The 72,089-nt window shown below is 43.9% G+C and overlaps 2 protein-coding genes across 2 annotated transcripts in view; both read left to right on the top strand.

The window, feature by feature from the left end:
* The window catches only part of LOC308678436 (uncharacterized protein), a 558,730-nt gene extending 558,090 nt beyond the window's left edge, over window positions 1-640 (top strand). The window contains exon 3 of the mRNA XM_081345635.1: window positions 572-640. The gene's annotated coding sequence lies outside the window, so the exon portion shown is untranslated. The remainder of the gene's footprint in view (window positions 1-571) is intronic.
* A 43,392-nt stretch (window positions 641-44,032) lies between these two features.
* On the top strand, window positions 44,033-71,541 carry CSRNP1 (cysteine and serine rich nuclear protein 1). Its single transcript, XM_081345620.1, has 5 exons — window positions 44,033-44,254; window positions 58,772-58,973; window positions 65,765-66,024; window positions 67,867-68,163; window positions 70,357-71,541. Exons 1-5 carry the CDS (start codon window positions 44,222-44,224, stop codon window positions 71,380-71,382), a joined length of 1,818 nt encoding a protein of 605 aa, XP_081201746.1. The 5' UTR covers window positions 44,033-44,221; the 3' UTR covers window positions 71,383-71,541.
* The last annotated feature ends 548 nt before the right edge of the window (window positions 71,542-72,089 follow it).

The following is a 72,089-nucleotide window of genomic DNA, read 5'->3' as shown; positions in this document are numbered from 1 at the left end:
CTTCCTCTGCTCATTTCCTAGTCCTCTAATGATGATGATAACTTTATTGTCACTTTGAATGTACACCAATCGGCATACATCAAAATGAAATTTCGTGGCACACAGCTCTCAAAGGGTCACCACCTCCGATATATACTCCTTGTTCGGGGCCCGCTCAATTTTCACATTGTCCATTTTAGTCTCTAGGGAGTGAATGATGGCAAACAGGACAGATGGAAATGGGGTTCCATGTGGATTAGCCCTCAAATTCGCTTGTATTCTGACAACCTCGCCTTCTTTCCTTTTTCTGATCCTGACTCTTCCACCCTTTCCTTAAAGAGGCCTTGCTTCTTTTCGCCCCTGGAGCACGCTGCTGCCGCCGCCACCAACTCCTCCGAAAGCCTCTCTCTCTTCCTCTGGGCCTGCCGACAGCCTCATCCAGTTCCTTCGCCCCATAAGCTCCAGGTCCTCCTCTGCCTCCTCTGGAAACAGCCCTGATTTGCAGTAGAATCCATCACTGGGCCAGCAGTCAGATCTTGCTGCTGGCAGAACAAATTCAAACAGCACCAACGACTTTTAATGGTCTCACCAGCAGTTCCAAAACAACTAGAAACTCGCCAGGCCAGCAAAGATTGTCGGTCGTATGTCGTATGTTACCTTAGTTCCACCATGTTGCTCAAACACATTAAAATCTTCCTGATCATGTGGCCTATAGCCCTTACTATCCCTCCCAAAACTATTCGCCTTCAAGAGCCAATGCAGCCGCAGCCATTCCAGGTGCCACCATCTTAGAACTAGTGAAGCTCTAATGAAGCTCTCTAGAGAATTTAATAAATAAAATAAGTGCATTGATTTGGAATATTAGTGTTACTCAGTGCTTTTTTTGTAAAAGAAAAAGGTGCCGGAACTCACACGTGTCATACAACCCGCCTTGCCTACCCTATAAGGTTCCATCCAAAAAAGGTGCCGGGACTCCGTTCTGAGCGTTCTATGGCCAAAAAAAGCCCTGGTGTTACTGCATGCCAGTGGAAAAGCAAGTTTTTCTTTCAATTTGTCTCCAGCTAGGCTGCTGCTAACCACCAGGATCTGGGGAAAACTACTGATAAACATTGTGATAGGAGTAGTTCAAACAAAGAAAAAAAAAGTCCATTATTACCCTTCACGGAAATGTTATAGCAGGGCAGAAGGCTTCTAGGCTGGGAAGACGAAAGTGAAAAAAAATAGCTGCTTGTTGAAGCATACAACATAGAAAGAGAAAAGGGGAAGAAAGCGAAAACCTCGGATAGCCCAAACCACAATTGCTTCCTTTCTCTCTGTATCCAAGATCATTTTGTCCAGTGTTTGCACACGTACAGAACAGGCAGAGCCATATACCGTTGTGGTCACCATCTTGATTTTATTTTTTTTACCAGTTTAGTACTGTGTCTTCCACTGGTATTTCCAAAGATGTATTTCTCAATTTGCAGAATTTCCTGCAAGATGGAACAACTGCATTATATTTCCATCCTTGTACAGAGATAGTCCTCGTTTAGCAGCTGCAACTGAGACTGCAGCTCAGCAAAACAGCCACTAAAGTGAAAGCACCACTGTGCTTACAATCTTACTTCACCTTTTTTTTTTCTTTTGCAGACCTGTGAATGTCAGAAAATACAATGATCGGTCATAACGTTACTTTTTCATCACTGGTAACAGCGAAGGTCGCTAAGTGAGGCAGTTGCTGAACAAGGACAATCTGTAAGTAGGTGGAACCAGTCCCCAATCAGGGTCCAATCAGAAAAAAAGGATTGAAACCATAAGTGGCCTGTATTTTCTCTGTCTTTAATTGGGAGAGTAACATCCATTAAAACGTAGGACCACTTCTTTGGCTTCCAAGGAAGAATGCAAAATGCAGCCAGCAAAGTCTTCATAAGACCAAACTTGGAATCCTCCATCCAGTTTTGCTCACCATGATACAAAAAAAGAGTTTGAGACTCTGGTAAGAGTGCAGAGAAGAGCAGCAAAGATGATTAGGGGACTGGAGGCTAAAACATATGAAGAATGGTTGAAAGAATTGGGTATGTCTAGTTTAATGAAAAGAAGGACTAGGGGTGACATGATAGCAGCCTTCCAATATCTCAGGGGCTGCCCCAAAGAAGAGGGAGTCAAGCTATTCTCCAAAGCACCCGAAGGCAGGACAAGAAGCAATGGATGGACACTAACCAAGGAGAGAAGCAACCTGGAACTAAGGAGAAATTTCCTGACAGTGAGAACAATTAATCAATGAAAAGACTTGACTCCAGAAGTTGCAGGTGCTCCATCACTGGAGGTTTTTAAGAAGAGGCTGGACAGCCATTTGACCAGGATGGTATAAGGTCTCCTTGCCTTGGACCAGAAGACCTCTAAGGTCCCTTCCAATTCTGTTATTCTCTTTGTCCTCCAAGGAGAAAGGAGATAGAGAAACTTTATGGAATCCAAGTTCACCTTATCAGCACAAAAACCAGGGCAATATCTATATCCAGGAAATAAAGTTTGTTTTTTAATGTGTAGCCAGTAAAACAGAGGACACTCCTTGCCACAAGATTTGTTTTCTAGGAACCTTGGTCTTTCCCATAAAGAAATAAAAAGCTGGCTTCAAGGCAGCCTGTTCCAACTTGGGGCTTCCAGCTGCAAGCAACCACAAATTCTCCAGCACATCTGGAGGAAATAAGGTTGGAGAAGATTGCCTTGATGTTCCATCCCTGAAGCTCCCCGCCCCCCTCCATCAGCATGCTGAAGTTTATTTATTACTCTTTGGAAATGGAATTGATGTTTCTAGCAAAAAGTTGCTCTTTACTATAGTTTGCTGCTGAAAAAAGAAATGAAGGAATGCTTCTGGCTGGACCTTTTATCTCTCACTCTCTCTTCCAAATGTCCAAATCTATCTGAGGCACAAAACTTTTCTGCCAGAATAGTTATGTCACCTACAGGTAGTCCTCAACTTATGAGCAGAATTTTTGTTGCTAAGCAAGGCAGATGTTTAAGTGGGTCGTGCCCAATTTTGCCACCCTTTTTTCCCCCGCAGCCGTTAAGTGAATCACACAGTCATTGGGCAAACCCAGCTTCCCTCATTGACTTTGCTTGTCGGAAACCAACTGGGAAGATCACAAATTGGGATTCCCATAACTTCGAAAGGCTGCAAATGTTGTCAAAGATGTGCCGGTTGCCAAGGATTTCAATTTTTGATGAAATGACTGTTGGGATGCTGTGTTAAGTGCGGGAAAAGTTTGTAAACCACTTTTTTCAGTGCTGTTCTAATTTTGAGTAGTTGCAGAATGAATGGTTGTAAGTTGGGGACTATTTGTACTTTAGAGGAACTGCCCCCTCCCAGGAGTTAAAAACCCAAATCTAAGAACAGGTAGGATCACCCTCCTTGTCTATATACCTGTTTCATGGGCAGAACAGATAGTTCAGTAGACGAACCATTTATTTCTGCTTGAATTTACAGTACAGGTGGTATTCTACTTATAACCATCACTGAGCCCAAAATTTATATTGCTAAGTTGTTAAGTGAGTTTCACCTCATTTTACGATCTTCCTCGCTACAGTTGTTAGGTCAGGGGTCTTCAAACCTGGCCCTTTTATGACTTGTGGACTTCAATTCCCAGAATTCTGGCTGAGGAATTCTGGGAGTTGAAGTCCACAAGTCATAAAAGGGCCAAGTTTGAAGACCCCTGCTTGTGGATTTCAACTCCCAGAATTCCTCAACCAGGCATGCTGGCTGAGGAATTCTGGCAATTGTAGTCCACAAGTCATAAAAGGGCCAAGTTTGAAGACCCCCTGGGTTAGGTGAATCCTTGCAGTTGTTAAGTTAGTATCACGGTGAACATGGCTTGCCCATGGACTCGCTTGTCAGAAGGTCCCAAAAGGGGATTATGTGACCCCAGGACACAGCGACTGTCATATAATATGAGTCAGTTGCCCAAGATCCAAATTTTGATGATGTGACCATGAAGGTGCTGCAGCACTCATTGTGTGAAAAATTGTCATGTCACTTTTTCCAGTTATGTTGTAACTTTGAACAATCACTAAACGAATAGTGGTAAGTCCAGGGCCAAAGATCCTGTATGTTTATCTATATCTATAATTCTGTACCAGGATGGGGAATTTGTGGCCCTCCAGATGTTCTCTGATCAAATCCCAGCAGTTCCGATCACCCTAACCAAGAGCAAAGGATGATGGGACATACAGTAGTTGATGCATGTGTAAGGCTAAATGGGTTTGTTCCTTGTTTATCCTTGCCCTCACATTTTTAGATTAGATTGGATTAGATAACCTTTATTTTCATTTTTTTCTCCCCTGTGGGCACAACAGCATACATTAAAAATGAAATTTATTTAACTTTAGATAGGTTTTACCATTTGCAAACTATTAAAGACCTGTGGACTTCAACTGCCAGAATTACCCAGCCAGAATATCCTTAATCTAAAAGTGGCCAATTTGGAAAAAAATAAACGAACACTGATTTAGAGGCTATCTCATTCCACGAAAAAAGTGACTTAGTACCATTATTCATACCTACGACTCTCGCAGCATTCCCATTTTAGACCTTTGGCAACAGGTTCATATTTATGACGGTTGCAGTGTGATCCCCTTTTGCAACCCACCGACAAGCGAAGTCCATGGGGAAGTCAGATTCACTTAACAACCATGTTACTAACTTAACAACTGCAGTGATTCACTTAACAACTATGGCCAGGAAGTCTTAAAGTGGGGCAAAGCTCACTTAACTGTCTCGCGTTACGTTTTGGGCTCGATTTTAATCATAAGTCGAGGGCTATCTGTGTGTCCAGGTACTTATTATCCACATTTGAAGTTTTGACATTTCAGGGCTCCACACACACACACAATCACGGGCTCACACTTCAGACACTCAACAACTAGGCTTCTTTTACAACCAAGCATTGAGAAATGCTGATGTAAACACATCTAGTAAAGGGAAGCCCATCAGTACTGTATTTTTAAAAAACATTTCTCTTTCATTTTTATCCGGTTAGCAGATATGCTAGTATGGAGCTGCAAAGCCCTGTCTGTTTTATTGCATCCCCCAGTGGACCAGGGGGCATGTGTTCAAGAGCACAGAGATCTGTAAAAATGCTTTTCCCCAGCGGGGAACATAACTCACAAAATTGCACTTTTTAAAAGTAGCAAATGGAAAGAACGTAAAGGTTAAAAAGAAAAATCAAAGGGAATTGGTTTCATCTAGGACACCAATGTCCCTATAGGGACCCCAAAGGATGGAATCAGATTTCTCGGGGTGGGGGGGAGGGAAGACAGCCCCACTCTGGTTACTTCACACACACCTCCAGACTCCCAGAATCCTTTGCCTGCACATCTGGGGCTGGAAAGCCCTAAGAAAGAGCAGGTTGAAGGTGGCTGTTATAATCTGACACTTTCCAGAGTTTCAAACTTTTTCCCTTCAAGATGACCTTGATAGCCTATGAATTAGCTGCCATTTCTGGAGGCTAAGCTATTGTGCCAGAGGCCGGCAACCTCTTCCCCTCCACTCAGCTCTAAAGGAATGAATGACTGGATTGTGTAATGTTGACCCATTGGCCTAATATATATTTTTTTCAAAGCCCCCTCCCTTTTAAAGCCCAGCCTTTGCACTCCACCCCAGGCGTCAACAGAGAAGCTGCGTTCTTTCATTCTAAAAGAAATGTAAATCTTTCCCCATTGTCTGGACTGATCCAGTTCTGCAGAATCCGAGCGAGTCTGCAAGGCGAAGTGGGCTACATGGAGATTTTGCATTAAGTCGGAGCAGGAGAAAACTATTTATATATGTCATTTAAAGTGCCACATAGTAAACTTTTATGGTGGCAGGCACAATCTTCCTCTTTGAACATCTAGGCTGCACCTCTTCTTGTGGGTCTGATTCCCACAATAAGTTGTGGCGGAGGGGACATGTAACCAACTACAGTACATGACAAAGGAAAGCTATTTTTCTCTGGGCGGCCAAAAGACATTTAAGGAGCAAAATTGGGGAAGTGATCTTTGGCTCGTTCACTCGTCTTGCAACATGGAGACCAAACTTTTTCAGCTGGCCAACTTTCCTGTCCTGATCTCCTGCTCTGCGCCAGCCACAATGGGACTACACTTCCCATCCTGCTGAATGGAGGCAAGGGTCACCCCTATCCAACAGTTAAAGACCACCCTTTACAACTATCACCAAAAGCGGTGTGGGAGAGAGATTACACTCATGTGTTGCACTCAAATTTAAATGCAGGTGATCTTTGACTTACAACGGAGCCCAACATTTCTGTTGTCAAGTGAGATGTTGGTTAGGTTTTGCGCCATTTTACGACCTTTCTTGCCACAGTTGTTAAGTGCATCGCTGCAGTTGTTAAATTAGTAACTTTGGTTGTTAAGTGAATTTGGTTTCCCCATTGAACTTGTCAGAAGGTCGCAAAAGGGGATGACATGACCCAGGGACACTGCGACCGTCATAAATATGAAACAATTGCCAACCATCTGAATTTTAATCACGTGACCATGCTGCAAAGATCATGAATGTAAAAAATGGTCAGGTCACTTTTTTTCAATGGTGCTATAACTTTGAATGGTCAGTAAACAAATGTTGTAAGTTGAGAACTACCAGCGGTGAATACCAAGGTGATACCCTGACCACAGATTGGCACACCCACTCAGCCATCTTTCCCTACACAGTTGTTGTTTGGAGCAAAACCAGATGCTGCCTTGAGGAAAAACATACAACCCTTTAGTTAGAAAATACAACAGCACTGAACACAGGTCCTCACACGTGCAACAATTTCAGGTCATGTGATCAGAATTTGGACATTTGGCAACAGGAAAGTATTTATGGTGATTGCAAAGTCTTGGCTTCTGACAAGCAAAGTCAATGAAGGACGTGGATTCACTTAATGACCATGTGATTCACTTAACAACTGTAGTGGTTCACTTATCAACCGTGGCAGGGGTGTCAAACTCTCAACGTCATGTCGTGACCTTTTCTCCCATTGACGGCAATGGGGTGGGCACGATTTCGCTATGACGCATCTGGCCCACGGGACAGCAGTTTGACACCCCTGAACTATGGTTAAAAAAAATAATTGTAAAATCGGGTATGGGTCACTGAACTCATTTGCTTAGTGACAGAAATTCTGCCTCATTTGTGGACATATATCAAGGACTAAACTGCATACATTGAGCAAAAGAAATGTAAATGTGCATTCTGGTCAGGAAGTGTTTAGGTATTCATTTTATGAACATGAAAGGACAGGAAGCTGTATAAGATTATTTGCAAAACAGAGAGAGCCCTCTTCCCCCCCAAAAAAAAATTCCAAAGGCAAGGAATGCACAATGGCCATTAACACTTTCAGTTTAAAAGAAGTAAAACACATTCCTACAGTGCTTTCATCCTTTAATTTGGTCCTGTTTGTGCACTGGCACTTATAGGTTGAAAATAGTGTTTTTGCTAAGCTTCATCAGCTTGGTTCCAACAGAATTATAAACAAAAGCAGAGGAACAATTGCAGTCGTGCTAAGGAAGTAGCAAAAATGGTGTGCATATTATGGACATGTCTCCCGATTCACAACTTTTCTGCAAAGTTCTTTCCCAACCGAGTCTACCTCATGGGGTTATTATGAGGACAACACATAGAAACATAGAAAATTGATGAAACAGGAAACATAAAAAACAGAAAGAAACATCCCCAGATTAATCCACTTTGAGCTTGTAGGGGAAAAAATTGGGGGTTATAAATCTAGCACACAAGTACAGGCAGTCCTTGACTTACGACCACAATAGAACCCAAAATTTCTGTTGCTAAGTGAGACAGTTGTTGAGCGAGTTTTGCCCCATTTAACGACCTTTCTTGCCACAGTTGTTAAGTGAATCACTGCAGTTGCTAGTCAATGGTTGTTAAGTGAAACTGACTTCCCCATTGACTTTGCTTGCAGGGAAGATCGCAAAAGGGGATCACGTGACCCCGGGGACACTGCGACCATCATAAATATGATCCAGTTGACAAGCGTCTGAATTTTGTTCACGTGACCATGGGGATGCTGCAACAGTCTTAAGTGTGAAAAATGATCATAAGTCACTTGTTGCTAACTGCAGCGATTCACTTAGCCACTGTGGCAAGAAAGATTGAAAAATGGAACAAAATTCACTGGCCGTCCAATTAACTTCCTTCTTGCTTGGAAGGAGATACACTGCTCCTGACCAAGGAGGTTCAGTTGCAGACAGAGGCCTGGAAGTGGCTTTTCTCTCTCTCTCTCTCTCTCTCTCTCTCTCTCTCTCTCTCTCTCTCTCGCTGACTCTTGTCTTCTCCTGCAAAACCAGTCTGATGAGTGGGAGGCTTTGAAAAGGAAAGCCCTGTTCACCTGCATCCATAGCTTGGAAACGTTTCCTTGGCAGGCTGCGTGCCAGCTGCCCATGTTGCCAGAGGCAGAACAACCGGTTCCTTGGAGCAAATACAGTCGCAACCTGCCTCGCCCAGCAGGCCTCTATCTGGGACCCTCATCCATCACAACCCCCTGGGGTCCTTGCTTCATTTTCCTAGGGGTAGAAAGGAAAAGGTTGGAAAAGGTTGCCCTTTGGGGTAATGGGGCCCAAAGGCTGTTTTGGACAGAGAAAAAGATCAGGTACAAGAGGTGCAGATGAGTCACACCTGTTGAGCCCAGCCAAGACTCCAGTCCCAGGAAGGGTGGGGGGGGGGAGGAAAAGATAAAATTCCTGCAAAGTTTTTTCAAAACATACTTTTCTTTTTTCAAAAAGTTGCTTGTAAAATACAGGTAGTCCTTAACTTGCAACCATTTGTTTAGTGACTGAAGTTACAACGGCACTTTCACACTTAGGACTGTTGCAGCATCCCCCATGGTCACATGATCACAACTCAGGCGCTTGGCAACTGACTCACATTTATGACGATTGCAATGTCCCGGGGTCCCTTCTGACAAGCAAAGCCAACAGGGAAACCAGATTCTGTTAACAGCCGTGTTACTAACTTAACAACTGCAGTGATTCACTTAGCAACTGCGGGAAGAAAGGTCATAAAATGGGGCAAAACCTACATAACTGTCTTGCTTAGCAACGGAAATGTTGGGCTCTGTTGTGGTTATAACTTGAGGACCACCTGTATAAGAAGCTCAGAGCTGCTTTGTTCCCCTGGCAGTTAGTAAAGGGCTGACATTTTGTGTAACAAGACATGCCTCTAATTTTAAAAGGGCTGAATTTTTCACGCTGGAAAATCCATGGATGCTTCTAAAATAGCTTTCTGAGAATGCACTATTGTTATGTTCCTTTGAGTTTGTGTTTCTCAACCTCAGCTGCCGTGAGAGCTGAGGACGTCAACCAGCATTTGGCTAGAGAATTCTGGGAGTTGAAGCCAATACATCCTAAAGTTGCCGAGGTTGAGAAAACACTGCTCTAGGGTTTTGCTACCTTTTTAAAAATTAGCAATCTGCAGGCAGGCAACACCCATGGGGATATTTCCAAGCTAGCATAACTGGCTGGAGGATTCTGGGAATTGAGGTCCATCCATCTTAAACAGTGAAGTTGTGCAGATCCGTACATTGGGGAAACAACCACTGCGCGAGCTGCATTGGCTTCCGGTTACCCTCCGAGTGCAATTTAAGGTGCTGGTAATTACCTTTAAAGCCCTACATGGCTTAGGCCCGGGGTACTTACGAGACCACCTGCTGCCAATGTCAACCTCCCATCGCCCGGTTCGCTCCCACAGAGTCGGCCTCCTCAGGGTGCCGCCCTTCTCTGTGGGCACGCCAACCCTCTAGAACGAACTGCCTCCGGAGCTGCCGACGGCCCCTGACCTTCGATCCTTCCGCCGCGACCTGAAGACATGGTTGTTCCAACAAGCGGGCCTGGACTGATCATGGTTTTTTAAATTGGGTTTTTATCGGCTTAAAATGTCCTTTATTTCTTTATTTATTGTTTAATTCTTTTTTAATTTTTGTATTCTATGTTTTTTAATTTTTTATTGTTGTGACCCACCCTGAGTCCTTAGGGAGAAGGGCGGCATATAAATTTAAATAATAATAATAATAATAATAATAATAATAATAATAATAATAATAATAATAACAACAACAACAACAACAACAACAACAACAACAACAACAACCACTTCATATGCGCATGGCACACCATAGGAGAACAAACCCATCAGGACAAGATTCAGCAGTCCATCTGCATTTAAAAGACAAAGGCAGCACACAGACAGAACAGTTAACAGTGGAACAGATTTCCTTCAGAAGTTGTGGGTGCGCCAACATTGGAAGCTTTAAAGAAGAAACTGGAGTTTTTGGCAAATGATGCTGGGTTATCAATTCTTTTATCAGCATCTTCGGTTGCTCCATTTCTTTCATTTCTGATACATGGGATCAGACCTATCAGGACCAGATTCTGCTTTTAAAAGACAAGGGCCGCTCTTTTGAAGACAGCAAAGTCCACATTCTGGAGAGAGAGGACCGCTGGTTTGAAAGAGGGGTCAAAGAGGCCAACTAGGTCAAAATTGAACCGCCCTCTCTCAACAGAGGGGGGGGGATATACAACAACCTCTATCTCCAGTCTGCAACACCATCCTTTCAGCAGTTCCAAGAAGGCTCCACACCCATTTGCACCACTCAGGTGACCTTGAGGACACAGATAACAACTTCCAGGTGGTCTCAACGACTCTCTAAAAGGATGCAAACGACCAGCGGTCTGCAAGGAGTATAAATCCTTCCATTCCTCACCATCCAGTCAGAGCTGAAGAAGCTTCTTGGATGGGAAGTGAAATGTCTTCAAAGAAAAACAAGGAAGTTCCAGCTGCCTCTTGCAAAAGTACACTTGGGACGACCGTGCCCTGGATGGCTGACCATCTCCATAGACATTGATCTTAAAAGTTGCCAAGGTTGAGAAACATTGCTTAGATTAGAACGCTTGTGTCTAAATTTCGTATTCTTCTTATGATCTCTTTTACCTTTTTTCTCACACTTAATGTTTCTTGCATTTTATAGTTTGTGACATGATGTGGTATTAATTGCTGATAAAAGAGTCTAATTGGATTGCCAGTGAAATCAGCCATTAGGGACTGTACTGCATACTGTGCAGCTGGTGTGCTGAGCAGAACTTCTGAGTCACAAAACGTAGCGCGTCCTCTTTCTGCATTCCCTTCTGTGGCCTTTTGCAATGGGTTGCAAAATTGGCAGAAAGCAGCTCACATTTTTGACACCACTGTTCCAGCCCAGCTGGGTTGCATTCCAACTGGCCTTTATCTCTTGCTGAGTCATGCCAAAGACTTTCACCCTCTTGAGTCAGCAATTCCAGGCCCGGGCCTAGCTCAACCATTCTGCCTTTTTCTTCAAAGCGCTGCTGTCTTCTTATCACCCTCCTGCTCATTGGCCAAGGAGGAAATGCTGATTTTCTAGTTGGCCGTTTCCCCAACCAGACATTCCAGCCTGCCCAGATAAACCTGGCTAGTTTGGCAGAAAACTGCCCCAACACGTACCCCTCTGAGCTGAGATCCAGCCTCTGCCTGTCCCAGGGGTAGGCAACCTTGGCTCTTTTATGACTCGTGGACTTCTCCCAGAATTCCTGAGCCAGCATGGCTCAGCTTGGAAACCTCTCCCTTTCCCCTCAGCATGGCTGGCTCAGGAATTCTGGGAGTTGAAGTCCACCAGTCATAAAGCGGCCTAGGCCTAGGCCAGGGGTAGGCAACCTTGGCTCTTTTATGACTCGTGGACTTTAACTCCCAGAATTCCTGAGCCAGCATGGCTCAGCTTGGAAACCTCTCCCTTTCCCCTCAGCATGGCTGGCTCAGGAATTCTGGGAGTTGAAGTCCACCAGTCATAAAGCGGCCTAGGCCTAGGCCAGGGGTAGGCAACCTTGGCCCCTTCATGACTTGTGGACTTCAACTCCCAGAATTCCTGAGCCAGCATGGCTCAGCTTGGAAACCTCTCCCTTTCCCCTCAGCATGGCTGGCTCAGGAATTCTGGGAGTTGAAGTCCACGAGTCATAAAAGAGCTGAGGTTGCCTACCCCTAGAGCCTTATCCAGTCCCACTTCAATTCCCTTCTTTCTCTGCTTCCTCCCATTTAAAAGACCATGTGTGGACACATTACAGGTAGTCCTCGACTTATGGCCACAATTGAGCCCAAAATTTCTGTTCTTCACTGAGACATTTGTTAATTGAATTTTGCTCCATTTTACGACTTTTCTTGCCCCGATTGTTAAGTGAATCACTGCAGTTGTTAAGTTAGTAGCTCAGTCGTTAAATGAATCTGGGCTTCCCCATCGACTTTGCTTGTCAGAAGGTCGTAAAAGGAGATCACATGATCCTAGGACAATGCAACTGTCATAAATACAAGTCAGTTGCCAAGCGTCTGGATTTTGATCACGCGACCACAGGGACGCTGCAACGGTCGTAAGTGTGAAAAACGGTCATAAGTCACTTTTTTCAGTGCCGTTGTAACTTTGAACAGTCACTAAATGAACTGTTGTAAGTCAAGGAATACGTGTATACTGTCACCCTTGCCATCCCAAGCCTTTGTAGGTTAGGCAGACCGTTTAGCTGAAAAAGAAACTGTTTATGTTTTGCATTCTCTGTTTTGGAAACCTTTGCCTATATATGGGTGCTAAACACACGTTGTTTTCCATCATGTGGCCACAGACATCCCAGCTGCTGGCTTCTGAGTCATTTCCGAGTCATGCTGTCATCATCCTACAGTGCTGTCATGCTACCAGCCTCTTTCTGCAACCCATTGCCCTCAGAATGTGGTAGAGGCAGCCATTTCCTGTGCCCTTCGCGATGAGGGTTATAAGGCATGGAAATTACAATTACAAGAATTGGAAGTGTTTTTTGCTGTACACTGGATGATACCTAGGGGGCAGTAGAACGTGATGCTTCTTGCATCTTTGGGCTGCCCTCTAGGGGTCATCCTGGGTATTGCAGCCCGAGACTGACAGCTGTCAGGAGTTAAGTGTTCCACCTGGAGGGTGTGGGTGGGGGGAAACATGATTTGTAGAAAGTTAGACTTGCAAAGGGGTACCTGCAGAGAATTATTTTAAGAAAAAAACAATTGCAGATACTGTTAGATCAGGGGTGGGCAATTAATTTTCCCAAGGGACCAGCTGAGAAAGTATGGAGGGCTAAACCAAAACCCAACCACACGCACACACGTTTAAATTAAAAAAACAACAAACGGCAGTTGTCTCAAAAGGAATACAGTTGTATTGCCTGCACCACATATACTTGTTCATATTTGATTTTATTTTCCAATTGATCTCACACAGGCTGGGCAGGGACAGTTAAAAGGACAGGTATTGCTCAGGGACCATTAAATGCTCAGGTCTAGGTTACATCCTTTCCTTCCTCCCCACCACCATCTTTTAAATAACTAAATTTTACCATTTTTTAAGAATTTCGAACCTCAAAATGTCAATCATCCTTCCCACCAACCTTTAGCAGTTTTCCTAATGCTGCCAGTTATTTTTCCCTGCAAAAATAAAGAAAAAAGAAGAAGAGGGGGGTCAACGTATTCTCCGAAGCACCAGAAGGCAGGACAATACTGCATCCAGTTTTGGTCACCACGATGTAAAAAAGATGTCGAGACTCTAGAAAGGGTACAGAGAAGAGCAACCAAGATGATTAGGGGGCTGGAGGCTAAAACATATAGGGAACGGTTGCTAGAATTGGGTATTTGTAGTTTAACGAAGAGAAGGGTGAGGGGTGACATGATAGCAGTCTTCCAATATCTCAGGGGCTGCCCCAAAGAAGAGGGAGTCAAGCTATTCTCCAAAGCACCTGAAAGCAGGACAAGAAGCAACGGATGGAAACTAACCAAAGAGAGAAGCAACCTAGAACTAAGGAGGAATTTCCTGACAGTTAGAACAATTAACCAGTGGAACAACCTGCCTCCAGAGGTGGTGAATGCTCCAACACTGGAAGTTTTTAAGAGGAGACTGGACAGCCATTTGCCTGAAATGGTATAAGGTTTCCTGCCTGAGCAGGGGGTTGGACTAGATGACCTCCAAGGTCCCTTCCAACTTTATATTATTATTATTATTATTATTATTATTATTATTATTATTATTATTATTATTATTATTATTATTATTAGAAAAAATGGATAGAAACTAATTAAGGAGAGAGAAGCAACCTAGAACTAAGGAGAAACTTCCTGACAGTGAGAACAATTAACCAGTGGAACAACCTGCCTCCAGAAGCGGACTAGAAGGCCTCTAAGGTCCCTCCCAGCTCTATTCTGACTGAAATTCCCACCTTGTTTGCAAAGTTCTTGAAACATTAACCTCAGATACACCTTGAGAGGAGACCTTAGCTGTGGGCAACAACAGCAGAATTTGATGGTGGTTTTGATGTATTAGGAAGCTGTTTCTTTCTAAACCAATAACTAATACCCCGCAACCACTATTGTTACTTCTGGGTTAGAAATCACACTCCTTTGTGGGTTCTTGCAAATAATTCCCATCCCCCCCCCAAATTCCTTTGCATCTGCATCCACAGCTGCAGCTTTCTATCCCCACCCCCAATGCAATTCCCAAGGCTGAGATAGCAAAGCTGTTATCTTGTGATAAGCTATTGTGTAAACAAGTCTCCACTACTTGATATCTGTCAAGACCAGAGCACTTGTGTTCCTTTTTTATTTTTTCTTCCTTTCTTTCTTTCTCCCTCCCTTCCTTTTTCTTTCCCTCCTCCCTTTTTTGCTTCCTTCCTTCCTGTTTCTTGTCTTCTTTCCTCCCTTCCTTTCCTCTTTATATTTTTTCCTTCCTTCCTCCCTTTCCTCTCCCTCTGATCCTTCTTTTCAACTCTCTTCCTCTCCTTCTTTGCTTCCGCTGTGAGAGTTCCTGCTTCTTCTCATTCTTCCCGAAGCTTGGCACTAAAGAGGTTGTTAAGGAATAAAAACGGGGGCAGATGGAAGAAATAAAAGATACTCAAGGCCCATTAGTTTGGGAGAGAAAAACCAACAACCTCCAAGCCAATCAGACGGTTCCCTTTTGGCATGGAGGTTGGCATTTTTATTCCTGTTGCTCAAGAACTTGTTTTTTGACCACTAGCAGAAGGAAGCTGTGGCTCAGTGGGTTAGGACGCTGAACTTGTCGATCAGATGGTCGGCAGTTCGGCGGGTCGAATCCCGAGTGCCGCGTAACAGAGTGAGCGCCTGTTACCTGTCCCAGCTTCTGCCAACCTAGCAGTTCGAAAGCACATAAAAATGCAAGTAGAAAAATAGGGACCACTACGGTGGGAAGGTAACAGCGTCCCGTGCGCCTTTGGCGTCTAGTCATGCCGGCCACATGACCACGGAGACGTCCTCGGAGAAGTGCTGGCTCTTCGGCTTTGAAATGGAGATGAGCACCGGTCCCTAGAGTCGGAAACGACTAGCACGCATGTGCAGGGGAACCTTTTTTAGAAGGAAGCTGTGCTCCTTTGCAGGTAAATTCTTCACCGGGACGGGAACTCCAGAGTTATGGAAGAGAACTAATGCTCATACGTGCCTCCCCACCCCACTCCCCACACCCCCACCCCGTTCTTTTTACTCCATCCAATATCAACCTGATTTTCCCATCTTGGAAATGAGCAGCCCAAGAAACAGGGAGGGTGCAGGGTAACCCACAGACATTTTGGGATTTTTAACTCCAACTACAGCTCTCTTGCATTGCAAATTAATAACTCCATGACACCACTGCATATTTTAGATCAGACATGTCAAACACAAGGCCCGGGGGCCAGATCCAGCCCGCGAAGTGGTTTCATGTGTCCCTCGAAGCCATCCTGGAAACAGTGAGGGAACAGCCCCCACTGCCTTGGCCCTGGCCCAGAGACCCTCCTCCTGCCAGAGACCCTCAGATCTCTCCCACTCCTGCCCAGGCCCCCATAGGCAACCTTGAGGCGAACGATGTAGAGCTGGCCACGCCCACCCAGTAGGCCATATGCACTCTAGCCACGCCCACCCAGTAGGCCACGCCCACCCTGGCCACACCCACCCGGCCCCCTGAGGGCAACCGCAATGCTGATGCGGCCCTCAATGAAATTGAGTTTGACACCCCTGTTTTAGAGGCTTCCTCTGCCTGATGTCTCTCTGGGGACAACAATTGCCATCATTCCTCTTCAAAAACCAAAACAAAAAAACGAAAACTCACTAAAGGGGTGCTGGCACTGGTGTTTTTCTTTCTTGGGAGCTGCATATGCTGAAAGAGAAACAAAGACACAAACATAGCCTTTGCACTAGGCAACCGATGACCCGGAGAGATAAAGGCCTTGGAGAATGTGCACCTACAAGGGCTAGACAGCCTGAGAGGTGCATGGGGCAGATGGTTAGGCTAGATAACCTCTGAGGATCCTTCCCTCTTTAAGGCTCTGTACTACTGCTATCTTTGGCTGTGCATTCCTGAATTGCAAAAAGAATGACAGATTTTTTTTTAATCTCTGTTGAAACTCTTCTCTCTCTCTCATCTTTTTTTTCCTCTTTCTCTCCGTCTATCTCTATAAGATTTGTTTGTCATCCATCTCGCTGCAAGGTAACTTCCCATAATCCTGCCTGGTAAAGACTGAGAAAAAAAATCCAAAGTATTTGGAGATTACCACGTGGTCCACTTTTCTAGTTAACTGGATCCAAAGAGGGGGGGGAAATGTTACGTTGGATGTGCTGAACTTCCCTCCTTCCCATTCCGGGTTGCATTTCTTTTTTAATGGGGGTGGAGAGTGGGGATAAACTCTATTTAACAGAGGAGAGGAGGAACAAATTTCAATTACATCCTTTTGATTAAAAAAAATGCTGTGCCACCATAGGTTTTTTCATATTAGTTTTAATTCAAACAGGCACCTACCAATTCCTTCCTCCTGATTCTCTTGCATTGGAGCCTGAAGGCCTGTAATATAATGGTCTCTCTCTGTGTGTGTCTGTGTGTGTGTGTGTGTGTGTGTGTGTGTGCATGTGTGTGTGCGTGTGTGTGTGTGTGTCTGTGTGTGTTTACAAGAAATGTTTTCTGACAAATAGATCCAGCAATTCCTACTACTTTGGGCATATTAGGAGAAACTTCAAGAATGCAGAATAAGGAACAGTTCCATACTGTGGTTTGTTTGTTTTTTACCGGCAACTTAACTGCCAACAGGGGAATTATATTTGCAAAGGAGAAATCAGGGGCAAAATTTTCCATTTTTCTGAAAGCTAAGCTCCCCCCCCCCGACATTGCAGGAGAAGAATCCTGTTAAGTTTCTCCAATAGCAAAGAAATCAGGAGCTGCCACTTTCTCCCATGAGAGGAAAACTATGCAAAAATGTTAACTAGCCACTTTGTGCCTCTGAAAAACTCACGAAAGCTTCTGCGTTGTACTAAGATGTATTTACGGGGAAAAGGGGCAACTCGACACCCCCTGATCCATTTCTTGGGAACTCCAGGATGTTTCTTCTCAAGAGACTCCTGAAAAGGTCACCCATGCCAGCATTTCAGGACTCCCCAAAAATCTGTACTTGTTTTTATATTCATTTATTGGTTCATTCGTTGATTCATTCATTCATAAGGTAAAGGTAAAGGTTCCCCCGCACATGCGTGCTAGTCGTTTCCGACTCTAGGGGCCGGTGCTCATCTCCGTTTCATAGCCGAAGAGCCAGCGTTTGTCCGAGGACGTCTCCGTGGTCATGTGGCTGGCATGACTAGACGCCAAAGGCGCACGGAACGCTGTTACCTTCCCACCATAGTGGTCCCTATTTTTCTACTTGCATTTTTACGTGCTTTCGAACTGCTAGGTGGGCAGAAGCTGGGACGAGTAACAGGCGCTCACTCTGTTACGCGGCACTCGGGATTCGACCCGCCAAACTGCCGACCATCTGATCGACAAGCTCAGCGTCCTAACCCACTGAGCCACCGCGTCCCTTCTCATTCATTCATACATACATATTAATTGGCTGCTTAGCTACCCATTAAAAAAAAGCTCTGGATAGTGAAGAATTTTTAAAAAAAAATATCCAAAAGAATCTGGGTTGACGCCCATTAAAATCTCAGTAGTCCTGCCTTTCTTCTCCACCTTCTCTGGCTACCTCACTTTATGACTTACAATTCATTTAGTGACCATTCAAAGTCAAAATGGCACTGGAAAAAACGACCTACAACCATTTTTCACACGTATGACTATTGTAGCATTCCCCACAGTCATGTGATAAAAATCCGGATGCTTGGCAACTGACTCACATTTATTTATTTATTTATTTATTTATTTATTTATTTATTATTTAATAATATTTATATACCGCCCTTCTCCCGAAGGACTCAGGGCGGTGAACAGGGCAAGAATAAAAATACAAAGTTACAAAAATTAAAAAAGAATTAAATATCTGCCCACTAAAAACAGTAAATACAATATTAAAACCCCAATAAAACAACAATAAAAAACCCCACCAATCCCCCATCAGGCCAGGCCGGCTTGTTTCGAATAAGAATGTGTTTAGATCGCGACGAAAGGAGCGAAGATCGGGCGCCATCCGGAGCTCAACCGGCAACCGGTTCCATAGCTCCGGGGCGCCCACAGAGAAGGACCTCCCCCTGGGGGCCACCAATCGACATTCTCTGATCAGTGGCACCCTGAGGAGCCTCTCTGTGGGAACGCACAGGGCGAAGGGAAGTTGATGCCGGCAGCAGGTGTTCCCTAAGGTACTCCGGACCCATGCCATGTAGGGCCTTAAACACCATTACCAGTACCTTGAATCTCACCCGGAAGACAACTGGCAACCAATGCAGCTCACGGAGCAGAGGTGTAACATGGGAGTATCGGGAGACTCCCAACACAACTCTCGCGGCTGCATTCTGTACCAGTTGGAGCCTCCGGGTGGTCCTCAAGGGCAGCCCCATGTAGAGAGCGTTGCAGTAGTCTAGACGAGAGGTCACGAGCGCGTGAGTGACCTTGCATAAGTCATCCCGGCCTAGATAGGGCCGCAACTGGCGCACCAGGCGAACCTGGGCGAAAGTGTCCCAGGGCCACTCGGGACCCCCTTTTGTAACCTTCTGACAAGCAAAACCTTTGGGGCAGCCAGATTCACTTAACAACTGTGTTGCTAACTTAACAACTGTAATGATTCACTTAACTATGGAAAGAACAGTCCTAAAATGGGGCGAAGTTCACATAACAAATGTCTCGCTTAGCAACAGAAATGTTGGGCTCAGTTCTGTCATTCAAATATAGGAAGTCCTCAACTTACGACATTTGGAACCAGAATTTCTGTTGCTAGCGAGGAGATTGTTAAGTGAGTTGCACCCTATTATACAATCTTTTTTTACCATGGTTGTTAAGTGGAACACTGCAGTCGTTAAGGGAATCATACAGTCGTCAATCAAATCTGGCTTCCCCCACTAATGTTGCTTGTCAGAAGCCAGGCAGGAAAGTTGCAAACTGAGACCACTTGACCCTGGGACTTTGCAACCATTGTTAATATAGGCTGGTTGCCAACTTCCCAGATCTGGATCACGTGACTCTCAGAATGCTGCAACAGTTTTAAGTGCAAAGGTCCACTGTCAGCCACTTTTTTCAATGCTGCTGTAATTTCGAACAGTCACTAAAAAATGGTTGTAAGGCGAGAACTACATATATAGATTTTTTTTCCCCCAAAAGCAAAGAACCAACTCTATGAAAAGTAAAGCTAATTAGCAGCTCACAACTTGGCAAAAAACAAACAACCCCCCCCAAAAAAAACACCAACAACTTCATTTTGGCTGCAAATTTGAAAATAGAGAGGATGGGGGCTTTGCTTGTACTTCTCGACTTACGACCAAAATTGAGGCCAAAATTTCTATTATTATGTGAAACATTTGCTAAGTGAGTTTTTTGCCCCATTTTACGACGTTTCTTGCCTCAGTTGTTAACTGAATCACTGCAGTTCTTAAGTTAGTTACCCAGTTGTTAGGTGAATCTGGCTGATCGATCGACTTTGCTTGCCGGAAGGTGTCAAAAGGTGATCACATGACCCCCAGGGACACAGCAACCGTCATAAGTATGAACCAGTTGCCAAGCATCTGAATTTTGATCACATGACCATGGGGAGGGTGCAAAAGTTTTGAACTGTGAAAAATGATCATGTCACTTTTTTATTGCTGTTGTAACAGTCACTAAATGAATTGTTGTAAGTTGAGGACTACCTGTAATTGAAATTCCACTTGTTTTTAATGTCTAATGCAAATAAAAACAGATGGACCTATGGATTATAGGAACAGTCGCCCTTTTGACTTTTTTGATCATAAGGTAAAGGTTCCCCCGCACATGCGTGCTAGTCGTTTCCAACTCTAGGGGCCGGTGCTCATCTCCATTTCAAAGCCGAAGAGCCAGCGCTTGTCCAAGGACGTCTCCGTGGTCATGTGGCCGGCATGACTAGACGCCAAAGGGGCACGGAACGCTGTTACCTTCCCACCGCAGTGGTCCCTATTTTTCTACTTGCATTTTTACGTGCTTTCGAACTGCTAGGTTGGCAGAAGCTGGGACGAGTAACAGGCGCTCACTTTGTTACGCGGCACTCGGGATTCGACATGCCAAACTGCCGACCTTCTGATTGACAAGCTCCTCATCCTAACCCACTGAGCCACCGCGTCCCTTTTTATGTTCAGAACATCAGTGCAAATCGTTCATTTGCAAGCTTTCCAGGATCTTAATGCAGTGTTTCTTAACCGTAACAACTTAGCAGCTTTATGCTGGCTGAGGAATTCTGGGAGTGGAAGTCCACCTATGCATTTCTCTTAATTTATTTATTTATTTATTTAATTAAATTTCTATACCGCCCTATTCCCGAAGGACTCAGGGCGGTTTACAGGGCAGCATAAAATACAATATAAAAATAATATAGAATTAAAATACATTAAATTAATTAAGCCCAATTAAAACAATATTTAAAAAGCTAAAACCCCTTCAGTCCAGGCCTGATAGATCAAAAAACCAAGTTTTCAGGTCGCGGCGAAATGAACGCAGATCGGGGGCGGTCCTAAGTTCCACGGGTAAATTATTCCAGAGGGCAGGCACGCCCACAGAGAACGCTCTTCCCCTAGGAATAACCCACCGGCATCCCTTAACCGGCAGTATCCTGAGAAGGCCCTCCCTGTGGGAGCGCACGGGACGAAGGGAGCTTGATGCCGGCAGCAGGTGTTCCCCCAGATAACCCGGACCCTCGCCATTCAGGGCTTTATAGGTCATCACCAGCACCTTGAATCTCACCCGAAGGGCAACTGGAAGCCAATGCAGCTCGCGGAGTAGAGGTGTTACATGGGAGTATCGGGAAGCCCCCATCACAACTCGCGCGACCGCATTCTGCACCAGTTGAAGCCTCCGAGTGGTCCTCAAGGGCAGCCCCATGTAGAGAGCGTTGCAGTAGTCTAAAGGGGAGGTCACGAGCACATGAGTGACTGTGCGTAGGGCATCTCGGTCCAGGTAGGGTCGCAACTGGCGCACCAGGCGAACCAGGGCAAAGGCCCCCCTGGTCACGGGACAAAGAATTCTGCTTTACCTCTCCTACTCCTTCAACACTTCTCATCTTTCTTCTTTCAGACACTTTGGGAGTTCACTTTATGACCTAATGCCTTAAAAACTTTAAAGTAGCAGAAGATTACCTGTTGATTTAATTAAACTGCTGTACATTAATTAAGGGCAATGTGAGTCACTGCAAATTTGAGCATTAGATAAGTCTTCTTATCTATGCAGATAACCTTCACAATGCAAAGTTTACAATGTAAATGGGCTTCTATTTACCCCCACTTTATAAAGAGGTCAGATCTTTTCATTTCCAAAGCAAGTTGTCTGCAGCAAAGAGGGCTTGACCTACTTGAGCCAAGGATTAAACTGCACAAAACAGAATAAAATTAAGAGGTGGAAGGGAGCTTGGAGGTCACCTAGTCCACCCCCCTGCTCAAGGAGGAAACATTTCAAACAAATGGTTGTCCAGTCTCTTCTTAAAAACTTCCAGTGTTGGATCATGCACAACTTCTGGAGGGAGATGGTTCCACTGATTAATTGTTCTCATTGTCAGGAAGTTTCTCCTTAGTTCTAGGTTGCTTCTCTCCTTGACTAGTTTCCATCCATTGCTTCTTGTCCTGCCTTCAGGTGCTTTGGAGAATAGCTTGGCTCCCTCTTCTTTGGGGCAGCCCCTGAGATATTGGAACACTGCTATCATGTCACCCCTCACCCTTCGTTAAACTACACATACCCAATTCCATCAATCGTTCCTTATATGATTTAGCCTACAGTCTCCTTTATCATCTTTGTTGCTCTTCTCTGTACTCTTTCTGGAATCTCAACATCTTTTTCACATCGTGGTGACCAAAACTGGATGCAATATTCCAAGTGTGGCCTTACCAAGGCATTGTAAAGTGGTATTAACATTTCACCTGATCTTGATTCTGTTAATGCAGCCTAGCACTGTGTTGGGTTTTTTGGGAGCTGTAGCGCACTGCTGGCTCATATTTAAGTGATTGTCCAGTAGGACTCTGAGATCCCTCTCACAATCCCTACTATTGAGCAAGGTACCCACTATACCAGGGGTAGGCAACCTTGGCTCTTTTATGACTGGTGGACTTCAACTCCCAGAATTCCTGAGCCAGCCATGCTGAGGGGTAAGGGAGAGGTTTCCATGCTTAGCCATGCTGGCTCAGGAATTCTGGGAGTTGAAGGTCCACTAGTCATAAAAGAGCCGAGGTTGCCTCCCCCTGCCCTATACTATCCCTGTACATTTGATTTTTCTTGTCTAAATGTAGAACCTTACTTTTTTCACCATTGAATTTCATTAGACTGATTGTTGTTATAAAAGTGGCTAGTTTATACTATTATGGAAAAGTTAAAAGTTGAGGTTCGATGTTAATGCTTTATTCTACTGCAGACGTGTCAAACACAAGGCCCGGGGGCCAGATCCGGCCAGCGAAGTGGTTTCATATGGCCCGCGAAGCGACCCTGGAAACAGTGAGGGAACGGCCCCCACTGCCTTGGCCCTGGCCCAGAGACCCTCCTCCTGCCAGAGACCCCCAGATCTGTCCCACTCCTGCCCAGGCCCCCATAGGCACCCTTGATGCGAACGATGTAGAGCTGGCCACGCCCACCCAGTAGGCTATACGCACTCTAGCCACGCCCACCCAGTGGGCCACGCCTACCCAGGCCACACCCACCCAGCCCCCTGAGGGCAACCACAATGCTGATGCGGCCCTCAATGAAATTGAGTTTGACACCCCTGTTCTACTGCAACAGAAGAAGTCGGAAGTCAATGCCTTTTCTTTTCTTTCCCCCCTCCCTCTTACTTTTTTCCCACTGTTCCCTCTCCACTGTATCCAACTATTTGCTTTAGTAGTTTTGTATTTTATTCTATAGTCTAATAAAATGTTACAAATTGAATATGATGGAGAGAGATGATAGTGTGTATGTGTGAGAAAGGACAGAAAGCTAGATAAAGAGATAGATAGATAGATAGATAGATAGATAGATAGATAGATAGATAGATAGAGATAGATAGATAGATAGATTATCTATCTATCTATCTATCTCTATCTATCTATCTATCTATCTATCTATCTATCTATCTATCTATCTATCTATCTCTTTATCTAGCTTTCTGTCCTTTCTCACACATACACACTATCATCTCTCTCCATCATATTCAATTTGTAACATTTTATTAGACTATAGAATAAATAGATAGATAGATAGATAGATAGATAGATAGATAGATAGATAGATAGATAGGACAGAGATGTAAGTAGAGAGAGAGATGTAAGTAGATAGAGATAATAGATAGAAGAGAGAGATGTAAGTAGAGATAAGAAAGATGTAAGAGAGAGATGTAAATAGATAAGAGATGTAAGTAGAGAGATAATAGATAAGAGAGAAAAAGATGTAAGAGAGATGTAAATAGATAGAGATAGATAAGGGAGATGTAAGTAGAGAGAGAATAGAGAGAGAAAGATGTAAGCAGAGAGAGATGTAGATAGATAGATAGATAGATAGATAGATAGATAGATAGATAGATAGATAGATAGATAGATGGATGGATGGATGGATGGATGGATGGATGGATGGATGGATGGAGGGAGGGAGGGAGGGATGGACGGACGGACGGACGGACGGACGGACGGACGGACGGACGGACAGACAGACAGACAGACAGACAGCCTTTATTGTCATTTTCTACTGTAGGCACAATGGCACACATTAAAAATGAAATTTGGTTGCTTGCTTTCAAAGTGTACACATCATAATACACATTTAAACATACTATATACAACATATGTCTAGACTTACACCCTTCCATATAAGTAACATATAAATATTAATCTGTCCATCTTGAATACATAACGGAAGGAAGAGGAATGTAGCTAACTTAAAGCTCAAGTCTCTGTCTATGTTCAGAGGTAAATTCTGCAGCTGCACTATTTGATGATAATGGTGTTCCAATATCTAAAGGGCTGTCTGAAGTGGTATAGGCCATACTATAGGGTTCCTTGCTTGAGCAAGGGGTTGGACTAGAAGACCTCCAAGGTCCCTTCCAACTTTATTATTATTATTAATCAGAAAAACCCCAAATCAAAGTTTCATTTTTTTCCCCACCTCAAGCACAAAATCCAGAAGTGGCCTCCAAGTAAAAACAAAAGTACTTATATTCTTTTCTTTTCTGATCAAAATGGTCTGTCTGTCTGTCTGTCTGTCTGTCTGTCTGTCTGTCTATCTATCTATCTATCTATCTATCTATCTATCTATCTATCTATCTATCTATCTATCTATCTATCTATCTATCTATCCATTTGTCATCTATCATGTCTGTCTGTCTGTCTGTCTATCTATCTATCTATCTATCTATCTATCTATCTATCTATCATCTATCTATCCATTTGTCATCTATCATGTCTGTCTGTCTGTCTATCTATCTATCTATCTATCTATCTATCTATCTATCTATCTATCTATCTATCTATCATCTATCTATCCATTTGTCATCTATCATGTCTGTCTGTCTGTCTGTCTATCTATCTATCTATCTATCTATCTATCTATCTATCTATCTATCTATCTATCTATCCATTTGTCATCTATCATGTCTGTCTGTCTGTCTATCTATCTATCTATCTATCTATCTATCTATCTATCTATCTATCCATTTGTCATCTATCATGTCTGTCTGTCTGTCTGTCTGTCTGTCTGTCTGTCTGTCTGTCTGTCTGTCTATCTATCTATCTATCTATCTATCTATCCATTTGTCATCTATCATGTCTGTCTGTCTGTCTGTCTGTCTGTCTGTCTGTCTGTCTGTCTGTCTGTCTGTCTATCTATCTATCTATCTATCCATTTGTCATCTATCATGTCTGTCTGTCTGTCTATCTATCTATCTATCTATCTATCTATCTATCTATCTATCTATCTATCTATCTATCTATCTATCTATCTATCCATTTGTCATCTATCATGTCTGTCTGTCTGTCTGTCTGTCTGTCTGTCTATCTATCTATCTATCCATTTGTCATCTATCATGTCTGTCTGTCTGTCTATCTATCTATCTATCTATCTATCTATCTATCTATCTATCTATCTATCCATTTGTCATCTATCATGTCTGTCTGTCTGTCTATCTATCTATCTATCTATCTATCTATCTATCTATCTATCTATCTATCTATCTATCTATCCATTTGTCATCTATCATGTCTGTCTGTCTGTCTGTCTATCTATCTATCTATCTATCTATCTATCTATCTATCTATCTATCTATCCATTTGTCATCTATCATGTCTGTCTGTCTGTCTGTCTGTCTGTCTGTCTGTCTATCTATCTATCTATCTATCTATCTATCTATCTATCTATCTATCTATCTATCCATTTGTCATCTATCATGTCTGTCTGTCTATCTATCTATCTATCTATCTATCTATCTATCTATCTATCTATCTATCTATCTATCTATCCATTTGTCATCTATCATGTCTGTCTGTCTGTCTGTCTGTCTGTCTGTCTGTCTGTCTGTCTATCTATCTATCTATCTATCTATCTATCTATCTATCTATCTATCTATCCATTTGTCATCTATCATGTCTGTCTGTCTGTCTATCTATCTATCTATCTATCTATCTATCTATCTATCTATCTATCTATCTATCCATTTGTCATCTATCATGTCTGTCTGTCTGTCTATCTATCTATCTATCTATCTATCTATCTATCTATCTATCTATCTATCTATCTATCTATCTATCTATCCATTTGTCATCTATCATGTCTGTCTGTCTGTCTGTCTATCTATCTATCTATCTATCTATCTATCTATCTATCTATCTATCTATCTATCTATCTATCTATCTATCCATTTGTCATCTATCATGTCTGTCTGTCTGTCTGTCTGTCTGTCTGTCTGTCTGTCTATCTATCTATCTATCTATCTATCTATCTATCTATCTATCTATCTATCTATCCTGAATTTATTGTAGGATGGATGAAAATTAAATAGCCCTGTCTGGCTCAGGAATTCTGGGAACTGAAGTCCACAAGTTATAAAAGGATCATTGCTCCCCATCCCTACTTTAAACCGTGCTTTCTTAGTTTTGCAACTTGAAGAGCCATGGACTTCATTTCCCAAAATTCCCTAGCCAGCCAAAGATTATTCTTTGTTTTGTGCCTGGGGAATTTCCTGGGCTATTTCTTAATCAATTATTTTCCCCGATTTATGACCACATAGTTGTTAATTGAATCCAGCTTTCCCCACTGACTTGCTGGTCACAAATGGTATTCACATGACTCTGGGATGCCCAATTTTTCACCATGGGAATACGGCAATGGTTGTAAGTACAAGGACCAAACATAAGCCTTCCGCCCCCCCCCCCAGTGTCATTACTAAGGCAGGGGTCTTCAAACGTGGCCCTTTTATGACTTGTGGACTTCAACTCCCAGAATTCCTCAGCCAGCATGCCTGGCTAAGGAATTCTGGGAGTTGAAGTCCACAAGTCATAAAAGGGCCAAGTTTGAAGACCCCTGAACTAAGTCAGGGCTTTTCAATCAGTTATACGGGTACCACCTGTGGTACACTGGCACCTGACAGGTGTACGTGACCATCCTAGAAAAGTGGTGGCGGGGGAGGGGAATGAGCTGAACCGGTGGCAGCACCGCACAAGCCTGAGCGAGAGACGGCTGGAGCTGCAGGGCTGTCAGGGCTCAGCCGAAGCACCAGGATCAGGGCCAGGCTCCAGCTGGAGCTCAGCGCTGATCCTGCCACTTCTGAGCCTAGAAGAAGCTCCGATCAGCTGGAATGTTGCAGCATCTCCAGGGTCTTGTGATTTACATTCAGATGCTTGGCAACTGATTCATATTTATGATGGTCACAGTGTCCCAGAGTCACGTGAAGTGACCAAAACTTGCTGCAACCACCCAGCAGATGGGAGGAATAAAAACCAAACACCCCCTCACCCCACCCCCTCTGCCAATCCTCAACAGAAATGCTCACAACAATGAAAACCTCAGACAGGAAGAAGAGCGTCGCCAGGCAGGCAGGCAGGTGTCTTGCTCGGCTGTGGCTTGGGGGGCACTTTTTTCAATGCCATTGTAACTTCGAACAGTCACTAAGTGAACTGTTGTAAGTCGAGGAGTACCTGTACTTCATCACTTTTTTCCTTTTTTTTTTGATCATCAAGTTTTTGACCCCTTGTTAGGCGACTGGTGGTACTCGGATGTTGCCATATCCTAAAAGTTGTACAATGGGTGAAAAGGTTGAAAAGCCCTGGAATAAGGGAATGGTTGTAAATTGAGCATTACTTGTATACCTACCCAACAGCCACATTGCCTCTCCAAAATCTCAGTGTGGAAGAATATCTGATCAAGATGAAGGAAGCCTATCTTTTTGGCTTCTCTTATCTAAGTAAACATCACAAAAACACGTTGGGCACGTTGGTTAGCTTTGTAAATGCTCGGCTCTTGCACCACACTTTCTGCCTGAGATTAAAAGAGACAGAGATTCATAATGCATTCAGCTGAAGCCCAGCCAGCCAGCTAAAGGATATTTTCCACTGAAATTGGGGCGGAATCTAACTTTTATTTTATTTATTTAGCAAATGGCATCTGCAGAGGTGATGCAATCACTGATATACAACACTAATAAAAAATATTATACATACAAACACAAATATAAGGGGGTGCCCCAAAAGGGGCACAACCTATTCACCAAAGCGCCTGAATGCAGGTCAAGAAGCAACGTATGGAAACTAATCAAGAAGAAAACCAATCTAAGGAGAAATTTCCTGACAACGAAAACAATTAATCAGTGGAGCAACCTGACTCCAGAAGTGGTGAACGCTCCAACACTGGAGGGTTTTAAGAAGAAATTGGACAACCATTTGTCTGATATGGTATAGGTTCTCCCTGCTCGAGCAGGGGGTTGGACTAGAAGACCTCCAAGGTCCCTTCCAGCTCTGTTACTCTATTATTCTGCTAAGACAAAATGGTAGGGGGAAAAATCAGTGTGCCATTTTCCTCAAAGGAAAATGGAAGATATATCTTATTAATAGCCACTGATAAGTCATTGTCTCAGAATTAGATGTTCTTAAGTTACTAGCTTACATGTAGCCTCAATTGCCCTGATTTTATACATTTGTCATGGTGAAGGCTTATGACACCCAACAAAGGATATTGATTCTACTCTACTCTACTCTATTCTACTCTACTCTACTCTGCATTCTATTCTATTCTATTCTATTCTATTCTATTCTATTCTATTCTATTCTATTCTATTCTATTCTATTCTATTCTATATTCTTCATTCCAGTATTCTATTCTATTCTATTCTATTCTATTCTATTCTATTCTATTCTATTCTATTCTATTCTACATTCCATTATTCTATTCTATTCTATTCTATTCTATTCTATTCTATTCTATTCTATTCTATTCTATTCTATTTTCTTCATTCCATTATTCTATTCTATTCTATTCTATTCTATTCTATTCTATTCTATTCTATTCTATTCTATTCTATATTCTATTCTATTCTGTTCTGTTCTGTTCTGTTCTGTTCTGTTCCATTCCATTCCATATTTTCTATTCTATTCTATTCTATTCTATTCTATTCTATTCTATTCTATTCTATTCTATTCTATTCTATTCTATATTCTTCATTCCAGTATTCTATTCTATTCTATTCTATTCTATTCTATTCTATTCTATTCTATTCTATTCTACATTCCATTATTCTATTCTATTCTATTCTATTCTATTCTATTCTATTCTATTCTATTCTATTCTATTCTAGTCTATTCTATTCTATTCTATTCTATTCTATTCTATTCTATTCTATTCTATTCTATTCTATTCTATTCTATTCTATTCTATTCTATTTTCTTCATTCCATTATTCTATTCTATTCTATTCTATTCTATTCTATTCTATTCTATTCTATTCTATTCTATTCTATTCTATTCTATATTCTATTCTATTCTATTCTATTCTATTCTATTCTGTTCTGTTCTGTTCTGTTCTGTTCTGTTCTGTTCTGTTCTATTCCATTCCATTCCATATTTTCTATTCTATTCTATTCTATTCTATTCTATTCTATTCTATTCTATTCTATTCTATTCTATTCTATTCTATTCTATTTTATTCCATTCCATTCCATTCCACTCCATCCTATCCTATCCTATCCTATCCTATCCTATCCTATCCTATCCTATCCTATCCTATCCTATCCCATTCCATTCCATTCCACTCCGTCCTGTCCTATCCTATCCTATCCTATCCTATCCTATCCTATCCTATCCTATCCTATCCTATTCTATTCTATTCTACATTCCATTATTCTATTCTATTCTATTCTATTCTATTCTATTCTATTCTATTCTATTCTATTCTATTCTATTCTATTCTATTTTCTTCATTCCATTATTCTATTCTATTCTATTCTATTCTATTCTACATTCCATTATTCTATTCTATTCTATTCTGTTCTGTTCTGTTCTGTTCTGTTCTGTTCTATTCTATTCCATTCCATTCCATATTTTCTATTCTATTCTATTCTATTCTATTCTATTCTATTCTATTCTATTCTATTTTCTTCATTCCATTATTCTATTCTATTCTATTCTATTCTATTCTACATTCCATTATTCTATTCTATTCTATTCTGTTCTGTTCTGTTCTGTTCTGTTCTGTTCTGTTCTATTCTATTCCATTCCATTCCATATTTTCTATTCTATTCTATTCTATTCTATTCTATTCTATTCTATTCTATTCTATTCTATTCTATTCTATTCTATTCTATTCTATTCTATTCTATTCTATTCTATTCCACTCCATCCTATCCTATCCTATCCTATCCCATTCCATTCCACTCCGTCCTATCCTATCCTATCCTATCCTATCCTATCCTATCCTATCCTATCCTATCCTATCCTATCCTATCCTATCCTATCCTATCCTATCCTATTCTATTCTATTCATCAGTGGAACTGCCTCCAGAAGTTGTGGGTGCTCCAACACTGCAAGTTTTTAATAAGAGGTTGGACAACCGCTTGTCTGAAATGCTATAGGGCACCTGTGTCAACGTCGATTGCGTCATATGACGTATCATGACATTTTTTGCCTTTGTGGAGTCTGAGTGGTCGTGGCCTGCAAGTGATGCATCCGGCCGACAGTTTGACACCCCTAGTTTAGGCTATCCTGCTTGAGAAAGGGGTTGGACTAGAAGACCTCCAAGATCTCTTCCAACTCTCTTATTCTGTTATAGGTTTCAGTTAGCAAATACACGTATCTAAAACATGCGGACAATATATGAGATAAAATATTAAGATAAATCCATGATAAAATCACTGTAATATGGCACCCATAGAATCTAAATAGGATAGTTGGGATATGAAGTGTAGAATACCTCCACTATGAAATATTCTGGGCAACGTGTTTTTTTTTAAGCGTATGGCTTGTCATACATGAACTGGCAATATGTATTAACATTTCATCTAGATTAGTAGAACGCAATAAAATATAAATGTTTTTAAAAGATCTATGTTCAAATGCCAATGTCTAGGCTATCTAACCATTGAAATGCAGCATTGTTAATATTAAAAATATCAGATACTGGATCGGTATATGTCCTCAACTTACAGCCGGTTGCAATGCGATCTCGGTTTGTGGGACCCCACAGTCACGCTAGGGGAGGATACTGTGCCCCACATGTACATACATGTCCTAACAGAATGGCTGAAAGACTACACACAAAGGCAGCTGAACCAGACATTGCATTGCTCACGGTAAAAAAATGACAAAGGCAGCAATTAGATCCTTTAACTGAGTAGGCCCCACATTTAGATATTTCTGCATTTATGTAGGAGATTTAGATGGCCTCTATGCATGTCTCTGAGCAGCTAACAGCAACCCCTCCCAATATAATAAAAAGAGTAGAATAGCCAGACAGAATAAAATAAATGAATAAATAATTGAAGCGTTATGTAGTGTCATAACCATGTTGGAGGTGCCAGAATTTCTAAAACTAGAGCTAAAAGGCAGGATTTGCAAGCATGCTGCTGCGTTTTTAATGTTTAAATAAGTCTTACAATCAAATGTAGATTCTAAAAGACACCTGCAGTAATTTTGGTCCTATCCATACTTCTAGCTTCCAAAAAGTTCCTTGGTGGATCACAACAAGGGTATGAAGTGGAATAAGCTGTGATGGACCAACACTTTTCAATGAAGAACACGGTACGTCTACTCGGAAATACTGGTAGTTCTCAACTCCAAAACAGTTCATTTAGTCACCATCCAAGGTTACAATGGCGCTGAAAAAAGTGACTGTTTTTCATACTTACAACCATTACAGTATCCCCATGATCACGGGATCAAAATTCAGACTCTTAGCAACTGATTCATATTTATGACCATCGCAGCATCCCAGGGTCATGTGATCCCTTTTGCGACCTTCTGACGAGCAAAGTCACTGGGGAAGCCAGATTCATTTAACGACCGTATTATTAACTGAACAACTGCAGCAATTCACTTAAAAACTGCGGCAAGAAAGGTAATAAAATAGGGCAAAATTCACTTAAGGACCGTCACTCCTAGCAATGGAAATGGAAACTTTGGTCTTAATTCGAGGATTATCTGTAAACCTCTCTGTGCAAATTTGCAAATGTCAAACAGGGCTAAGAAAGGATTGGGTCTCTTGCATTGCCAGAGCCAAGCCATCACACGAGCAGGTTGCACAAACCATGTTTTTGAATTAAGTTCATCAGTTGGTAAAGCAGGTCCTATACCAGAACTCCCCAACCTTTCCAGGTTGGTGGCCTGGAGCAAAAGGGAGGAGCAAACATGGTGCACATACACGTGCAAACAGGCAACTAAAACCTGTGTACATGCACAAAGGGGCCACTAGTGCCTGCGTGATGCTGGCAGCAGCGCTAGTGCCCCCTCGCATGCGCAAACGGGGCTGCTAGCACCCACACAGTGGCACTAGCACCAGTGAGGAGGGTGCGTGCATGTGTGCACACTTGGCAGCTATTCCCATGGCCCAGTGGTCAACAGGCAATGCACCGGTACTGGGCCATGGCCCACAGGTTGGGGACCCCTGCCCTATACCATTTCACACAAATGGTTGTCCAATCCCTTCTTAAAGGCTTCCAGTGTTGGAGCATTCACCACTTCTGGAGGCAGGTTGTTGCCCTGGCTAATTGTTCTCACTGTCAGGAAGTTTCTCCTTAGTTCTAGGTTGCTCCTCTCCTTGACTAGTTTCTATCCATTGCTTCTTGTCCTGCCTTCAGGTGCTTTGGAGAATAGCTTGACTGCCTCTTCTTTGGGGCAGCCCCTGAGATACTGGAGCATTGTCATGTCACCCCTCGTCCTTCTCTTCATTAAACTGGACATCAGTTCCAGCAATCTTGATATGCAAGCAGTTATCCGTTTTGTAAACATGCATTTAGGGATTATAGCTAGTCCTCAGCCTATAACCATTTGTTTAGCGACTTTTTGAAGTTATAGTACTAAAAAAAAAAGTAACTTACAACAGGTTCTACACTTTCAACTGTCACAACTAGTCATGCAATCAAAATTCAGGTACTTGACAACTGACATGTATTTGCAACGGTTGCAGTCCCAGGGTCACATGATCGCCATTCACAAACTCCTCAGTAGGTTTCCAACAAGTGAAGTCAGTGGGGAAAGCTGGATTTGCTTAACAACTTCACGATTCATTTAACAGCTGCAGCAAAAAGAGATCATAAAGTCAGACATGCGTTGCTTAGCAACAGAAATTCCGATCCCAGGTATGGCTGTAGATCACGGACTACGTGTACAGTAGAGAACTGTGTGAAGTAGACAAAGCCTGCTCTAGATACGTGCAAGGAGTCCTCAACTTGCAACAGTAAATTTAGTGACCATCCAAAGTTACATCACTGAAAAAAGTGACTTATGACCATTTTTCACACTTACGACCTTTGCAGCATCCCCATGGTGACGTGATCAAAATTTAGAGGTTTAGCAACTGACTCATATTTATGACGGCTGCAGTGTCCCAGGGTCACGTGATCCACTTTTGTGGCCTTCCAACAAGCGAAGTCAATGGGGAAAGCCAGATTCACTTAACAACTGAATTACTAACTTATTAACTGCAGAGATTCACTTAACAACCATGGCAAGAAAATGGGGCAAAACCCACTTAGCAAATGCCTCACTTAGCAACAGAAATTTTGGCCTCAATTGTGGTCGTAAGTCGAGGACAACCTGTATTTCTAACGCCAGCCTTAACAAGCTGCAGGGCGGAAAAGGAATTTGAACTTTACTCTCTTGTGTTTTTGCCAAAAAATCCAAGCGTTGCACCAGTGATAGCAATTCCAGTGCAGAGATAACAATTCCTTAAATGCAAACTTTTCAACATATCTTTATTTATTGATTATTTACAGCCCACAGCCTTAGGTAGAAAATGTTGGTTATCCAAGAGCAAAATAACACAGAGACGCCACAGGCGACTCTGGAATGATGTTTAACCTCTTAAAGTGCAGCTTTTTAAATTTTTATTTTATTGAGCCTTTGGAAGAAAATGGGCAAACAAGTACAGGTAGTCCTCAGCTTATGATGACAGTTGAGCTCAAAATTTACGTTGTTGAGAAAAACAGTTGTTAAGTGAGATTTGCTCTATTTTATGACCTTTCTTGCCACAGTTGTTAAGTGAATCACTGCAGCTGTTAAATTAGTAACTTGATTGTTAAGTGAATCTGGCTTCCCCATTGATTTTGCTTGTCAGAAAGTCAGAAAAAGTGGTCAAATGACTCAGGGACGCTGCACCTGTCATAAGCATGAAACAGTTGCCAAACTTCTGAATTTTGATCATGGGACCATGGCTGCAAGGGTCATAAGTGTGAAAAATGGTCAAAAGCCACTAGGCAAAGAAAGGACCACTTGTATATTTTAGAGAACATCTTAACTATATTGACATTTTGAAATCCCGGGTTTATGTATCTGTTGTATTCTTTCATTCTCCTACTAGTTGTCTCTGTTATACAGGTAGTCCTCGACTTACAACAGTTCACTTAGTGACCATTCAAAGTTAAAACAGTGCTGAAAAAATATGACTTTTTTCATACTCATTGCAGCATCCCCACAGTCACATGATCAAAATTCAGACACTTGGCCAATTGACTCATATTTATGACGGCTGCAGTGCCCCGGGGTCACGTGATCCCCTTTCGTGACCTTCTGACAAGCAAAGCCAATGGGGAAGCCAGATTCACTTAACAACCATGTTAGCAATCACAATTGCAGTGATTCACTTAACTGTACCAAGAAAGGTCGTAAAATAGGACAAAACTCTCTTAACAACTGTCTTGCTTAGCATCTGAAATTTTTGGGTCAATTGTAGTCGTAAATTGAGGACTATCTGTAATTGGTTAGAAATGCTTAATCCTAGAGCACAAAGGAGTGCAGAAAGGGTCTTTAAAAGTAGTGGCTGTAATGAGACCCCCCAAAAAAGAAGCTGTTAAAGGGGGGAATGGGGGGGGAGAGGATCATGTGAAATAAGATGTCTTGAATTTCTGGTTTAGCCACTCAGTCAAAGCTGCCTCAATGAATCCAATATCCAGTGGACTCTATTACCAGCAAGTTGCCAAGATTTTCCCCAACGTGGTCAATTAAAATTAGCATGCTTAGGTTGTGGTTCAACGTGTTGTGCAAGCGCACCCTAACTCCTTATTCCCCCCCCCCGCTTTGCAGGAATGCGTGGAGGAGGGAGATCCAGTGAGGACCCCTGGAAACCAAGCATCCCCTCTCCTCGGGTATGAAGCGGGATGCACTCTGACGTTCGTTTGTCCCTGCAGAGATAAGCGCTTACGAAGGTCGTTCCTAAACCAGCAGTTTTCCTCCCCACGCCGCCTTGGACTACAACTGCCAGCAACCTCAGCCGGGGTGGGTCGAAATCCACCTCGGCGCCAGCCCCAGTCCTGGCCAAGCTGCGCTCCAGCCGGACTACCCTTCTAATCTGCCGCGCAAAGTCCTGGTCGGGCACGCGGAGCGACTCCAGTGTGTTTGTAGCGCTCCCACGAGAAGCGATTCCCAAAGAATCCAAGGTTCCTGGGATGGGGGTGGGGAAGAGGAGGAAGTGGGGGGGGAAATCAATGGTTGGCCGTCCGTCCGTCGCACGACCCGCTCAGCCGGCGCCCCAGTTCCTTCAGCGTCTCGGGAAGCCGGCGCGCTCCGTCAAACCAGGCGCAGGAAAGGCGCATGGGCGGGGGCGAGCAGCTAACAGGTCCGGACGCTTCTCGCCCCTCCCCACCTCGCCCCGCCCGGTAGCTTTAAAATCGAGACGCAACCTTTGGCTGTTTGGGTACTCTTGACCCAATGCGCTGGGTCTGGCTCTGGATTCATACGGTATGCTCACTTGAATTGGGGATTCGATGGTTGCGGTTCAATGAAGCTTCGGAGATTGGGTCAGTGCTGGTCTCCAGAGAAGCCATAAAATGGGCGGGTGGTTTGGACATCCCATTTTTAGAAGAACTAGCAAATGGGCGATGTTAAACCGGCTTTAGGACGCGGCGGGTTTGAAAACCCAGCCAGGGCTAAGGTTGCCTTTTGGGTTGTACTCCGCAAATCCACACCAGTGGATTAATTCAGCGTTTCAATTTAGTCCGAAAGCCAGAGAGATGATGGGAGTGCTAAGTGGAACAGCCTTATACTGGCGTTTTTCACGCTCGACCGGACATTGAGGCACAAACTAGCCACTATTTAACCTAATCAGCTGTTTGGAAGCAAAGGGAGAAGGGAGGCCATTTTCTTGTTTGTTCGTTTATTTAAGAGATTAAAATAAATCCATAAATTTTCAAAGGGAGGGCAAAGGGTTAAAAAAATGGGATGTGTAAGGAAGGGATAGTGGAAATTTGAAGGGCAGCCATTCTCTGAAGGAAAATTCAGCAATCCAGGATGGCTTTAATTTTTGCTGTCCACCTTATATTGAAGGTTAAAAATTTGTATTGGGGATGATAGTTTAACACCACTGGTGATTGCATAAGTTTCTTGGATATAAACCAGGGGTAGGGCACCTTGGTTCTTTTATGACTCGTGGACTTCAACTCCCAGGCTCAGGAATTCTGGGAATTGAAGTCCACGAGTCATAAAAGAGCCAAGGTTGCCTACCAGATATAAAAGCTGGGAGTTGACTGTTTTGCTGTTTCTGCAGATCCAGAAAGTTGCCTTTGAATCAAATTTAGCCTGTCAGTGTGGGATGTTTGGTTCTGGCATGGTCAACGTGGCTTGGGACACAAACCATAATTCAAACCATGGTTTAGCATAGTATAGTGCAGGAGTCTTCAAACTTGGCTTCAAACTTTTACGACTTGTGGACTTCAACTCCCAGAATACTTCAGCCAGAGTGCCTGGCTGAGGAATTCTGAGAGTTGAAGTCCACAAGTCATAAAAGGGCCAAGTTTGAAGAGCCCTGGGTATAGGGTCTCCTGCTTGAGCAGAGGGTTGGGCTAGAAGACCTCCAAGGTCCCTTCCAGCTATATTCTGATTGATGTTTGAACTCAGCCATTGTGTGTAAGCCATGAATGAATGACTCTTGGGCTTTGCAAAGCCAGCCAATGGGGGGGGGGGGGCCTGGAGAACGAACCAAATTATTTTAGCATAGTATGTTGACTCTGTAAACCACTTAAGAGTGCTGTAAAGCGCTATGAAGTGGTATATAAGTCACGGTGCCGTTGCTGTAACCAACTTGGGGTTTATTCCAAAATTTTGATAAGTAGAATGAAAAATGAATTCTCATGGTTATTCCTTTACAAGAGAACATCCTGTGCTGCTTTTTTGCTGCTGCCGAGTCTTCATTCTGTTGACTTCTACATCTGTTGAAGTTCTGCCTGCCAGAAACCTAAGTGCCAGGAAATCTCCATGCAGAAATATTGTAGTCATTGCAAACAATATTGTGCCTTGAACCATAAGGTCTTGAGCATAAGCCCCCATTGGATGGAAACAAGATGGTTTAATAGCTGCCTGTATGTAATTACTCACAGCCACCTGTATGTAATTACATACATTCATTCTTAATTGATTGAACTATAGTTTATTGAAGGAAAGGGACGCGGTGGCTCAGTTGGTTAGGACGCTGAGCCTGTCGATCAGAAGGTCGGCAGTTTGGCGGGTCGAATCCCGAGTGCCACGTAACAGAGTGAGTGCCTGTTACTCGTCCCAGCTTCTGCCAACCTAGCAGTTCGAAAGCACGTAAAAATGCAAGTAGAAAAATAGGGACCGCTACAGTGGGAAGGTAACAGCGTTCCGTGCGCCTTTGGCGTCTAGTCATGCCGGCCACATGACCATGGAGACGTCCTCGGACAAGCGCTGGCTCTTTGGCTTTGAAACGGAGATGAGCACTGGCCCCTGGAGTCGGAAACGACTAGCACGCATATGCGGGGGAACCTTTACCTTTACCTATTGAAGGAACCCAGTTGTCTGCCTTCACACAATAGCATGTAAGCTAAGCATGCTGGCTACTTTCTGGCTGCAATTGGTTCTGTAAAGGGCCTGTCTGCCTTAATAGTAGCATTAAAATGCCTTTTAATAAAATGCGTTTATCAGACTCCTGATTTTTAGCACAGGTAAAAATCAACCGGTTGTTTAGCAATCATTCAAAATTCCAGTGGTGCCCCCCCCACTTAAGACTCAGTTCCAATGTTCTGCTTCCTTCCCCCTCCCCCTCCAATTCATGTAAGTGCATTTTGGATGCTGGGCAACTATCCTGCATTTATTGCCATGTCCTACAGCAATTTATTCCTTTTTTTGCAAAAAATGGCATTTACTTCCTTTTCCAACAAAACTTGGCCATAGTGAATATGGGGTTTGCTTAATATCCATGGTGGTTACTTGGGTTTGTTTAATGACCTCTGCAAAAAAAGGGTTGCAAAGTTGGGATAGTCACACGATGCCCTGGTTTATGACCCATCACAACTTTACAGCTGTAATTGCCAGGCTCAATTGCAGTCATAAGTTGAGGACTACAATACCTGTATTATGACTAATCAAACAAGATAGCTGGCTTTGCAGAATTAATGCATTTAAGCTGAAGGGGATTGCATGAAGGCTGATGTTTTCTAGGGAAAACCTGGAAAATGTCATTCTGTCACCTTCTAAATGTCTGTTTCAAAAAAAAAACACCCCCTAGGCCGGGAGATCTGTAAGAACTTGATGGGGTTCCGTGAAAGCTTAATGTTTGGGACGACATGGATTTCCTTCAAAATACAGGCAGTTTCCTATGATAAGAGTTTTGTCTCTTGATCATAGCTTCTGGGAAAGTGTCTTAACCAGCAGGTTTTGCAGGCTGAAAAGGTTTGAAAATCCCAGTCCCAAAAAAGCATTGATTTTTTTTTCTCCTTGAAAACCATGATAATTAGGAATATACACTAAAAATCTCTCTCCACATTTTTTTTTAGCAGTCAGACTAGTTGGAAGAAAACTCACAAAATCTCTGCATAATCTCTTGAAGAGAAATTCAGGTAGGTACAGCTAAAATTTATTGATTGATTGGTATACCACCTTTATTTTTACAAATAACTCCCAAGTGGTGAACATTTATTTATTTATATATTTATTAATGGGACTTATATCCCGCCCTATCTCCCAAGGGACTCAGGGCAGCTAACAACAACAAAAATTAAAGGTCTCTGTACAGTAAATTAAAATTAAAAATTGAAATAAATTAAAGATTAGAGTTAAAATTGTAAACATAATTAAAATCCCTGTCAGTCCAGGTCAGCCAGGTGGAAAAGGAGTGTTTTGAGGCTGCGGCGAAAGGACTGGAGATCTGGGGCCATCCGAAGCTCAGGGGGGAGCTGGTTCCATAGGGCTGGCGCTCCCACAGAGAAGGCCCTCCCCCTGGGGGTCGCAAGCCGACATTGTCTAGCCGACAGTACCCTGAGGAGGCCTTCTCTGTGTGAGCGTACTGGGCGATGGGAATTCGTTCCCGGCAGCAGATGGTCCTGCAAGTATCCCGGGCCTAAGCCATGTAGGGCTTTAAAGGTAAGTACCAGCACCTTAAATCTCACCCGGAGGGCAACCGGTAGCCAATGCAGCTCACGCAGGAGGGGTGTAATATGGGAGTATCGGGGTGCTCCCATCACTACCCGTGCAGCTGCACTCTGCACCAGTTGAAGCCTCCGGGTGGTCTTCAAGGGCAGCCCCATGTAGAGAGCATTGCAGTAGTCTATACGGGAGGTAACACGTGCGTGGGTGACTGTACGTAGGGCATCTCGGTCCAGAAAGGGGCGCAACTGGTGTATCAGGCGAATCTGGGCAAATGCCCCCCTAGCCACGACTCCAATATGATCTTCAAAACTGAGTCTTGAATCCAGGAGGATGCCCAGATTGCGTGCTCTATCAACGGGAGGTAACATCTCTCCTCCTATAATCAAAGATGGAACCTCTTGGACTAAACGAGATGTCGGTACGTAAAGCCACTCAGTCTTGGCCGGGTTGAGCCGGAGCCTGTTCTTTCCCATCCAAATCTGTACCGCTTCCAGGCAACGGGACATCACATTGAGGGCATCGCTGGGTTGGTTCGGGGTGGAGATGAAAAGCTGGGTATCATCAGCATATTGATGATATTTCACCCCGAAGCCACGGATGATCTCTTCCAGTGGCTTCATATAGATGTTGAACAGGAGGGGCGAGAGCACCGATCCCTGAGGCACCCCACAACTAAGGGGCCTAGGGGTTGACCTCTGCCCCCCTGCCAACACCGTCTGCGAACGGCCCGAGAGGTAGGAGAACCATCGTAGAATGGTGCCTCCCACTCCCAACTCCTCAAGACGACGCAGCAAGATACCGTGGTCGATGGTATCAAAAGCCGCTGAGAGATCTAATAGGACCAGGACAGAGGAGTAACCCCTATCTCGGGCCCGCCAGAGATCATTCACCAGCGCGACCAATGCCGTCTCCGTGCTATACCCGGGCCTGAAACCCGATTGGTACGGATCCAGATATTCAGTTTCCTCCAGGACCAAAGGGAGCTGCCGTGCCACCACGCTCTCAACGACTTTCGCAAGAAAGCGAAAATCTAGCCGAACATACCTAATATTCTTTCGTCCTCCTATCTTCCCCACAATGACAACCCTGTGAGGTGGGCTGGGCTGAGAGGAGGGTCTGCCCCAAAGCTCACCAGCCAGCTTTCATGGCTAAGGTGGGACTAGAACTCACTGCCTTAACCACTTATCCAACAATGAAAGGCACTAAAATCCAATTTTGCAACTGGCCATCCAAATTCTTCCTTGCTTTTGAGAAAATAGAAATGGCTTTCATATGTTGGCTTAATGGCCTCTGATCCTTGTGTCCTGTCCTGTCCTGTCCACGTCCTGTCCTGTCCTGTCCTGTCCACGTTTAACAGTCTCTGGAAGCAGGGAGATTTGCATGGAGAAACTAAGCCTAGAATTGCACTGTTTTCCTTTAACCAGATTCAGCTTTCCCTAGCCACAAATGATAGCTTAATTATGTGTAGGTATGGACTAAGAGCAGCTTACCACTGATGTTTATAACCTAAATCTGCTAAAAGTACTGTAGCTAAAAGAGAGGGGACCAATGTGCAGAGCTAAACCCTAATTTGTTTCATAAGCCATGATTGACTGATTTTACATATTAAACCCTAAATGCAAGCTTAAAAGTAGAGGATGCTTATATTTCAATGGATGATTTAACTAAGGGGTGAGGAAGAAATGCATTACTCAATTTTTACCTTTGTATTGAATCATAAACTAAACGTGGGTTGGATTCTCACAGATTTAATGTTAGTTTAGCAGCTCTCAAAATTGGCCATTTTAAGATTTGTAGACTTCAGTTCCTAGAATTCTCCTGCTAGCTGAAATTTGCACAAAGTTGCCAGTTTGAGCAACTCCACTTATATGTTGCTAAAGCTACTGTAATATATGAAGAAGGTGAAGGTTTTGGGGTGGGGTCTGTAAAAAAGAAGTGAGAAAGGATGGATGGATGAATTTACAGCATTTATACAGATGCCCAACTTAGCCACTGTGGGCAATATACCCCAATAGTAAGAAAAATTAACCATATATTCCTAAAATACACACAAATATATAAGTTTCTGAGATTACAACTACTTTTCCATCTTCCCTCAGACTTAATGGTATAGGGTTTCTTGCCTGAGCAGGGGGGTTGGACTAGAAAACCTTCAAGATCCCTTCCAACTACTACTACTACTACTACTACTACTAATAATAATAATAATAATAATAATAATAATAATAATAATAATAATAATAATAATAAAAAATAGCAGCAGCATGATTATGGATGAAACGTGTAACAGTGATACCCATTGGCATCAGAGCACTGGGAACTATGTCCAAAAACTTTGCAAAATACATTAAGAAAATGCAGCTTCCTGCAATAACTCCAGCAAAGCTACAAAAAAACTGCGCTACTCGGAACATCTTACATTTTAAGGAGGTGCCTGGTTGATACCTAAGATGCTGGCAGCAGCCCATGTCACCCATTAGTGCCAGTCAATTTGAGTGTTCAGTTGACTGAGTTTCATGTTTTATGAATAAAAATATAATAATAATAATAACAACAACAACAATTTCTTTAAGGGCTCTAGAGATTTTTTAAAATATCTTTTCTTCATCACTGTTACATCCCGTACTTTTTTCTTACTAGCATAGTTTTCAGATGTAATGATCCTGTTATAGGCATCTATGATGTTATTTCCCCTTCTTGAGCAAAATGGGTAATGAAAGAGGTGGAAAATTCCCATTTTGCACATCAAAGACTCTTTTTTAGGAATATGTAGTTGATTTTTCTTACTGTTGGGATCCGGTGCCCAGCGCTGCATCAATTTAGTTGGCAGCTGAGTAAATGCTCTAAATCCATCCATGAGATCCATCCCGTCCAAATTTTTGCCTCCTTCATACTGAGCTACAGATTACACTATCGTTGTTCAAACTGGCAACTTTGGTGTGACTACATTTCAATTCCCAGAATCCCCCAGCAGCCAAAATCCAGATAAATATTTTTTTTGACCAGGTCATGTTGTGCATCTTAAGGAAGGATTCAGTTGTGTTCTGTTTGTCTCCTCTCCAACCTTAAAATTCTCACGGGGCATAAACTGAGATTAAATATGCAAATTACAGACCTGGTTTCCGATGCATCCAGGCCATTTCAAGACTCATCAGGCAGGCAAAAACTGTGTAAGGGAACTTGAATGTGTGAACTGGTTTCTAATCATAGTTGACCACCCCTCACCAACCTTTATAAAGGTCAGAACTTGCACTTGGGGTTAGGGGAATATTTGCACTTCTGGAATATCCTGGGTTTGCGGCCTGGTGATGGGAAAGGGAACTTTGATGCAGATAGTCCTCAATTTACAGCCATTCATTTAGTGATCATTCACAAAACAGCACTGGAAAAAGTGGCTTCTGTTTTTCACACTTATGACCATTGCAGTATCCCCAAGATCAAAATTTGGAGGCTTGGCACCTGGCCTGTATTTATGACGGTTGCAGTGCTGGGATCATGTGATCTCCTTTTGTGACCATCTGACAAGCAAAGTCACTGGGGAAGCCAGATCGACTTAACCACCATGATACTAACTTAACAACTGCAGTAATCCGCTTAACAGTTGTGGCAAACAAGGTCATAAAATGGGGCAAAACTCACTTCACAGCTGTCCCTCTTAGCCACGGTTACAATTGCGGTTGTAAATTGAGGACCACCTGTATTGCACAGGTGTGGCAGCGGAGCCTTGTTCACCCCCATTCTTAGAAGAAGAAAAAATGCACTTTAAAAATCCTTTTAAAACTATTAATTATAAAGACCAAAAGACTCCAAAGTCTTCTTCACAGCACCTCTCTGGACAGATTTAATTTGTTTTCCAGGTCTGGTGATTAACCAAGCACCTTTCCTCTTTCCTGAGGTGCGGGAATGCGGTTGGGCTCTCTTATGCTCGTCTGAATAGAACACGGGCAGAGTGCGTGTGCGCGCGCGTGTGTGTGGGGTGTTAATTCCAACAAGCTAATAGCTGAGCCAGCTACCGGATATCCTACGATCAGGCGCCTTCCTCTGGGCTACGACTTCCCCGCCTATCGTTCCCAACTCCCACGCCGGCAAAGCCCGCTGGGGTCGTTTGCCAATAACTCTCCCCCCTCCTCCCCTCCCCGCGGCAGGGATCTCCACCAGGCAGCCCCTCTGGCTGCAACCCGGAAGGCTTTTTGCTCTACAGTAAATCCCAAAGGGGTGGTGGTGGGGGGGGGGGAAGACGACGGGAAGCAGGGACGTCTCGAACGGCCCGAGCCTCGGACGCCTGCGGCCCCGGAGAAATTCCTGCCGGCGAAGCCCACGCGCGCGCACACCGACGTGCGAATCCCTGCGGCCACGGATCCAACCAATCCCTGCGCTCTCCCTTTCTCTCCGGGAAGGGAAGGGAGGCCACTAGGCTCTTGCTCATCCCTCCCTCCTCCTCCTCCCCTGGCTGCTGCTCCTGCCGCCGCCGAGCGTGGCTCCGCCGGGGAGGAGAGAGGCCGGGCAGGAAGAGGGCCGGGCTGTGTCTGGCTGAGCTAGCCGGTCACCTCCTGCGTCAGCGCACAGGAGTTTTCCACTGACGAAAAAGGGCAGCGCAAGCAGCTGGAGGAGGAGCGGCGGCGGCGGCGCCCTCCAGATCAGAGCCGCGCCAAGCACGGTCGGAGGCAGCTCAGCGCTTCTCGCCGCCGCTACTGCTGCTGTTGCTCCGCGGCGATGCGCTCCTGAGCTGCCGCTCCGCCAGCCGGATTTCCCCAAAGCCGTCTCTGCACTCTTCACTCCTCCGGCGGATGTCCCTGGAGCCTCGAGCGGCGCCGGTAAGTGTCTCCGTCGGGGCGCCTGGCCGCTGGAGCCAGAGGCGTAGCGACTCCGCCGCCGCTGGGACTCCCCTCCGCGAAGGAGCGGGCGCTTCGGGGCCAGCGGGGGTGGGGGTGGGGGTGGGTCCTGGCTCGCGATGCGAGGCAGGAGGAGGGAAGGGGCGCCTTACAGGACGGCGCCGGTTCGGGTTTGTCTGGAGGGAACTCGCGTCGTCCGGGATCCGAGACGCGGAAGAAAAGGCACGTCGGGATCGGCAGGGCCGAGGGCTAACTACACTGGAGGTGGCGGAGGATGCCCGACCGGGAGGGGGCGCTGCGGAGGCAGGGCGAACGCGCGTTCCCACCGTCGGAAGGGAACCCCAGCTCTGGGGTGACTTTCTGCAGGCGGACACTTGTTCGAGGAAAGGGGTTTGCGATTGGGGTCCCGATTCCCAAGCTGGTCTTCAGTCGAGGTTTGCAGTCGCAGCGTAGGAGGGCTTGTTTGAGCCAGACAAGACTGCCTCCCTCTGGCGGGCCGGGAAACGGTTTTCCTGGTCGGATCGCGATCCTTGGGCCTGCGGGCGGCGATCCGAAGCGACTTCACATTTAGCCTTTCCTCCCGGATCGACGCCCGATTGCCCGAGTCAGAGCAAAGCGCTCACGGGGCCGGGGAAACTGCCCGCCTGCTTACCTGACCCCCAGCTCACTTTTACCTGCAGGGCATTGTGGAGAGGACGTGCTAACCCGGAGCGTGACTGGGGCTACGTGTGAATGGGACTCGCTCCAATTCCTTGAAACTGGGCGTTTGGGTCACTTGCTCGGTTCGTTCCCCTCTCGGCGCTGATTCCACCAGGAGATATTTTTTTTAATATCGGGGCTATTTCTTATGGGAGGAACAACAACCCCTCCCCCAAACGATGTTAACAGACTAGTGTGAATTTCCTGGACCCACAGAGCGGGCTGATGCCCTTCACCGACACTAGAACTGGGAATGAATGAAGGTGGGGCATTTTCTCTCTTCTGAGAGCTTTCTTCCTGTTGGCCTCCTCTCCTGTTTGTCATAGCTACTCCGGGGAAATACTGTGTATTTGATTCCTGGGAAGTGACTCAGCCTAGCCGAGCAGCAGTAGAAGTCAGCGTTTCTTCTAAACGTGGGGGTTGCCAGTTAGTAAGACTTGCATCATTTAGCCAGTGACGGAATGGCGAGGCTGCTGGAACTCAGCTGGGCTGATGTCACAAACTGACAGGAACCCAGGCACCAGCTCCCAGAAGTCCGGTTAAAACTTAGCTAAGGATTGCTAGCTCTTTTCCTTTGACGTCCGACAGAAGACCAGAATCTGACACCTCTTCTGGCAATTTATTGGGTTAGTTATATACTAAGTCTATACTAAGTTATATATAGTAAGCCAGACATGTCAAACACAAGGCCCGGGGGGCCGGATCCGGCCCACGAAGTGGTTTCATGTGGCCCCCGAAGCCATCCTGGAAACAGTGAGGGAACGGCCCCCACTGCCTTGGCCCTGGCCCAGAGACCCTCCTTCTGCCAGAGACCCTCAGATCTGTCCCACTCCTGCCCAGGCCCCATAGGCACCCTCAATGCAAATGATGTAGAGCTGGCCACGCCCACCCAGTAGGCCATATACACTCTAGCCACGCCCACCCAGTAGGCCACACCCACCCGTCCCCCTAAGGGCAACCACAATGCTGATGCGGCCCTCAATGAAATTGAGTTTGACACCCCTGTAACTAAGCCATCAAAAGTATGGCTTGCTGTTAGGCTGGCATAACTCCCTGAACAGAGATTTTAGTTTGCAGCACAATTTGTTGGTGGTGTTAAGTTATGTACCTAGTCTTCACCTCCTTGAAGGAGGGCTGTGAGTTTTAAGAATAAACTCAGAATTTTTTAAGTTTTAAGAATAAACTCAGAATAAACCTGCAGGAGCAGGTCTCAAATGAAATAATTCTCAGTGGAGTCTTGTTGTGCCTTAGTTTTGAGCACACACCGGCTGACATGAGACGGGAAATGTTTCAGCCTATGTCTTAGGTGTATGCTTGCTTTCCCTGATTGTAAGAACTGTAAACCCACATACCTGGATACAAATGCAATTGACCATGGGACAGACCTTTCCTTCCTCCCTCCCTCCCTCCTCTCTTTTTCTCTCTCTCCTGATTTATTTTTTAACTCCCAATAACTGTTCCAGTTGCTCCTAATACATCTCTCTCCTTTGTAACTAGACTAGAGCAACACCTACTGGTAGTAAAGAGGAATAACTTATAATACCATTGTTTGTAAAACTAGGTTTGATTTTCTGAGCTGAAAGAGTGCCAGCTCTCCCTAAAGTTTTAAGATTTAAAGAATTCATAGCAAGATATTCTCTCTGTTCATTGGGGTGAAAAATCCTTTTGATGCTGTGTAGAAACTTACAAAGTGAAATATTGTCTGCAGTCAGAAGAGGTATAAAATGTACAGTTCTGACTTCAGCCTTTAAAACTTTTTTTTTTGCTTTTGTTTACCTACTTAAGGGTACACCATAATGCAGTTGAATCAGATTGCTTAAACATCCAATAATTAGCATATAGTTGGATTGCACAAGGACTGATTATTAAAGACACGAAGGTTTAAAAATCAACACACTTTTACCTAGAATAAATTTCTTGTGCTGTTGCTTGAAGTCATTGTTTTGAAATCAGAACTGAGTGGTATTAAAATTTGGCACATGAAATCTTCCATAATAGCCATTTTAGTTTTATTTTTTTATTTATTTTTAAAAATTCATTAGGGAAACTGAGGCAGAGATTTTGCCAATTGGGAAAAGCAGATGCCATCTTCTGAAGGGGTTCTGACCATAAAGTAAACCAATTGTATACGTGGTCGTTAAGCAAATCTGAGTCTTCCCCCGCCCCCCTTTAATTTTGCTTGTCTGAATGACCCTCGCAAAAAATGGTCTCAAAATCTGGTTGGATGACCTGATTTACAACCAGGATGGGCAGGCACCAATGTGGTTGTAAGTCGAGAATGACCAGTATTTGGGTAATGAAATGTCTGCAAGGAAACAGCCAAGCTCAGAGAACAACAGGGACTCTGCAGATAGGTGTGTTGCATATCTGTCCATGCCCTAAAGTATCACTTGGCCTTCTCATCTGAAACCCTGCACAGTCCTCACAGGTGTGTGTGTCTGCTTGATGTCAGAACAGCCCAGTACAGTAGCAGACTTATAGAATAACACAGTTGAAAGGGACCTTGGAGGTCTTCTAGTCCACCCCCCTGCTCAGGCAGGAAACACTATACCATTTCAAACAAATGGTTGTCCAATCTCTTCTTAAAAGTCTCCAGTGTTGGAGCATTCCCAACTTCTGGAGGCAGGTTGTTCCACTGGTTAATTGTTCTAACTGTCAGGAAGTTTCTCCTTAGTTCCAGGTTGCTTCTCTCCTTGATTAGCTTCCATCTGTTGCTTCTTGTCTTGCCTTCGGGTGCTTTGGAGAATAGCTTGACTCCCTTTTCTTTGGGGCAGCCCCTGAGATACTGGAAGACTGCTATCATGTCACCCCTCACCCTTCTCTTCGTTAAACTACACATACCCAATTCCAGCAACCGTTCCCTATATGTTTTAGCCTCCAGTCCCCCAATCATCTTTGTTGCTCTTCTCTGTACTCTTTCTAGAGTCTCGACATCTTTTTTACATCGTGGCGACCAAAAAGGGATGCAGTATTCCAGGTGTGGCCTTACCAAGGCATTGTAAAGTGGTATTAATAGTTCCTCACCTATTTTCAGAGTGTTTGTAGAACACTGAAAACTTCTCTGTGTTATTAATGTTAGTCTTCAGTTCTTGTAAAATGCACCGGTGGAAAGTCTGGTTTTCTTCTCAGTTTAGCTGGATGTTGTGATCGGCTTTAAAGATTTTAGGGTACAGGTGCTTTTTCCCCACCTCCCCACTGTTTTTGGAAGCAAAATCAGTGTGTGTGTGTGTATATACACACACACACATACATACATATACATATATATATGTAGATCTTTGGTCATTCGGGTTTTTCCCCACGTAGAATTGGAGGTATCAGGGCAACGTTTCGACGAAATCTCATCCGTCATCCTCAGGCTGGTGGCTTCAGCTTCGTTCTTCTGGGAGAAGTGTGTGGTAGTGGCTGTTTGTTCTTCTGAGTGGATGGGCTGGTCTCAGCTGCCAGCCATTTGGAAACCCGCCTTGATTGACAGACGAGTCCCAACCACCAAGAATGATACCAGACCCAAACTCATGATAACATCACATGACATCACCACCACACAACCATTCAAAAAGCAAATCCGAACCCACAACGATAACGACACACAACCACAAAACAGAAACCTAACTACAGCTGCAACATCAGCCACTCTAAACCCCTCCAAACCACACAATAAGCAAACTGACACCCACTATAAAAACATGGCACCACCACAAACACGGAGCCGAACAAAAGCAGCACAACTCACCAGTTCAGGTCTAAGGCTGGCAGCTGAGACCAGCCCATCCACTCAAAACACACCCCCACCCAATCAGAACACAGCCCCCATTCAAAACACACCCCCACCCAATCAGAACACAGCTAACCCCCCACCCAATCAGAGCACACCTCCACCCACAGAACACACCCTCTCTGGCAGTTTAAAAAAGAGGAACAAACAGCCACTACCACACACTTCTCCCAGAAGAACGAAGCTGAAGCCACCAGCCTGAGGATGACGGATGAGATTTCGTCGAAACGTTGCCCTGATACCTCCAATTCTATGTGGGGAAAAACCCGAATGACCAAAGATCTACATACAAACACCCGCAAAAACCTCAGAAAACACACACACACACACACACACACACACATATATATATGTGTGTGTGTGTGTGTGTGTGTGTGTATATGTATGTATATATATATGTATATATATGCTTAATTCTAGTGCACAGTTAGTGTTTTTGTCTGAAAGTTTGTCCAGCTGGTGTGCGTTGGAGAGTTGTGTGCAGCTACATGTAAAGTTAAAAGGTACAACATACAGAGTGTGTTCACTGGGAGACAAACATGGGAAGTATTCTGAATTATTCATTGGCAATCAAATAGAGCATTTGACTAAGCACTGAACAGCATTCATATTTTTCGCCACCACGTTCACATCCTGATTTTAAAGCGAACGGAATATTTATAAATGTAAAACAGGTGCAGAGATAAATATTCTGACCCATTGTTTGTACGGATGGATTGGTCATCTTTTACAGTAACCTTGTATCTTGGTTCACAAGTTAACCAACACAGTTTCATAAATACGGAAGCCTCGGCTTACAACCATTCATTTAGTGACCCTTCAGGCATTGACTGTTTTTCACCCTTAAGACCATTGCAGCATCCCCAGGGTCACATGATCAAAATTTGAATGCTTGGCAAGTGGTTCATATTTATGACGGTTGCGGTGTCCCAGGATCACGTGATCCCCTTTTGTGATCTTCTGATAAGCAAAGACTCAGTTAACAACCATCTTATTAAGTTAAGAACCGCAGTGCTTCACTTAACAAGTGAGCAAGAAAGTTCATAAAATGGGGCAGAATTCACTTAACCACCATCTCATTTAGCTGCATAAATTTACGGCTCAATTATGGTCGTAAATCGAGGATTACCTCTATCTAATGCTTTATGGAGTTATTTATCAAACTTATACCCCGCCACAATTTAACCATTCTTCTCCCAGAAAGATGTGTGTCGTGTGAAAATCATCTCTAAGAGGCTAAGAAATTCTCCTTTGGCTGTGTCTTGTGTTTGAGGAAATATACACGCTACCTTGCTCACCTGTGCTGATAATTCTGCATGCTTGCCTTTTTCCTGAATGAGGACCTCCAGATGCCTTGGACTGCAACTTCCATCACTGAATTGAGCCCTTCCAGAGGAACACAAAGTTGCAGTAAACAATTTGCTTTTCTTCCTTCTGGGAACTATTTGCCCTTGCTTGCTGGAAAAAAGGCCTTTCTACACTTTCAATTATTGTACTTCTTGCTTTAATTTTGAGATGGGAATTTGTGTGTGAGAGAGACAGAGTAGGGTGTGGTGGGGAAGGAGAATGTGTGTTCTTTTCCATCTTTGTGCCGTGGCAAGCCTCTTCGTCTATTTTTAGCTGTAGTGAGTTAATGAAACCTTAGATCACTATTTTTCAACCTTGGCAACTTTACGATGGACGGACTTCAACTCCCAGAATTCCCCAGCAAGTAAGCCTGGACTTCAATTCCCGGAATTTCCAACTGATTTAGGAATTCTGAGAGTTGAACTGCAAATATCTTGGAAGTTGTTGAGGTTGAGAAACCTGATATAGGGCTAGGAAGGCTTTTAATAGGAAGGAAGGAAGGATGATATCCATCCTTTCATGAATGGTGGTGCAGAGCAGGAAAAAGTTATTTAATAATTGTAGGTTTCTTCTCCAATCCAAATATTTGAAATTAGCTAAATTAGTTTAGAATGTTTTCAAGGCACACTTCAAAATTATAGTTCGTTTCACTATTCAGGGAGAAATTAGGTTGCTGTATGTACAGCATATCTAAAGACATCCACATTTCTGGGCTACACCCTCACATTCCTAAGTTGTTCTTACAGCCAGACTGCTCTTGTTTCTTTTTTTTTCTTTTTGATGTGATCATACCATTGGTCTATAAATGTGACAAGACTCTCTAGAGAAAGGCTTATAAATAGCTTTTCCCTGCTCGCCAAGGTGAGTCCACAGAGCCTCTAAGCAACCAAAATATTTTTCCACCACCACTAAAGAGTTTGGAGGAGAGTCAGTAACATGTTGTAGGTTTGTTTGTTCTGTTGGCAAAGATTGTTTTGGGTGCTTTGGGAGACAAAATTAAGCCTTCTTTCAGCCCTTCAAAAGGGCATCTTCTTAGCAAGGCTGCTGAATAAGGATTTGATTGGCGCAATTTAGCTTGGGAACCTATACAAGTAATCCTCAATTTATGACCACAATTGAGCCCAAAATTTCTGTTGCTAAGTGAGACAACTGTTATGTGAGTTTTGCCCCATTTTACGACATTTCTTGCCACAGTTGTTAAGTGAATCACTGCAGTTGTTAAGTTAGTATCACAATTGTTAAGTGAATCTGGCTTCCCCATTGACTTTGCTTGTCAGAAGGTCATAAAAAGTGATCCCGTGATCCCAGGACACCGCGATCGTCTTGTCATAAATATGAACCAGTTGGCAAGTGTTTGAATTCTTATCACATCACCATGGGGATACCACAATGGTCATAAGTGTGAAAAATGGTCATAACCCACTTTTTAAGAGCTGTTGTAACTTTGAACAGTCACTAAATGAACTGTTGCAAGTTGAGGACTACCTGTAATTTGCAAACCCCTGCATTACCAGATGGGTGAATTTCTAGAGTAGAATATATGTTCTTGGGCGATTTTTTCTGCAAAGCTAGTCTTCTCTGCTCCTATTTTCCTTTGTCTTTCTTCTCCAAACTTAATCTTGGAAAAAGTGCAGAGAATAGCAACTAGGATAATTAAAGGCCTACAGACTAAAACATATAAGGAACGGTTGCTAGAATTGGGTATGCCTAGTTTAACGAAGAGAAGGACGAAGGAGGACGTGACAGCAGTGTTCCAGTATCTCAGGGGCTGCCCCAAAGAAGAGGGAGTCAAGCTATTCTCCAAAGCGCCCGAAGGCAGGACAAGAAGCAACGGATGGAAACTAGTCAAGGAGAGAAGCAACCTGGAACTAAGGAGGAATTTCCCAACAGTGAGAACAATTAACCAGTGGAACTACCTGCCTCCAGAGGTGGTGAATGCTCCAACACTGGAAGTTTTTAAGAAGAGACTGGACAGCCATTTGTGTGAAATGGTATAGGGTTTCCTGCTTGAGCAGAGGGGTGGATTAGAGCAGGGCTTTTCAACCTTTTCACCGATTGTACCACTTTTAGGGTATGACAATATTCGAGTACCATCTGGAAAGGTGTCAAAAACTTTATGACCAAAAAAAAAACCTGTTCAAAGTTGCAATTGCACTGAAATGACTTATGACCATTTTTCACACTTATGACCATTGCAGCATGCCCAGGGTCATGTGATTTATATTTGGATGCTTGGCAACCAATTCATATTTATGATGGTCACAATGTCCCAGGGTCATGTGATCCCCTTCTGCAACCTTTTGACAAGCAAAGTCAATGGCAAGGCTGCTGGTGGCCAAGGGCTAAGGCGGAACTTCCTTCCTTCCCTCCCTCCCTCCCTCCCTCCCTCTTTCTCATTATTATCTCCTTCTGAAGGAAGAATTTGAACCCCCCCCCCCTATTTTCCCTCTTTCATAAATTCATTAAACAAGGAAAAGCCTCCAGAGACACAAAAGACAAGCCACCGAGGAAAGTAGCTTAAAAAGGCACATTCCCCTTTAAGAATTAGCTACTGGGTAGAAAGGAAAGTTAAGGAGCCTGCAGCCTGCACTTAAGGAGGAAAAAAATGTGGCAAGTACTGGCTTTCGACTAAGGCAGCCTCTCCAAATAGTTCCATTCATAAGTAAAGGAATGCTGCAGGCAAAATCAATTCAGGAGGAAAATACTTGAAAATCCCTTGCAGCAAAAATTAAAGCTAAGAATAGCAGAGCAATAGAAGCTAACACGAGACATCAGCCATCAGCCAAATAGAAATTGCCAAACACTCCTTAAGAACACAAAGCCCATATTGCACAAAAGTCACAAAAGCACAAAAGAATCCTTCCACTCTCCATCTCCCTCCCTCCGTGCCTCACCTCCAGCCGATGCTGCCCGGGCCCTTTGCCTCGCCCCAGCCACTCTGCAGCTCCGGAGGACACTCTCACAGTAAGTCCTGCACTGCGCTGGCTCGTTCCCTCCCGCACTACACTTGCCTGGGCAGGGCCGCGTACCACCTGCCACGTGCTAATGTACTACAGGCGGTACACGTACCACTGGTTGAAAATCCCTGGGCTAGAAGACCTCTTAAGATCCCTTCCAACTCTATTCTATTCTATTCTATTCTATTCTATTCTATTCTATTCTATTCTATTCTATTCTATTCTATTCTATTCTATTCTATTCTATTCTATTCTATTCTATTCTATTCTATTCTATTCTATTTTTATTCTATTCTATTCTATTCTATTCTATTCTATTCTATTCTATTCTATTCATAGCTGTTCACTTTTCTGTGTGAATATTCAGGTTTCCTCAACTGCAGCCAAGTATCTCGATGCTTGGGCCTTTTTTTTGGTCTTGTTTTGTTTTTTTTGAGGATGTTTCTTCAGGAAACATAGCGCTGTTATTTATGGCACAGAAGTCTGGAAATAGGTTCCCGCTAGATGGCTGTTAACAGCCCAAAGCCTGGAGAAATGTGGGTGGCGCCTTCAGTGCCACCAGCCTGGTTGGTTGCTTTCTCAGAGTGGTTGTAAATCACTCTCAGTAGTAAATCATTGCTCCCAAGCTGAGCACCCACACAGCTGGCATGGCTTTTGCAGCTGAAACCAGCTTTGGAAAGTGCCGCAGCATGTGCGGCAGCGCCGCCAAAGAGGCTGGCTGGGTTTCCTGAGGCTGTCCCAAGCTGGCACTGGGAGACCAAAGAATCTCCGAAGCTAAATGTCCTTAACTCCCCTCATGTACACAGTGTGCTCTCATGCATCCAGGCAGCTGGACGCTGGCTGATTCAAAAAAAAATTGGAGGAAGGAGTGGGATCATGATAAAATAGAATAGAGCTGGAAGGGACCTTGGAGGTCTTCTAGTCCAGCCCCCTGATCAAGCAGGAGAACCTATACCATCTCAGACAGGTGACTGTCCAGTCTCTTCTTAAAAATCTTCAGGGATGGAGCACCCACAATTTCTGGAGGCAAGGAGTTCCACTGGTTGATTGTCTACACTGTCAGGAAGTTTCTCCTTAATTCCAGGTTGTTTCTCTCCTTGATCAGTTTCCAACCATTGTTTCTTGTCCTGCCCTCTGGTGCTCTGGTGAATAACGTGACACACACCCCCTCTTTATGGCAGCCCCTCAGATACTGGAACGCTGCTATCATGTCTCCCCTATTTCTTCCTTTCTTTAGACTAGCCAAACCCAAGTCCCGCAGCCGTTCTTCGTGTGTTTTAGTCTCCAGGCCTTGGATCATCTTAGTTGCTCTTCTCTGAATTTTTTCCAGACTCTTAAAAGGTGATCTTAAGAGGTGCCCCTGCACTCTGAAACCATCATTTGTGTTGGGGAGGGGAAAACACTCTGCACATGCCCAGGGGCAATGTGTTTTCATGTGCCTCTGCTGGGATCTCAGTGAGCTATGAAGCAAATTTGGAATTCTGAAGCCGAAGATGCTTTTTAGTGAGAGAGAGAGAGAGAGAGAGCTCGGCTTGGATAATCCATAATTATTTTTAGAAGTGCATGTGTTTATGTGATGCCAATGTAGCAGGGAAGACGATTGTTAGATCTATTCTCAGGACTGCAAGGGGTTGTCTGTTGTTCAAAGGCGTACCAATTTATTTATTTATATTCTGACTTTTTTATTTTTATAACTAACTCAAGGTGGCAAACATGCCAAATGCCCCTTCCTCCTCCTATTTTTCCCACAACAACAACCCTGTGAGGTGAGCTGGCCTGAGAGAGAGTGGGGGGGGGACTGGCCTGCAATCACTCAGTTGGCTTTCATGTCCAAGGCGGGACTAGAACTCACCGACTCCTGGTGATTGGTCCAAAGTCAACCAGGCAGTTGTCATGCCTAAGGTGGGTATAGAACTCAGTGTCTCCTGGTGATTGGCCCAAAATCACCCGGATGGCTTTGATGCCCAAGTTAGGACTAGAACTCACTGTCTCCTGGTGCTTGGCCAAAGTCACCTAGTTGGCTTTCATACCTAAGGAAGAAGTAGAACTTCTGCTTTCTAGCCTGGCGCCTTTAACCAATGGACCAAACTGGCTCCATGCTAGAGGGCAAAGTCCATCCATCTCCAGCTTGGGATTGAGATAGGAGTGTTACACTAGTAGTGGGGAAAGAGAGGTGCCTTCAATCAAGGAAATTTAGATGATTTTGGCCCTGTCTCTGTTCTTCTGCCCTGCCAACTCTGCAGGGGTATTGTAAGAAGAACTGGATGAGCAAGTAAGTGGTAAGAACACCACCTTGAAATCTTGGACATCAAGCAGATTCCAACTCTGACAGGCCAAACTAGAAATATTTGTTGTGCAATACGTATTTTGGCTGGCTGAGAAGGCCTGAATTCAAAGGAATGTTTGAATTTTTTCTGGATTACACGGAGTAGTTTCATCCTGGCAGGGCTGATCAAGAGCCAGCCAGCCAGTTCCAGCTCTACAGGATCACCTCCAAAGTGGAGCACACATTGGGGAGATTTCTTTTCAACTTTTCACTAGCTCTCTTACACTGTATGCGGTCATGCTAATGAATAATAGCAGTGCAGTTTTTTTAAAAAAAATGCTCAGTTTTTCCTTCATTGGATCAGAGCTCAAGGCAATTGGCATTGTGCATTTGCATTTACACAAATACAGGTTTTTCCCCCCTGCAGAATTTAATTTCTTGCCAGTTTATATTTGGTGGTGGTGGGAATTGTCTCCTCCTTTTGGGGCAACCTCAAACCACTTGAAAGGGGCCCTAAAAACTTTTCCCACTGAAAGATCCTGCCTTTGTAGCAGATTAGAAGCAGAATTTGGTCTTTAAGCCTTATTTCTGCAAACTTTGGAGCTCCTCCCCCCCCCACACACACTTCTTTTCCTTTCCATCTCTGACCTGCACCTTCCTTTTGAAAACGAGATGTTCAAATCAGAGAAGAATGTGCATCTGGGCTGAATATTTTTTCGGAAAGTGTTCCCAGCATAGGAAGAGCTGGCTGTGCCAAGAGAGGAATTCCTGTGGGTTTGATCTGCTTCATCGTGTTTCTGGTTAAGGGTGGGTTTGAAAAAAAAAAGACAGAACGAAAGAAAGAAAAAGGCTGTTCTCGGTCAAACGAGATGAGTAAGAACTGGAAGATCCGAACAAAATGTCTTTGTTGGCAATCTAGCAAGACGAGATGAGATTTCTATGTGTTTATGTCAGGGTGATTGGCTTCCACGCTGACGCCCCTCGATTTTGGGGCAGGGTTGCACAAGCTGACCTTTTGCTCAAGTCTGAATTAAAACACAAGGCAGGTTTGATTTTCTGGCTGTTTCACTTCTGAAATATAGGCATGTACGGCCTACCTGTTCCTGGAAACAAACCACTCACTGCATGTTTTTCCTTAGTTGTAGTTTTGGATCTGTCTGTATCAGATAGGGTTTCCTGCCTGAGCCCAGGGGGTTGGACTAGAACAGACATGTCAAACACAAGGCCCGGGGGCCAGATCCAGCCCGCAAAGTGGTTTCATGCGGCCCGCAAAGCCATCCTGGAAACAGTGAGGGAACGGCCCCCACTGCCTTGGCCCTGGCCCAGAGACCCTCCTTCTGCCAGAGACCCCCAGATCTGTCCCACTCCTGCCCAGGCCCCCATAGGCACCCTTGATGCGAACGATGTAGAGCTGGCCACGCCCACCCAGTAGGCCATACGCACTCTGGCCATGCCCACCCAGTAGACCACGCCCACCCAGGCCACACCCACCCAGCCCCCTGAGGGCAACCGCAATGCTGATGCGGCCCTCAGTGAAATTGAGTTTGACACCCCTGGACTAGAAGATCTCAAAGGTCCCTTCCAACTACTACTACTCTTCTTCTTCTACTACTACTACTACTACTGTTGTTGTTGTTGTTGTTATTATTTGATTGTTGCTGTGGTGTTTTAAAATTTAGACCTGTGTTTTTTTGAACTTGGCAACTTGAAGATGTGTGGACTTCAACTCCCAGAATGCTTCACGCTGCCAAGTTTGAGAAACACTGATTTTAGACAGTCAGGTGAGAGAGTTGCTTAGCCCTTACTGGAACCTGGCAATAAGGGCAGAAAAGGGGACCATGCAGAGAAGCAGAGAGGATAGCAACTGTTGGAAGAGAACCTTTACCTATATATTCCACCACCATTTTGGCAAAGGGTTGGACCAGTGGGGCTAATGTCCTTTTCTAAAGCTGTGATTGGCTGAAGCAATGACAGCCAACCTATTGAATAATGATATCATGAAGAGCAGTATGTTCAAGTCGTGACTGAAAGAACCTTAGCACTTTCCAGTTTAACTTAATAAAACTTGAGTATGAAAATTGGCAGTAGGACTGATGTATTTCAAAGGGTGCATGAAAAGAGAAAAATTACTAAAATCTCTTTCCCACCGTTAATTAAGAAATAAGGTTGCCTCACCTACATGCATTGTATTGGCATTGCAATAAAATAACAGTATGGGGAATTATTCTTAAGTCCTCCCCTTCTCTTCCCTTCCCGTCCTAAGTAATTCAAAACTCTTTGATCTCCCTATTTTTGATAAGTTAGCCAATTTCAGGCATTGTAGTAGGTTGCTCATGTACCATTTTAGATGCCCACATGCTACAGAAATGATCAGGAAAATGATGTTGAGGCTCTTTATGGATGCTTTTGTTTAGTAAGCAAAACAAGGATATCATTGCCTCCTGTTTGCCAGGCTTGGTTCCAGAGCAATGTTTCTCTACCAAGCTTGAGGATGTGTGGACCAACTCCCAGAATTCCCCAGCCAGCAGACGTAGCTGCAAGGGGCTGAGAAACAGTGGTCCTAAACCAGAGTTGGGGAACCATGGCCCCTTTATGACTTATGGACTTCAACTCCCAGAATCCCCCAGCCAGCATACGTAGCTGCAAGGGCCTGAGAAACAGTGGTTGTAAACCAGTGGTGGGAACCATGGCCCCTTTATGACTTGTGGACTTCAACTCCCAGAATCCCCCAGCCAGCATACGTAGCTGCAAGGGCCTGAGAAACAGTGATCCTAAACCAGAGTTGGGGAACCATGGCCCCTTTATGACTTATGGACTTCCAACTCCCAAAATTTCTCAGCCGGAATTCTGGGAGTTGAAGTCCACAAGTCACAAAGGAGCCATGGTTCCCCACCACTATCCTAGACAAAGTTAGAGAAAGTAAAGTCTCTTTTGGGGGAGGGGTGTCCTATGCTTGGAGCTATCAAACTGCTGGATTGGGTCATGCAGAATTTTTCTTCAGTACAATTTGTTTTCACCCCTCCAACCAAGGGGCTTTCAAGCACTCCTTTCTATGACTAGCCCCTTCCCAGGCCAAACTGGATGCCAAGAAATCACTGAGCATTGCAGAAGAACCCGTGAGTGTCATGTAGGCTTCTTGGATATACTGGCTGATCTTGACCCGGAACCGTCCTATTGAGTTCAGTTGAGTTTGGACATCAGAGTTCCTTGTGTGAAGGAATTGTGGATGTCTTGAAGGAGAACAACGTGGGTTTTTGGTAGGTGGAGATATGTAGTCTAAGCTCATTTGAAGAGTTGAGGGACGGCTGGGTTGAGGAAGCCTTTGTCTTCCTGTCTCGTCGTTGAGCATCTCTTGAAAATGTTCTGTCTGGTGATGTTTCGTGGAAGCATATCTTTGAAAATGATTTGGACTTGTTACTCATGACCATCTCTTCTTTCTGTTCTTTCCACTCAGATATAAGGGGGGAAAAAATCTCTTCCTAATCATGACAGGAGTGCTAAAACGGAAACATGATGAATTGGAAGATGACGTTTCGTACATGTCTTCTTCATCCACATCTTCTCCTTTCTCATCCTCTTCAGCTTTGTCAGGTGGGGAATCTGACGAAGAAAACAGCCAAGGAGGCCCCCTGCCCACCTTGGCCTTAAACATGGATTTCACCCGTAAGTACTGAGTTTCCTAATGCATTCATTTGTGAGAATTAACCAAGCTCGCTCAATCTGCAAAGTTCTGCAGTTCTCTTAGCCACCAGAAGTTTTCATTTTTGAAGCCAAGCTGTGTCCCTTCTGAATGCTGATTTTGCAAAACATTCAAGTAGCTTTGGGTCCATCTGTCTGGCTAAGGGACGTCTTGACACTTGTCACATTTCGTGACATACAGGTAGTCCTTGATTTACAGCAGTTTGTTTAGGGACAGTTCAAAGTTACAGTGACACCGAAAAAAAATAACTTGGGGACCATTTTTCACCCTTACAACCATTTATTTCAGCATTCCCATGGCCATATCGTCAAAATTCGGATGCTTCGCAATTGGTTCCCATTTATGACGGTCGCAGTGTCCCGGGGTCACGTGATCTGCTTTTGCAACCTTCTGACAAACAAAATCAATGGGGAAGCCAGATTCACTTAACTGTGTTAGTAACTTAACAACTGCAGTGATTCACTTAAGAACTGTGGCAAGAAAGTTTGTAAAATGGGGCAAAGTTCATTTAACATGTCTCACCGAACAACAGAAATTTTGAACTCTGTTGTGGTCATAAGTCGAGGACCTACCTGTATTTGTGTTGGATTTAAGAGCTGAAAACAGCTACCACAAACAGCTGTGACAGGAATATTAAGATGGAGAATGTTTAGCAGCGTTGGGAGGGATTGGTTTGAGTTAACGGTACTTTTAGAGCCCACCTTTGGATATCTTTGTATGAGGAAATGATTTATTTTATTTATTTATTTTATTTTAATTCCATTTATATCTCGCCCTTCTCCGAAGACTCAGGGCGGCTTACAAGCTTAGCAGTAGCCTTCATTCTATGTATATGCCTGCTTGTTAGGGTTTTTTCACACACACCCCAAGCGGCATTATTACAAAGTCAGCTTAATTGCCCCCAACAATCTGGGTCCTCATTTTACCTACCTCGGAAGGATGGAAGGCTGAGTCAACCTTGAGCCTGGTGGGATGCGAACCTGCAATAATTGCAGGCAGCTGGTGTTGAATAAGAGGATGTACTTTTTGAAAATAGGATTTCCTGCCTGAGCAGGGGGTTGGACTAGATGACCTCCAAGGTCCCTTCCAACTTTATTATTATTATTATTATTATTATTAGTAGTAGTAGTAGTAGTAGTAGTAGTAGTAGTAGTAGTAGTAGTATAAAATCAACAGTAAAAAGTCTACATTTCTAGTGAGATTATGCCCCTTTGATTATTTTTTCTTTTGAAAAAGCTCCGAAAGGGAAGTATTATGCAGGGGGGAAAAATAATCTTTAAACATGTGCCATTTTTGCTAACTTTTTAAGAATCTGTTTATGATTAAAGCCTTTATTTAACTAGGTGCCTCCCGCAGAACTTTGATCTGCTCTGACAGGACTTGGCTAAGATTTACAGCATCACTTTTTTATTATTATTATTATTATTAGCAATCGGTCTGTGCCTCCCCCCCCTCTCTCTCTCTCACTGAAGTTCTGCAGAAATGGCATCTACTTCTTTGCAGGAATGCCATCTGCTATGCTCCTACAACCCGGGCAAGGCTCGTAATAAATTTTGTTCAGAACCTTTGGGGGTATTAGACTTAGCAAGACGGTTTTGCAAATCTGGCGTTTCAGAGTGCATTGGGTGTCGTGGAAGCAACAAAGCTTCTTTCTTTTTTGAACTCTTGTGCAAAAGGCAACCCAGACTGTTCAAGGGAAGGGGGAGGATGACAAACACTCAAGCAGGGTAGTAAAAATAATTTTCCTTTCTTTGCCTCTTCACCCTTGGCGATGGGATATGCCTTCTGTCTTGATTGAAGAAAATTAGGATTAAAAAATGTGATTTGGGAGAAGATAGAGGAGCGGGAGGGAGGGAGGGAGGGAGGAAGGAAGGAAGGAAGGAAGGAAGGAAGGAAGGAAGGAAGGAAGGAAAAGAGTAAAGAGGGAGGGAGGGAAAGAATGGAAAGGGGAAGGGAGGACTCCCTCTTGGTTTAGGATGAGAAATACAGTTAGTACTCTACTTACGACCACAGTTGGGCCCAACATGTCTGTTGCTGAGACATTTGTTAAGTGAGTTTTTTCCCCATTTTATGACCTTTTTTGAATCACTGCAGTTGTCAAGTTAGTAACACGATTGTTAAGTGAATATGGCTTCCCCACTGATTTTGCTTGTCAGATGGGCACAAAAGGCGATCCAGTGACCCCGGGACACTGTGACCGTCATAAATGTGTGTCAGTTGCCAAACATCTGAATTTTGATCGCCTGACCCTGGGGACGCTGCAGTGGTCGTAAGTGTGAAAAACGATCATAAGTCCCTTTTTTCCAGTGCCGTTGTAACTTCAAACGGTCGCTAAATGAACTGTTGTAAGTCGAGGACTAACTACTGATTTCAGCTGACCAGTTTGGCTTCGAGAACATCCCTTGCTGCAGGGGAGCAGAGATTGCAAGAAACTGGTCAGTATAGAGACTGTATTTGTAATTCTTGTCCACAGATTCTTTGGCTGCTGTTCACTTCTTCATTCTTCCTTTTTCTCTCCGGAAGTGAAATTCTCATTATTTAATATCTAGAAGACTTGAGCCCATTTTAAGTAAATGGATTCCAGATCGATCTAGCTGAACGTGTATTATGAATGCACTCAGATTGGTTCGACTCCCATGTCTCTCTCTTTAATTGAATTCTGCAAATTGCCAGCTTAAACTAAAGCACCCTGAGCTAGCCAACCACAGGCTTGTTGGTTTGTTGTTGTTTTTTGTGCTCAAAATAAACTATTAGGGAAAGGGAGAGAGGCTTTGTCCCACCACTTTGATGCTCAAAGTAGCACAGTGGTTTTGCATGAAGGAAGGACCTATAACAAAGGAGTCTGAATGTCTATGGAGATTCTCAGCCATTCAGGTCACAGTTGTACCCAAGGTGCTTTTTCAAGAGGCAACTGGGCTTTGTTTTTCCTCGAAGAGGTTTCACTTCTCAACCAAGAAGCTTCTTCAGCTCTGACTGGATGGTGGGGAATGGAAGGATTTATACTCCTTGCAGACAGCTGGTTGTTAGTACTCTTTCTGAAAGTTGTTGAGGCCACCTGGAGGTTTGTCTGTGCCCTCGGGGTCACCTGAATAGTGCAAATGGGTGTGGAATCTTCTTGAAACTTCTGAAAGGACTGTGTTGTTGTTGTTGTTATTATTATTATTATTATTATTATTATTATTATTATTATTATTATTATTATTATTATTATTATTTATTAAATTTATATACCGCCCTTCTCCCGAAGGACTCAGGGCGGTGAACAGGGCATATATAAATAGAAAATACAAAAATTAAAAGTGAATTAAATAATTGCTCAGATAAAACAGTAACAGTATAAAAACCCATTAAAAACCCTAACATTCCCCCATCAGGCCAGGCCAGCTTGTTCAAATAAATGGGTCTTCAGACCGCGCCGGAAGGAGCGAAGGTCTGGTGCCGTCCGGAGCTCAACCGGCAGTTGGTTCCATAATGCCGGAGCACCCACAGAGAAGGCCCTCCCCCTGGGGGCCACCAGCCGACATTCTCTGACCGGAGGCACCCTGAGGAGGCCCTCTCTGTGGGAACGCACAGGACGATGGGAAGTTGACGCCGGCAGCAGGTGGTCCCCGAGGTACTCCGGACCCATGCCATGTAAGGACTTAAAGACCATAACCAAAACCTTGAATCTCACCCGGAAGACAACTGGTAGCCAATGCAGCTCGCGGAGGAAAGGTGTAACATGGGAGTACCGGGAAACTCCCAAGACAACTCTCGCGGCTGCATTCTGTACCAGTTGGAGCCTCCGAGTGGTCTTCAAGGGGAGAGAGATGGTGTCGCATCCCTCTCTGTTGAGAGAGGGCTGTTCAGTTTATAGCCATCTACATTAAAATTGAGTAGTGTTGGAGCATCCACAGCTTCTGGAAGCAAGCCATTCCACTGGTTAATTGCTCCCATTTTCTCCTTAGTTCTAGGTTGCTTCTCTCCTTGACTAGTTTCCATCCGTTGCTTCTTGTCCTGCCCTCAGGTGCTTTGGAGAACAGCTTGGCTCCCTCAGTCTTTCCTCCTGGAAGGAGAAGGTGGTGGGGGGACGACAAAGATTTCTACTAAGAGTTCATCTTTCCATCATCCTAATTCATTCTCGTCTTGTCTTTCCTTACTAGCCTGCTTAGCTTCTCCCTGTGTCTTTTTCTCTCCTGTGCCTTGTCCTCTCTTTGATTCTTGAGTTTAGAAAGAACAAATAGATAAACGTGCTTTACCGGAGGGAGGGAGGGAGGGAAGCCCTAATCCCGGCAACGAGGAGATTTAACACTTTTTCTAAAACCCATCAAAAACCTGTTCCACAGGTTGCCACTTTAAGATAAATAGCTCAAGTGCCCCGTTTTTTTGTAGGGAATCACCTGCACAGAGATTAAGTGTACGGCAGCTGCTTTGAGGGCAGAGAGGGGGGGGGGAACAAGCCAAGGGTTACCAAGGATGGCAAGGCAAATGTCTCAAAGCAGGCTGGCTTTGAGATGGGCTTGCATTCCTGCCTGACTGCAGGGAGGTAGAAGAAGATTTTTGGCTGCTATCGATATCCTTCAGATTTCCTTGCTAATGGCAGGGAGGGAGCTCTCTTGGGCAGCTGAATAACACTTACGAATATTTCGGCATGAGCTTCCATGCCCATGCCTAGCCTATGCAGTGGGGACATTGGGGGCGGGAAAGGAGATGACGTTTCTTTGCAAACTGGCCCCTACCTTAAATAGCCTCTGAGCTCAAGTTATGAATGTGCACGTGGAGACGGGAGGAGAGAGGCCAGGTTTGGCTTTTGGCCAGAATAAAAGCCATACCCCAAAGTATCGGGTGGCACATGTAGTGCCCTCCTGCAGGAATGGCACGTGGACCAGAGAAGGAGGGCGGCTGAAAACGTGAGCCCGGGTGCTGCCAGCTGAAGGGGAGCTTCATCTGGCTTTGCCCAGAGTGGTGCCTTTTAATTTGACATGAGCTTGAGCCTCAGACCAGAATTTGCCAACCTCACAAGGTGGTCGTGAAGATAAAGTGGAAGTTGCGTACGTTAAAAAAAAATGCTTTTAATACAGGTAGCCCTAGACTTACAGCCATTTCTTTAGGGATCGTGAAAAAAAGTGATTTATGTCTGTTTTTCCACACTTAAGGACCATTGCAGCATCCCCTTGGCTTAACAAATCACAAGGTGGTTGTGAAGATGATGTGTGAGTTGCTTATAAAAAATTAGTCCTAGACGTAGTGACCATTCAAAATTATAACAGGACTGAAAAAAGTGATTTATGGTCGTTTTTCACACAACCATTGCAGCATTCCCCCACGGTCACATGATCAAAATTCAGACGCTTGGCCACTGACTCATAGTTATGACGGTTGCAGTGTCCCAGGGTCACGTGACGTTTTATGACCTTCTGTCAAGCAAAGTCTGTAGGGAAGCCAGATTCACTTAATAACTGTGTTGATAACAATTACAGTGATTCACTTAACAACTGTAGCAAGAAAGGTCAGAATGTTCCCAAGACTTTTAAGAGAACCAGTTCTTTAGGTTAACCAGGTTAAGGACTTTGTGCTTTGTGGGGTTTTTTTCTGAGGTGATCTTTTCTTTATGGCATGGGAAATGTTGCATTCCTGTTTTTTCTTGGTGTGGAGTACGTAGCATGTACACACTCACGTACCACAAATTAATACAATATCCTGTAAATGAAAAGAGTTTAGCAGTATATTTTGTAGCAACTTAGTTCTCTGCTGGGTGCATAGCCAGTTTAGTTAATTGCTGATTGACTTTGTTTTCATTACAGTGTAGTCCTCGATTTAATGACCATAATTGGGTGCACAATTTCAGTCTTAAGTTGTCACAGTCATAAAGCAGATCCCCATATTGCTGTACCCAATCTATAACCTTTGTTTGTGGGATCATTAAGCAAACACAGTGATTATAAAGCAGACACTGGAGTCTATAAGTGAACATTGCGGTCGTTAAGCAAACCCATTCTTCTTTGTCAGGTATTTTTTTGCTAGGAACGGGACATAAATGCCGGTTTCTGGCAAAAATCCATAAATTGTAGTCATGTAACCACAGGATGCTGCAAATCACTGCAAATCCAGGCCTGAGCGTCCAAAATGCAGTCGTGTGGCCTTTGGGAGAGGACATTGGAACTTTGAATCCAGGTCATAAGTATCTTTTTTGGGGGGTGGGGGGGGGCTATCATGAAGTCAAACAGTTGCTAAGTAATCAGCCATAAGTCAAGGACTACCTGTAATATATCAAGTGCTGTGGTGGAGCAGTGGTTAGAATGCAGCATTGCAGGCTGACTCTGCCCACTGCCAGGACTTCGATCCTGACCAGCTCAAGGTTGACTCAGCCTTCCATCCTTCCGAGGTCGGTAAAATGAGGACCCAGATTGTGGAGGGGCAACAGACTGACTCTGTAAACCATTTAGAGTGGACTGTAAAGCACTATAAAATGGTATTATAAGTCTTAAGTGCTCTTGCTATCGTGGATGTCTTTTAGTAGGAATTAAAATCCAAGCTCCTAGTCCTCATTGACTTAGAGGAATGTTTCTCAATCTCAGCAATATAGGTTTCAACTCTCAGAGTTCCCTAACTAGAATATCTGGCTGGGGAATTCTGGGGGTGGAAGTCCACGCATCTTAAAGTTGCTGAAATAGAGAAACATTGAATTTAGAGGGAAGTTGGGTGGAAAAACAAGAGGTTTGCCAAAAGAATAATGTCGATCAACACTCATTTCCTTCCCTCGTTCTTCCTGCAGCCACGTCCATCCTGAAGAAAAGCAAGAGGTTGAGGCGGAACAATGTCGACTTTGACCGGGTCACTGTTTTCTACTTCCCGCGTTGCCAAGGGTTCACCAGCGTGCCTAGCCGTGGGGGCTGCACCCTGGGGATGGCTAGGAAACACGGCTTCTCCCGGGAATTCACCATCTCAGAGTTTTGCAAGCAGCAACAGATTGTCCGCCGTGAGAAGCTGAAGGACAGGCTGAAAGAAGAGAGGCTAGAAGCCCTTAAATTGAAAGTAAGAATTTTCTCCTCTGCAAGCATTCAATTCTTCAGGTCCTCGTTTGGAAAAACCTTAAGGAACTCAGACTGCTTGGGGGCTCTCCTTGCCCTGGGCCCCAGAAGGCAGATAAAAGCCACTTAGCCCTACAGCCAGGAGCAATGCGGGAACATGAACTCTCCTTGAGGAGAGTTGGAAAAATGTCTGCCACAGAGTTTTGGATTCCTGGGGAGAGAACTTTGCACTGGGCTGCATCTTAGTTACTTAAAAAAAAAACTTTTAGGAATCATTTTACATTGTTTATAACAGTTTTTATCTTTTTTAAAAATCTCAGAACAACAACCCACCCCCTTTATGAGATAGGTAAAGGTAAAGGTTCCCCCGCACATGCGTGCTAGTCGTTTCCAATTCTAGGGGCCGGTGCTCATCTCCGTTTCAAAGCCGAAGAGCCAGCGCTTGTCCGAGGAAGTCTCCGTGGTCATGTGGCCGGCATGACTAGACGCCAAAGGCGCACGGAACGCTGTTACCTTCCCACCGGAGTGGTCCCTATTTTTCTACTTGCATTTTTACGTGCTTTCGAACTGCTAGGTTGGCAGAAGCTGGGACGCGTAACAGGCGCTCACTCTGCTACGCGGCACTCAGGATTTGACCCGCCAAACTGCCGACCTTCTGATCGACAAGCTCAGCGTCCTAACCCACTGAGCCACCGCGTCCCTTTATGAGATAGCCAGGGGTTAATATGGCCCTGAAACCTAATTTGTCATTTCGCAGTAATTTTCTTTACATGAAGAAGAATGACATTCGGTGGTGGTGGAGGAGGTTTTTTTTGTTGTTTTTTTTGCTGACGTTGAGTTTTGGAGCAGGCAGAAGAGACATGATTCTCTGTCTCTCTTCCTTTCCATCATTCCCCCCCCCCCCGTCCCAGTCTGGTTAAGCTTCTAGGAGGAACATACAAAGCAGAGGAAGCCAGGATCCTGGTTATACACACATAGTCCTCGACTTACAACACTTCATTTAATGACTGAAAACGGCACTGAAAAAAGCGACTTATGCCCATTTTTCACACTACCAACTGTTGAAGCATCCCTAAGCTCATGTGATGAAAATTCAGATGCTTGTCAACCGGCTCCTATTTATGACGGTCACAGTGTCCTGGGGTCATGTGATTCCCTTGTGCGGCCTTCTGACAAGCAAAGTCAATGGGGGAAGCCAGATTCACTTAACAGCCTTGTTACTAATTTAAGAACTGCAGTGATTCACTTAACGGTGGCAAGAAAGGTTGCAAAATGGGACAAAACGTACTTAACAACTAGCAATAGAAATGTTGTGCTCGGTTGTGGTCCTAAGTTGAGGACTACCTGTTTTGCTAGGAAAATACCTGGGGTAATTTTTCAGCATGGCACCAGGCATTTGCCTTGTATTTGACCTGCCTGGATAAGACCCCAGCCCAAACTTGATTTATTTTATTTATTTTATTTTAATTCCATTTATATCCCGCCCTTCTCCGAAGACTCAGGGCGGCTTACAAGCTTAGCAGTAGCCTTCATTCTATGTATATGCCTGCTTGTTAGGGCTTTCACACACCCCCCAAGCGGCATTATTACAAAGTCAGCTTAATTGCCCCCAACAATCTGGGTCCTCATTTTACCTACCTCGGAAGGATGGAAGGCTGAGTCAACCTTGAGCCTGGTGGGATGCGAACCTGCACTAATTGCAGGCAGCTGGTGTTACTTAAGGAGGCATTAGCCCACTGCTCCACCAAGGAAGAGAAGGGGATGGATCTCTGCCTAGAAAGTCCGGAACTCCCAAAGTGTCACCTTGCGGGACTGAGGGTCTTCTCTGTCTTCCCCCCTTATCCAGCTCACTATGAACGGTACGAAGGTGTTGGAGGAAGCGAACCGGCTGACCGTAGAGGACATTGTGGTGGACGATGTAGACATCAATAACATGGATCTGGAGAACGGCTTCTTCCTCCAGCCTTACACCACCAAGAAGAGGCGGGCCTTGCTCAAGGCCATGGGGGTGAAGAAGATTGACAGGGAGGAGAAGAGGCAATTGCAAAGGATTCGTCTTTCTCGGGAAAACTGCGGTTGTGACTGCCAAGGGTTTTGTGACCCCGAAACCTGCAGCTGCAGTGTGGCAGGAATTAAATGCCAGGTAGGTGATTCACTGGACAAGGATGGAAGGAATGGTCGTAAAATGGGACAAAAGTCACTCAACAACTGTCTTGTTCAGCAGTGGAAATTTTGGGACTCAGCTGTGGTCATAAGCCAAAGAGTATTGTAATGAAGAAGACTCCCACCAGTTTCCTATAGTGTGATTCAAATTTAATATTCTGGCTGATTTAAATATTAGTTTTATTTAATTCTGTTAACTTCTAAAATTGGTTTTGGAACACTGTCTGGTTTCTTTCCAAATTAATAAGTCTGGTAGTTCGTTTCAATAAGTAAAACGAAACCATTCGTGCTTATGTCTTGGCTGTGTGAGTTTTTTGGCATTGTTTCACCATTTCATTGTGGCTTCATTTGAAGTTTGGTAACTTAGGCAGATCTTAGAAATGAGATCTCTCGGCTTTAAATAATCCAAGTACCAAGAACTGAGGCAGAAACGATGGAACAGAGAAATATATCTACACAAAATGAATAGAGTGGAATTTCTTGGGGACTGATATTTAAGGCAGAGTTATGTAGATAATGACTCTTTTAGTTAAAGTAGACAGCTGCAACCTAGCTACTTCCAAGTGGATTTGTCTTCAGTTTCCCCAAACCCAACAGATGTGCTAGATTTAACTCCCAGAATTGCTGGCCAGGTGGACCCTAAATTGTACATCTGTTGAATTTTGGAACTTCAGTCCATCACAAGGAAATATGATTAGATTTCTTTTTTTATCATTGCACATTTTCTTTCTTGACTTTTGTTTTTATTTGTAGTTTATCTTAAACTTCAATAAAAATTTGAAAAAAGATTCAGGAAGGCAGAACGAGAAAAAAAATACATGTGCTCATTCACTAAGAGATTTCTTTCAAAATGAATAAGGGAAACGTTTCCTAGTAAAGACCACGTAGTGACCAATGCCTTGATTTGCCGTTGGAATCCTTTAGTTTTGAAGAGGAACTGCTGTTTAATTAAATTGCACATGTGAACGCCCAACAGTATACATATTCATGTGGATGGCTAGAATTTGACTCACTTTGCAGGACCTTGAAAGTAATTTGGGCCAGAAGTCTTGGAAGAGTTCTCAGCAACACTCAAATCAAACTATTTATTGTGTTCTGTCAGGGAATTGCCGCAGCTGGTGTCCAAATGGAGAAGTCAGAGAAGCTGATAAGATTAAGATAACCTTTTTTGTCTTTTTTTTCCTACTGTGAGCACATTGGCACACATTAAAAATGAAATTCTCTTGCCTGCTCTCAAAGAACTTGTGGTTTTATATAAATAAATATATTTACAGTAAATAAGAAGCAAACGGGAGCATAGTCAGGTAAATGAAAACAGCAGAAACATCACTGGGTAAATTATAGAGAGCATACAGGGCGCACAGAGGGGGGGGAAAGGGCTGGAAGCAAGGAAACCCCCCTTTCATTCTCACAGCAACCGATCACAGCTCAAATTCTCTCGTGCTCTCTTCAACGGATTAGCTATTATAACTGTGTGTTCATGCAATGTATGACACAGTCCTTGGGGGGACGGCTTAAGGGGCTTAGTGCAAATAATGCAGTTAATAACTTCCAGATGTTTATGTCCAAAGATCAAACAGAATGGAAACATTGTGAGATCTGATGTTAGGTGTCTCTTCTAGAATGGAATGGGAATGATCAAAGAATAGAATAGAATAGAATAGAATAGAATAGAATAGAATAGAATAGAATAGAATAGAATAGAATAGAATAGAATAGAATAGAATAGAATAGAATAGAATAGAATAGAAATTATGGAGTGGAATGGAATGGAATGGAACAGAATAGAATAGAATAGAGAGTTGGAAGGGACCTTGGAGGTCATCTAGTCCAACCTGCTGCTCAGGCAAGAAACCCTATACCATTTCAGAAAATGGCTGTCCAGTCTCCTCTTAAAAACCTCCAGTGTTGGAGCATTCACCACTTCTGGAGGCAGGTGGTTCCACTGGTTAATTGTTCTAACTGTCAGGAAGTTTCTCCTTAGTTCTAGGTTGCTTCTCTCCTTGACTAGTTTCCATCTGTTGCTTCTTGTCCTGCCTTCAGGGGCTTTGGAGAATAGCTTGACTCCCTCTTCTTTGTGGCAGCCCCTGAGATATTGGAACGCTGCTATCATGTCACCCCTCGTGCTTCGCTTCATTAAAGTATTCTAAATCTTTGATGTCTCTTCCAACAGATGGATTACACCTCTTTTCCTTGTGGTTGCACCAGAGATGGTTGTGGGAACACAGAGGGGAGAATTGAGTTCAACCAAGCTCGGGTACAGACTCACTTCCTCCACACCCTCATGAAGCTGGAGTTGGAAGAGAACCAGCAAAACCACAGTGGGAATCTCGAGTCTGAGGTACCCTTCAGGGACCATCTTCACCCGTTTGTCTATCCGGTCAACAAGCCCTCCTACGAGGAAAGGGCCGTCTCACTGATGCCTGTCTTCAAATTCAGCACCACCTTGGAGACGGTGGGTGAGAACAGCTGCAGTAGCAACACAACTGACTCGTCGACATCGTCCAATCAAAGCGAGGATTTGGAAGAGTCGTACGGAACTAACCCGTCCGAGAAGTCGCAATTGGACATCGATGACAATGGCCTGGCCCGGATCCTCCACTTCAACGATTCGGATGCAGAAGAAGAGAGCGATGGTGTTGGCCACTGCCAGGATAATCTGAGTTCTTTCCACCCTTCTGGCTTCTTTAGTGTGGATGTGGAATACCAGTGTGCTGCCAACCCTGCTGGAGAGATGGGCTCCAGTGGTGGTTTCGGCTATTTATCAAACATTAGTGGATGCTTGGATGAGAATGCCAATCAGGGACCAAGCGGCCTCCTTGAGGAGACCTCCAGCGGGCAGGGTGAAGAGGGTGCCAGTTTTTCTCCATCTTCCTCTGAAGAACCGGACTCTAAGAACTACATGGATCTGAGCTTCTCCTCCGACTCTTTGGATTTTTTCCAGTCCTTTTCGGATTACAATCTTGGACCTCTTTATAACTCCTTGAAGGAGTATGAGAACGTGGACAACTTCACAGTTTTGCAACTACAGTTTCCAAATCTGCCCAGCTTGTCTCAACCTGCAGATCAGAGCAGCTGTTTTCTGGAGTCCCTGATTGGGTTGTCTGAATCTGTCCCAGAAATCCCTGCACCTTTCTCAGACAGTCAGCTTCTTGAAGATGCCATTAAATCATCTCTAGTGGAGACCACGAAGGTTTAAATTTTTTATTTTTATTTTTTTGGTAAAAGTAAAAGGCCCTACGGTGTCTCTTTTCCTATGGTGAATAAACATTCCTTTCTGCAAGATGCTGGGAAGAAGATCTTTCTAAGCAGATAAACCAATATTGTTCTATTTTGGACACTTTGTGGTAGGGAAAAAGTGCTAAAGTCTGTTGTTTTTTTTACTATTTGTGAAAACCTTTCCAGTTCTTAATGGCATTTCGGGGTGGGGGTGGGCAGAAGGCGAATTTTGCAAATCCAAACAATTTTCTTGCATTTTGTATGGGAGGGGTGGGGGTGGGGAGACTTTGTAAGGAATATCCCTTGTATATCTGTGGGTCAGCCACCCAGCACCTTCCGCAAACATGCTGAAATGTTTGTGGACAATTTTTCTGCAATTGCTTTGTGACTTACAGAAGTTTATTTATTGTGCAAATGATTTGCTATTGCTGAAATGGGAAAACGTTTACAACCGGGGAAATAATTATATTATATGGATTATTTCTTTGCTCCCCTATTTATTGCAAAGGATCACCGATTTAAACAGTCGCCGAAGCTTCAACAAGGCATGGGATTTTATTTAAGTTAGTTATAGCTTATATCATACATTATGTACAATCGTTGTTTTTTTTTGCATAATATATATTATTTATTTGTCACAGGCTTCTTGGTTAGGCTGTGGTCAGTTAAGGTGCTTGAAAGGGAAAG

The sequence above is a fragment of the Vipera berus genome, assembly GCF_964194415.1.
Source record: "Vipera berus genome assembly, chromosome: Z".
NCBI lineage: Eukaryota > Metazoa > Chordata > Lepidosauria > Squamata > Viperidae > Vipera > Vipera berus.
The sequence above is the reverse complement of the archived record's forward strand: the minus strand, read 5'-3'. Positions and strand labels throughout refer to the sequence as shown.

Bases quoted from the DNA above. Each gene is read 5' to 3' on its own strand.
- CSRNP1 (XM_081345620.1), top strand. From the start codon at position 44,222: ATGTCCCTGGAGCCTCGAGCGGCGCCGGTAAGT. The intron at 66,025-67,866 runs GTAAGAATTTTC...CCCCTTATCCAG, and splicing joins TAGAAGCCCTTAAATTGAAA to CTCACTATGAACGGTACGAA. The intron at 68,164-70,356 runs GTAGGTGATTCA...CTCTTCCAACAG, and splicing joins TGGCAGGAATTAAATGCCAG to ATGGATTACACCTCTTTTCC.